Here is a 72089-nt window from a genome sequence, read left to right on the forward strand (position 1 = left end):
AGGTAAGAAAAGCTTGATTAGGTAGGCCCGTTTTCATTTAAATGTTATGATTCGCCACCTTTTGAACGTTGTAAGTATTGCGATACTTTTGTGTTGGATGACTTTGTAGTTCGCTTTATAACTTGTTCGAGATTTACGTTCTTGTTAAAGTGTTTAAGTTAGACATGCTGCTTAGGATTTTGCTTAGGGACAAGCAAAAGGTTAAGTGTGGGGATGTTTGATATGTTCATAATTACACATATTTTTCGTATCGAATTCCTTACATTTTGATTGGTTTGTATGTGGTTTTCTCGCGATTCGGATACTTATTTGTTTAGATTATGGATTTGCATGGGTTGATGATGAACCTGCTAATTTCGCGGTGAAAACGGAAGAAAAATGATGCAGCGAAAGGAACACGGAAAGACGTGTCGTAAAACGAGAAATAAAAGAAAAATATTGCTGAACAGTACACTTTACGGATCGTAAGGACCAGGCCATACGGTCCACAAAGGGGAAGCGCGCGCCCAGAAACCCTAGATCCTAACGGACCGTCAAGCCAGGTTCATACGGTCCGTAAGGCTATCGAATTTCGCAAAAAAAATTATAAATCAATTGCAGCCGATTAGGGTTGGGACATTAACGTAAGGCAGGCGATTTTGGAGCACTTGTGGACGAATTTGAGGCATCTCGAAGCTGTGCAAGAGGCTTGGAAGCTTTCAGTTCGAGTTTTGGACGTATTCGGTTCGTAAAACATTAGTTCTTCGGTTTCTTTTCGTCTTGAACTATGAATTCAGTTTGTTTCAGACCTTGTTTCGTTGATTTCTTGAATATTATGAGTAGCTAAACTTCATAACTACCTAGGTTTTGATGAACTAGAGGATTGTAATGCGTTTGTGACATGTTTTCGGTTGTTTGATGTGATTTACATAACTTTTCTTTGATTTTGATCTTGATATTGCATGTTGGTATGTTTTGGTTATTTTATTAGTCAATAAATTCAGCGGTTTAGGCACGAAGAAATTTCCCATAGACTTAGAATTTAATTTAATTCGGTTATCTTAGGATTTTCGGGTTAGATATTGTGTTGAGAAATTGACCAAGTTGACTAATAATTAAAATCACTATATTAAAACTTGCATCCTCATCTTGTGACTCGAAAGACGATTAGGGTGAGCTAGGTTATTAGCTAATTATTGGTGGGTAGATTGGGTGACCGATAGCTCGGGCTCGTTTATTGCATCGTAATTAAGGTTTCCTAGGATTTCAAATATCAAAGTTGGGTTTGTTTTGCGATTTGAGGGTTTTGGGGGTAAGTTGCTTTCATTGCTTGATCTTCGTAGGATTTGGTATCGATAGCTCGAGCCGGTTCGTTCTAGCACTTCACATTTAGTCTTGTTTCCTCATTTGGGACATCTCTAGCGGGGGGTCAATTGAGGGAAATAGATATTTAACCGTTATCATTGTTATATTAGCATTGCATGATTCTAGGGATTCGACACCTAGGTAGCCTTTATCTCATATATATTTGATCACAATTTGCTCGCGTATTTGCTTCGTTTACTTGCTTTGTTTCTTACGTCTTCTTATTTAATTTAGTTATTATTTAATTATTAAAAATCACTTCCAAATCAAACTTAAAAATTGACTTTTTATTCGACAAAGGTTCATTATCTAGAGTTTGCATATAGTGTCCACGGATTGATATCCGGTCTTGCCATCTACACTACACTGTGACCGGTGCACTTGCCGATTGTGTGTGGTTTAGGTTGTGATTCCATTTTTAAAACTTGTTCGAATTTAATATACACATTTTCACACATCAGCAGCCCCGATAGCTCGTGCTCCTTACCGTTTAGCACCTGGAGAATTGCAGGAGTTGTCTAATCAACTGCAAGAGTTACTGGATAGGGGATTTATTCTACCCAGCTCTTCGCCTTGGGGGGCACCAGTTTTGTTCATAAAGAAGAAAGACGGGTCCTTTCGCATGTGTATTGATTATCGGGAACACAACAAGGTGACTGTCAAGAACCGTTATCCATTGCCACGCATCGACGACTTGTTTGACCAGTTTCAAGGGTCAAGTTTTTATTCGAAGATCGACTTAAGATCGGGCTATCACCAGATGAGAGTCCGAGAGGAGGATGTTCCTAAAATGGCTTTTCGAACACGTTATGGGCACTATGAGTTTTTAGTTATGCCGCTTGGATTGACGAACGCGCCAGCGGTCTTCATGGATCTCATGAACCGTGTATGCAAACCGTATCTCGACAATTTCATTATAGTATTCATCGACGACATTTTGATCTACTCGAAGAGCAAGGAAGATCACGAACGGCACCTGCGTCTTATTTTGGAACTCCTGAGGAAGGAGCAACTCTATGCGAAGTTTTCTAAGTGTGATTTCTGGATTCGAGAGGTACACTTCCTTGGCCATATTGTGAATGAAACGGGAATACACGTGGATCCTACTAAGTTTGATGCTATAAAAAATTGGGCGGCACCAAAGACTCCTTCGGAGGTGCGACAATTTCTTGGACTCGCTGGGTTCTATCACAGGTTTATTAAGGACTTTTCGAAGATCGCCCAACCTCTTACTTCATTGACACCAAAAGGCGTTGTATACTCATGGGGAACGAAACAAGAAGAGACTTTCCAGTTGTTAAAATAGAAACTCTGCAGTGCACCGATCTTGTCTCTACCTGAAGGTACAGAAGACTTTGTAGTATACTATGATGCTTATATACAGGGTCTTGGTTGCGTGCTGATGCAACGCAACAATGTGATAGCTTATGCCTCTCGACAGTTGAAGGTTCACGAGAGGAATTATACGACACACGACTTGGAGTTGGGAGCCGTAGTATTTGCGCTCAAAATCTGGAGGCATTACCTGTACGGTACTAAATGCACTATTTATACCGACCACATGAGCCTTCAGCATATTTTCGACCAGAATGATTTGAATATGCGACAGCGTCGCTGGGTAGAACTTTTAAATGACTACGACTGTGCAATCAAGTATCATCCGGGTAAGGCCAACGTGGTAGCTGACGCTCTCAGTGGAAAGGAATCGAAACCCAAACGTGTTCGCGCTTTGCAGCTCACCATTCATTCTAACCTACCTGACCAGATCCGTTCTGCACAAGTTGAAGCGTTGAAGGAGGAAAACATCGAAGCAGAGTACTGAGAAGAGATCTGACGGCAATTATTATTTTATGGAAAGGGTATGGATCCCTTTGTTTGGTAACCTTGGAGATCTTATGATGGACGATGCACAAGTCTCGATACTCTGTTCATCCGAGTTCGGATAAGATGTATCAGAATCTCAGAATCATGTATTGGTGGCCGAAGATGAAAGCTCACATCGCAACCTATGTGAGCAAGTGTTTGACCTGCTCAAAAGTTAAAGTGGAATATCAGAAACCATCTGGATTGCTTCAACAACTAGAAATACCCATGTGGAAATGGGAACAGATCGCAATGGATTTTTTCACTGGGCTACCTAGAACTCAAAGCGGGAACGGTACAATTTGGGTGATCGCTGATCGTCTCACGAAGTCATCGCACTTTCTAGCAATCAAGGAAACAGATAAGTTCTCACAGCTAGCTGCAGTCTATCTTAAGGAAGTGGTTTCTAGGCACGGGGTGCGGACCTCTATTATTTCTGACCGTGACTGGCGTTTCATCTCAGATTTGTGGCAGTCGATGCACAAATATTTCGGCTCGCGTCTCGATATGAGCACGGCTTATCACCCGCAGACGGATGGTCAAAGTAAGCGAACCATCCAGACACTTGAAGATATGTTACGAGCATGCATGATTGATTTTGGCAAGGGTTGGGAGAAACACTTGCCGCTGATAGAGTTCTCTTACAACAACAGTTACCATACCAGCATTCAGGCAGCTCCATTCGATGTATTGTATGGGCGGAAATGTCGTTCACCTCTCTGTTGGGCTGAGGTGGGTGATAGCCAGGTTACAGGCCCGGAACTTGTACTCGAAACCTCCGAGAAAATTGTTCAGATCGGGAGTCGTATGGCGGCAGCGCGTGATCGCAAGAAAAGCTACGCCGATAAGCGTAGAAAACCGTTGGAGTTCGCAGTTAATGATAGTGTTATGTTGAAGGTCTCACCCTGGAAGGGTGAGGTGCGTTTTGGGAAACTTGGCAAGGTTAATTCACGTTATGTTGGACCGTTTAAAATTCTAGAAAAGATTGGCAAGGTGGCTTACAAGCTTGAGTTACCTGCTGAGTTGGGTAACGTACACGACGTTTTCCACGTGTCGCAGTTAAAGAAGTGTTTGTCGGATGAGACACTTGTGGTACTGATATGCGCAAAATGCAACATATAAATTACATCAATTATGGCATAAAACTAACCCTTTTTTAGTCCTATTGTTGGAAAAAGTGTGTTTTTGTCTTCCTTTTGTATTTTCAGGATTAAATGAGCTCAATTGAACAAAGGAAGCAAAAAGGCGGCTAAATCTAACATAAATACAAGAAAAGGAAAAAATGTGGCATGCCCGACACCCCGACGGCATCTTCCCAAGCAAAAACAAGAGAACAGTAGGCTGAACACGCCCCGTGCTCAAAGAGCACAGGGGCGTGCCCAAGTGTCTGCAGAAAAGACAAAGTTGTAGAAGCATCTATCACCCACCACGGGGGCGTGCCCAGCGGACACGGGGCTGTGGTCAACTCTAAGATTCGCAGAATCTAGGAAAATCTTGATAGTACAGATACGCTTCTACACACGGGGTCATGCCCAGCGGACACGGGGGCATGGTCAACTAATGCAGACAAACTGCAATTAATGAAGAAAGAGAAGATGGGCGGACACGTGGCCGTGTCGGGGCTTCTATGCAGGCTATAAATAGGGGTGCTTGGCTCATTTTCAAACCATCTCTTGGCAAACCACCTCTCTCACGCTTCACCCACCCACCACCACCATCACAACCCACATCCACCACCATCATCCATCATCCATCATAGAGTGTGTGAGTAGTCTCGGGATCCAAGATTGATCGTAAGAGTTCTTGGCAATCAAAGGCCATGTTTGCCTAAGTCTCTTACATAACTTGGTGAAGACAAGTGTCTAGTGTAATACTTTCTATTTTTAATCTTTTCGCACTTTTTATTTGGTTATGTATTAATGACTTTAATAACTAGTTTCTTATGTTGAAGGTGAATCTTCCTTATCATTTATCCATGGTGTCTTGGCGTTATTTTACTGTCTATATAAAATAAAAGATTTTCACCATTCATATCTCCACGGTCTATATGGAGATATGTTGGCTACCTGGTCAGGGGTTAAGGGAATGGTTTGGTAAGAGTCTTGCCTTGTTCAGTGTATAGATCCTGCAAGGACCCGGGTCAACTTTAGTAGGACCTCCTTCAATACCCACTGGTATTGGATGGCGAGGGTCCTAACTCCTTGATCCCCTCATATGTAAGCTACTATTAAAACTTTAACCCGGCTACTTAAGACTGTATCCCTGCTGACTCAGACTACTTAGCCGAGGGTAACGTGACCTTCAAAAGAGGGGCCTACCACATTACGCATTAATAACTTAATTAATTATCTTTCAATAATCCAACCCTTTAGGATTGTATCCTTGCTGACTCAAACTACTGGGTTGAGGGTAACGTCACCTTCAAAAGAGGGGCCTACTACAATAACTAAGATAATCTCTTAAAATGAGCAAAAGTGCGGAAATAATCAAAGGTTACACTAAACACGAGTCGGATCCAAGTGATTCATCTTGTCTATCTGTTTTTGTTTTTGTTTTTATTTTTATTTTTATATTCAACATTTTTAGTATTTATTTTCTTGTTTAAAACATTTTTCTAAACTTTTGATTTGAGTAGACGTTGAGGATAAACCGATATTAAAAGCTCTTGTGTCCTTGGACGACCTTGGTATCTTACCAACACTATACTATGCTCACGATGGGTGCACTTACCCATATGTGTGTTTGGTGTTAGTAAAATATCGTGTTTTATAAATTTAGAACTTGACTAACGTGTAAAAAGGGCTAAAAATATACATAAAAACCTATAACACCACACGCGCATCAAGTTTTTGGCACCGTTGTCGGGGACACAAGGATTTTAAGAAAGTTAGGAATCAACAGCCTAATCGTTTTTCTTATTTCTATTTTTTTAGGATTTTTCTCAGATTTTCAGCTTCTGCAGAACTCAGCACGGGTTGTGCCCGCTAAACACCCCCGTGCCCAATCTTTGGTACTGGCAATCCTGTTTTAAGTCAGAAAGTAGCTGAACATGGGGCCGTTCCCACTCAACACACCCCGTGCCCAAGCTTCGGTTACTGAAAACAGAACCGTAAGATCCCGACGGTTGGTAATTTCCCACACAAACATGAGTGATACTAATATTTTTTACTTTCGGCACTCTTATGGTACGTGGTGTCAATTATGTGGTGGCCCTCATAAAGATTTAGAATGTTATTTTCTAAATTATAAGCCCCATTATATAGACCCATTGTTTTCCTGTAGCCTTAAGAGGGGCGAAATAAAAATAATCCTTATCTCTCCCTCGAATGCTCTCAACCGAATCTTATAGGAGAAATGCTTCTTGATGAATTATTTCAACTAGATGATTTAATTCTTAATTGGTTAAAAGAACTTGAGTTGAACTTTCCATCCCAAGACGATACCCAAAAAGAATTGTTGGGATCACATTCGAATAAAAACAACTTCGTTGTTCCCGATATTACCTCTAACTCTAGCGAAGACTTGAGCGATAGTCATCCCTGTGTCGATTTTGGCGTGAAGGACTCCGCATCGACTTCGTTCGGTGTATACATAGACTTGAGCGATTCGGCATACACCTTCTTTAACGAGAGCCAGGGAAAGGATTGGACTTGTCCACCTACATTTAGCATAGGAATCACCCTCACCGACAACCTCTTGCGTTCTCGTCTTAATCTAGAACAATTAAGGTATCTCAGGCACTTTGGGGTTGTTCCATCCAGTAAGGAGCCGCCCGATCCGGATAAATTCCTTAGAAATAGACAAAACTTCATAAACAACCTCTAGACACGGGGCCGTGTACAGGTCAGCACGCCCCCGTGTCCACCAAAAGATTCCCGTCTGACATTTTGTCAGAATACGGACAAAATGTGTCAGGGTCTTGTTTGCACACGGGGCCGTGTCCAGCCGACACGGGGCCGTGTGCAGCGTGCTGTCGTTTTCTATAAATGCTGTCAAGAATCCGGATCCTCATAGGGACAGAGATTTGGTGGGATCCTCACACATACCATCCTAGGTATTTTCTAAAAGAAGGTTCTCAACAACCATCTTGTCCTTTCCTCTCTTGTCCATTCCCCTCTTCTACATTTTTTTACCTCAACACCTCCATTAGAGCTTGGGAATCACCATGATTCCAAGCTTTATTGTGATGTTTGTTAGGTTTTATGCAAGGAATCTTGTTAAAAATAAGTTTTATAACATTGTTTTAAGTTATTTCTGCTAAAAAACGCTTCTTAAGTTAGAAAAATAATTTGAAACTCCAAGATTCCTTGTTCCAAAAACCTGCATAAAGGTGAACATGGGGCCGTGCTCATTGAGCACGGGGCCGTGTCCGAGGTTACTGTTTCATTAAAATGAACTCTTTTCAGTTTGTTTTCATAGAATGTCGAGCCAAAACAGTGGAACTTTGTCAGCACATTCCAGAAACAGTCGAAGAGAACGGAGGTCCTCAATCGAAGCAACTCTCGTACGCTACATGATGGCATTACGTGAAGCTCTTGATGAGATGACATCGGTAGAGGAGGTCCTCATAGACCGTATAAATTATCTTACAGTGGGGTTGGAAAACAGTTTTCAAGAAATCAACCTCGTGCACCAGAGGTTGAACATTCTTGTGACACCTCCCATGGAGCCAATCCTCCCTCAAGAGGATTGGAACCTAGCACTTGGAGTCAACAATCCCACCGGATGGGATGACATTCTAGCTGAGCCTCCTCTTGATGAATTGCAAGAAGTCCCGGTGGAGGTTGCACCCCCTCAAACTGATGCCAACGAGCCAGCCTTTCTTCTCTCAAAGGGAGATAGAAGAATGGCTCGCCGACATGTGAGGGACCCATGTCCGGAGAAAGAAGTTCTTCGAGCCGCATCCAACCGAGAGAATTATCTTTTCGGAAATTTTGCTAATAGAATAATCTTTAGGCTAGAACTGCTTAGTTTAGACTTCTTGTGTTTCTTTTGACCTATTTATCTAAAAGTTTAACTTATTAGGATTATTATGTAACTTTCTCTATTTAAATGAATGATGGTTTTAATTAATTTGGTGTTTGGATGATGTTGTAATGGTTAAAACACACTCGGGATGGTGAAGGATACCAAGGGAAACTTGAAACAGCACCCCATGCACAAAAACAGGGCCACCCGACAATTTTTCTTCATTACACTAAGATCAGCACGGGGCCGTGCTCATCCAACGCGCCCCGTGCTCAACCATCTGCAGAAAATGCCCAGTTCAGGTAACTGGACACGGGGCATGCTCACTGAACACGCACCCGTGCCCAGGCTTCTATTTCTTTTTGTTACTTTCCGTTACTGGTGATCTGAACACGGGGCCGTGCCCGGATACCACGGGGCCGTGTCCAGACGCCCAGTAACATTAAAATTTGTTTTCAACACACTATTACACAATCAATCAACCTAAAAACTTATTTTTGGGACACATTGAGGACAATGTGTAATTTAAGTGTGGGGGGATGCTAAAACCTTGAATCTTGCAAGTCCTAATTACAAGCCTTACACAAAACACTATTGGAACCGCAAATCACCCCAAATTTTTTCAAAAATTTTTATTTTTTTACTTGTCTAGGTTTAAGTTGGGAATTTCAAGTTCTAAAAAGGTTATATTTTTACAAATTTACAACAGATAGCGTCGTGATAAAAAGAACAAACATAAGAAAATTATGAAACTACATGACAAATCTAGTTAAAATTTGATTATATATACTTGATCACATAAAAACCCATTCCCACAAAAAGTGAGTTTTGATCCTGTATTGAGCATACAAATACACATCTTTAAGCTAAATGCTCATTTTTCGTTTCTTGTGTGAATAGCCGCTTGGTTCTTACAACTCTAGAACTTGCCACAACGATGCATTCCCGGTCTTTACCAACTTAAACCTGAGTAAGTAAATGATGGAGGCATTAGGACTAACCCTTTTTATTTCTACACCATTATTTTTCTTTTTTTTTTTTACCACCTACCCAAAATCCCCCTAGTTAACCCCTTTGAGTCTAAACCTTTTCATTTCTTAACCCAAATCAAACACCCTTTTACCCACCTAAAACCCTTTTCCATTTTAAACCCTTTATTTTAGTAACAAAGCTCGGTTTTTCTTATAACCTCTTGAAAAAAAAATGATGAAGCCAAAAGAAATAAACAATCAAGTTAATAAAAAAGAACTTTGTTTGAAGAAATGCTTCACTAAATAAAAAGTTATAATAAAAAGTCTTACGAAAACCGACGCTTTTTACGCCTTTCGCGCTTTTCTACTAACCACTAACCCAACCACCTACCTTTAACCCAAGCCTAACCCTTCCCCCAAAAGTCCTCTTGTTATTTACAAAGGTCTATAGTTAAAAAGGAGGAAGATTGATTGCTTGGCAAGCTAATGGTAGGAGTAAGTTCCATGTCGCTCTCGAGTGTTTCACTAAAATACATCTTCGACCGACTGTTGAGTGATCCCGCGTGAGGTATGTGAACTTGTATATAAATGGATTTTTAATAAGGCATGTTATGCCCTAATAAGTAATTTATCTTATGTAATGTTATAAATAAATCATGACGAATAGGATTGTAAATAAATAAAAATAAAACATAATAAAGAATCTTGGAAACCCGACACTCCATGACAAGCCCAAAAACCTTCTCTTCTACCCGTTCCATTTGGGAGTGTAAAGCCACATTATAAAGAGTTTTGCTTGAGGACAATCAAAGATTCAAGTGTGGGGGTATTTGATGTGCGCAAAATGCAACATATAAATTACGTCAATTATGGCATAAAACTAACCCCTTTTTATACTAATGTTGGAAAAAGTGTGTTTTTGTCTTCCTTTTGTATTTTCAGGATTAAATGATCTCAATTGAACAAAAGAAGCAAAAAGGCAGCTAAATCTAAAATAAATACAAGAAAATGAACAAGCATGGCATGCCCGACCTCCCGATGGCATCTTCCCAAGCAAAAACAAGAGAATAGAAGGCTGAACACGCCCCTTGCTCAATGAGCACGGGGGCATGCCCAAGTGTCTGCAGAAAAGACAAAGTTGTAGAAGCTTCTATCACCCACCACAGGGGCGTGCCCAGCAGACATGGGGCCGTGGTCAATTCTAAGATTCGCAGAATCTAGGAAAATCTTGATAGTACAGATACGCTTCTGCACACGGGGTCGTGCCCAGCGGACATGGGGGCGTGGTCAACTAATGCAGACAAACAGCAATTGATGAAGAAAGAGAAGATGGGTGGACACGGGGCCGTGTCCAGGCTTCTGTGCAGGCTATAAATAGGGGTACTTGGCTCATTTGCAAACCATCCCTTGGCAAACCACCTCTCTCACACTTCACCCACCCACCACCAACCTACATCCACCACCATCATCCATCATAGAGTGTGTGAGTAGTCTCGGGATCCAAGATTGATCGTAAGAGTTCTTGACAATCGAAGGCCATGTTTGCCTAAGTCTCTTACATGACTTGGTGAAGACAAGTGTCTAATGTAATACTTTTGATTTTTAATCTTTTCGCACTTTTTATTTGGTTATATATTAATGACTTTAATAACTAGTTTCTTATGTTGAAGTTGAATCTTCCTTATCATTTGTCCGTGGTGTCTTGGCGTTATTTTACTGTCTATATAAAATAAAAGATTTTCACCATTCATATCTCCACGGTCTATATGGAGACATGTTGGCTACCTGGTCGGGGGTTAAGGGAATGGTTTGCTAAGAGTCTTGTCTTGTTCAGTGTATAGATCCTGCAAGGAAATGGGTCAACTTTAGTAGGACCTCCTTCAATACCCACTGGTATTGGATGGAGGGGGTCCGAACTCCTTGATCCCCTCATATGTAATCTACTATTAAAACTTTAACCGGCTACTTAGGACTGTATCCCTGCTGACTCAGACTAATTAGCCGAGGGTAACGTCACCTTCACAAGAGGGGCCTACCACATGACGCATTAATAACTTAATTAATTAAATTATCTTTCAATAATCCAACCCTTTAGGATTGTATCCTTGCTGACTCAAACTACTGGGTTGAGGGTAGCGTCACCTTCAAAAGAGGGGTCTACTACAATAACTAAGATAATCTCTTAAAAAGTGCAAAAGTGCAGAAATAATCAAAGGTTACACTAAACACGAGTCGGATCCAAGTGATTCATCTTGCCTATTTGTTTTTGTTTTTGTTTTTATTTTTATTTTCCGCATTTTTAGTTTTTATTTTCTAGTTTAAAACATTTTTCTTAACTTTTGATTTGATTAGACGTTGAGGATAAACCGGTATTAAAAGCTCTTGTGTCCTTGGACGACCTCGGTATCTTACCAACACTATACTACGCTGACGATGGGTGCACTTGCCCATATGTGTGTTTGGTGTTAGTAAAATATCGTGTTTTATAAATTTAAAACTTGACTAACGTGTAAAAAGGGCTAAAAATATACATAAAAACCTATAACACCACACGCGCATCAGGTACCGTTTCAAGAGTTAAAAATCGATGACAAGTTGCAGTTTTTCGAAGAACCTATCGAGATTATGGATCGGGAAGTCAAAGTTCGTAAGCCTAGTCAAATCCTTATCGTGAGAGTTCGTTGGAACTCAAGACGTGGACCGGAGTTCACGTGGGAACGTGAAGATCAAATGAAGTCTGGTAAATCCAAGTCCAAGTCTGGTAAGTCTAAACCTGGTACAACTAATGAATTTTGGGATGAAATTCCCCTTCAAGTTGGGGATGATGTGGTACCCGGGGAAAATCCACATTCATCCTGATCCGACACTTCACCGCTTTTGTTCGACTTATCAAATTTCGGGACGAAATTTCTTTCAAGTTGGGGATGATGTGACAACCCGAGATTTCGAGACTTTTCCTTTACGCGTCACCTGTTTTGTAGTTCGACTTGTATTTTATCAGTTTATTATTTTGAATGATTAAGAATCCATAGTTGGTGATTTATTATTTAAAGTTTAAGTTAAGTGTTTAAAGTTAACATAAGTGTTTAATGAAAACATAAGTTGATTATGTCATTCGCCATGGGTGTTTCGCCACCAAAGCGTTCGACGAAAGGTGTTAAGTTTCGTCACCCACGGTCTAAACGCAGCCCAGCAAGGGCCCAACCCACTCCCTTTTAGAACGTGTATATGATAGTCGCACCATTGATCAGTTGAAACCCTAGACTTTCCCTAAACTTAGCGACGACAATTCCCTCATCTCCCATTCGAGACTCTCATCCCCTAGGCACCACCGATTTATACCACATCAAGGTTAATGTATAATCATTGTTACTGGATTAATTGTTGATGATTATGGTTCTGTTGCTATGATGTTGAATGGATTAGGGATTGTTAACAATAGTGTGAATCTGATGATTGCATGATAAGGTTTGATAGTTGATTCATGATTTCATGTACAAGCTAAATAGGTCATGAATGTGTACGTGCATATGGATTGATATGTTTGTGATGATCTAGTGTTACCAGTATGTTACATAAGAAGCTAGGGTTTGCATATTAAGGTTGTTGTCATAATGTAAACGATTCAGTCAGAATGATAAATTGATTGGTCATGTGCATATTTGAATTGTTAAATGCCATTGTTACGTGTTGTATGATTAATTAGGAACTGTAAGTTATTAGGGTGATTATTGTTCACGACGCACTGTGAGGAAGAAGGCCCTTGACGAAAGGTGTTGTGTTTCGTCAAGAAGGCCCTCGACGAAAGATGTTATGTTTCGTCAACTTGGACTCGACGAAAGGTGTCAAGTTTCGTCAACATGGACTCGACGAAAGATGTTAAGTTTCGTCAACATGGACTCGACGAAAGATGTTATGTCTCGTGAATACGGACTCGACGAAAGATGTTGTGTTTCGTCGACAGGAAAACCAGACAGAACGGATGTTTATGCTGAGTTTGAGTATGAATAACTATGTAATGAAAGTCTATTATTATCTGTTAAGAATATACATATTGACTGACTGAGGAAAACATGGTTTAGTTGTCATGAATAGTACACTTAAACTGTTAAACAATGTTGTGAAACGTATATGTGAATTGTGGAAACTTTATGAGTAAATAACTACTATGTTGCTTGTGTGCACACTATGATCATAATTTATACGTGAACCATGTGAATGTAAACTAATCATGTATACATGAATACTATAGGGTGTGACTGTTTAAGTGTGAACAAGTAACTAATCTTACCGGGCAAACCGAGGTGAGTTCACTACTCTTTTTCCAAGCATGCATCCCGGGGATGGATATCGGGTAACATTCCAGGGAGGAATGTCAGGTTATTGGGATGTTGGTTATTACACTCATTTCTATCGATAAGACCCCTTACATCTACCGATTAGTTGCCGGGGAGGCAACGAAGTTATTAGTTGATAGCGCTATTAGGTTTGGCACCCTCATACCGTACCGTGGAGGACGGGCGTAAACTAATTACCTTAACCACTTGACCAATGTTTTGATTGAGACATTGGGGTTGGACAAATAAATCTTGTAGCCATCTGCGGTAATCGAGTTAATAACAACATCAAATCAAATCATTGAACTGTTTTATACTCATATCTGGTAACTAAACGCGTTAACAAAACTTTGAACTCACCAGCGTCGTCTGACAGACTTGTCTGCATGCTTGCAGGTCGTTAGATTCTTGATATGGACTTGCTATCTGGGAGTGCCGGAGTGGTCATGGGTCGAGACTCTTGGATACTTGCTTCGTTGATTATGAACACATGTTTTGAAACATTTGATTTACAGCTTACATTATGCTTCCGCTAAACATCTACTTGATTTAACTTATGATTTCGATTTATATTTTGAAATGAATGGAATGTTTTATTTAAATATTATGCGTAGTTCAATGTGATTGGTGGCTTGGATCCTGGTAAGTCACACGCCTAGCGGGGGTTACCGCATGTGGTATTTTGGGGGTGTGACATGTATGGTTACTATTTGTTAGTTCGAGATTGAATGATGGTTACTGTTTGTTAGTTCTAGATTGAACGAAGATGTTAGTAATTAGTTAATCACAATTTTCTATAATAACCGGACATATTATGACTTTATTTTTTGAGTTTGCTCTTTTTGTCACCTCGGGTTCGAATTTAGTCACGATGGGCATCACACGTTAATGTCATCATCATAACACGTGTAATGAAGCCGTAAATGCGACGTTGCCGCTGCAACGCGCGACACATGTCAAAAATCTAGTTATCTTAAAGATAAATGTCGGTGGCTTTTGCCACCGACCAATTTCTCTATTTTTGTCTATGCATATAGAACTTTATCTAAAACTTTCACGAGTATTGACGTATGGCGTGGTGGTCAGCCCTCTATCTAGTCTACGTGTTGCTCGAGTTCGATTCCCACTACACCCGATTCATTCACTTATTTTTCCCTTTTCATCAGCTTCTTATATTCTGGGCCAGGCCCAAATTTCTACCTTTGTTCTTTTTCGTTCAATGTCACATAGTTATACTTTGGTTCTTTTTTGTTTAATGTTACGTAGTAATATTTTGCCGACACTTTCCTTTTAGTTATTATAATTTATATACAAAGCTTATCACATATAACCGGGGCAATGAGCTAGGGGTAAACTTCAACCCTTGATTATGTTTTTTTACGTTTCCAATGTATGATTTGGGTTACATATAAAGACAATATGATTGTACGTTATAAATTCGTTTACTTTAAATTTTGATCCAACCGCAATGCTATTGAGTTAAACTGGATACGTCAAAACACACGTTTTCGTATGGTTAACGCATGACATAACGTTTGGACTATTTCGCTCAATGTTTGCAATGTTCCCGCGCAGCAACGCACGCGGGTCTAAGTACTAGTATATATAATAGAATGAATAAATAAATAAAAGAAAAAAAAACATTACTAACACATGTTGGGGAATTTAGAATGCAACGGTTGATCTGAGAGGCGTGTAAACTTTCAAATTGGATTATTTCGGCGGTTCTCCCAAAATATCCAATGGGATACAACTTAGATTACGTATTAGAACTTATTATGTGTGTTTATGAAATTCATATGAACTAGAATCTTTGTAATAAGCAAAGGGATTTCGAATTAGAGATGCAAAAACGAGTAACTGCCTAAAGGAAGTTATAATTTAAAAGTAAAAATTACCTTCGAAATGCCTAATTTTTTTATTTTGAAAATAAGTCCAATTTCAAGAAAAATTGCCTCCAAAATGCTTTAATCGACCCAAGCCAGATTCTGCTGCCTCTTGGACTTTGCTCTCAGTGAGAAAACAAAGGCAGTACATATTATGGATAAGTGAATTAGGGATGAGATTGGTACAGTAGCCATACCAGTACCGAAAATACCAGTATCTAATTTGAACAAAACTGGGTACCAAATACCGTACCGAATATATTGGTATGGTACGGGTACGAGTACGGATATTGGTACAGGCATTCGGTACGATACCCGCTTTGGTACCACTTTGTTTTTATTTTAGTTTTTGAGCAGTCGTACTGTAACACCCCAAAGCTCGTATTTCAATTTTTATGTTCATTTTCATGAGTTTCTAGTATGAGGACTAAAAGTAGTAACCATTAGCTTAGTCATGTTAGAATGATAATAGTTATTTAATGAATACTTAAGGGGCTAAACTAATATATAACTAAACATAAGGAGGCTAAATGTGACATATGGGAAAGTAACTATAACCCTTGTGGAAAATTATGAACATTCAAAAACTTTTTCTTTTGGAAGTAATTCGTTAACCGATACTTAAACATAATCAGTTTAATGTAACGTACACACCGGGAAAAGGAAATAAGCTACACATACCCTAAATACCCTTTACATACCTTAGATATAAGTTTTGAGGGGTTAGGAAAGACAAAAAAACACATTTATACAAGTCCAGGGGCCATTTTTGACAAACTTCAAAAGTCTGTCCCAAGCCACAGCATATGGACCGTATGTACAAATCCGAACATTTTCTTATTCAATAAAATCTTGTATTTTAATTGCGCAAATGCATAATTTCAATCATTGTGCAATTTCGATCATTTTCGTGTTCGATAAAGTCTTATACTTTATTTATGAAACGCGTAACCATACGATCGAACGAAACCATATCCACGACATTTCCAGACAAAATCCAAGTTACACATGCCTTAACACCTTTATATAACCTAAATATTAGGTTAAAAGGGGTTAAAAGTGACAAAACGCTACAATACAAGTCCAGGGGCTAAATCTGCCAAAAGCTGAAACTTCTGCCCCTGACAGGGCCTTACGAACCGTAAAGGAAAACCCCATATGATCCGTATGGGATGCCCAACACATCAATATTGTTGGCAGCCTCTTGTTTCATGCCTTGGCCTCTAAGGTCGCGATTTTCCACTCTTTTACCTCCATTGGACATGTGTTATCACATTCATCAGATCGTGACACCTCAAGGACACTTGGCATGATCTTAGGAGCTCAAGAGCACTATAAATAGCCAAGAATTCTTCACTTTAACTTGCTCATTTTCTCACTTTCAATCTCCCACTCTATTGGAGCTTGTTTCCAGTCATTGGAAGCCTCCTACTGGAGCTCTTAAGTGTTCCTCAACACAAGTAAGTGCTCACTCCTAGTCTATTTCATTTATTTTAGTTATTTTGAGCTCAAAGTCAAACAATTTGACTTTCTATTTGACTTTCGGTTCTGGCCATTTTTGGTCAAGTCAAAGTTCAATTGAACCTTGCAACGTGATCGTAAACACGAAGGTTATAATTCCTTGCGATTGCACCTTCTGATTACCACGTTTACTAGACGAAGTGACGAGTCAAAGTTTTATTTATTAGAAGTCAAAGATGCGCATAAGTGCATTTTACGGCGAAATGGTTTTCGGGTATTAAAATTTAAAGTTTTGACACCAAATCAGTTTTATAAACATATGTTTTTAGAAAATATAAATAGAATCTTTTAATATGAGAATTATTTATTTGGTGGGTCCATTTGAAGGTTGAACGAATGAAAGTCAAGAAAGAGCATTGTGGATTTGCGGTGGATTTTTTTGAAGGACGAAACTTCTATTAAAATAAAAGAAAATCGGATCAACAATAATAAACTGGAACCGAAACTTATAAAATTACATCACGAAAATTAAAATCACACTACCTCTCCCAATCTAGATTAACATACTTTGATCTATTTGTTATCCAAAAAAAATGTATTTTCTTTTATGAGATCCGTCGGTCGGTTGAAGTTGACGAAGTTATCATTGAAAGTCTTCTCATTACTCGCCTTCCAAATCTCCCAAGCCGTGACTAAAAGGATCCCGCCAGCAATCTTCTTCCAATCTTTAGGCCCACTCATCTCCATAGCCAAGCCGAGAAGTTCTTGAATGGATAGATCCCTGTTAGGAAACAGTATGGATTTGCGGTGGATGTAATAATTCTTTTAGAGGTCAAGTTTTTTTAATTTTAAATATTATTTTTCTTTATATTAAAAAATGACAAAAAAAATACAAAACGATGATGAAATGGTAAACAATCAAGGTTTTCTCTTTTACATTGTATCGTAATTTTTTTTATAGGCTACCAAAACACGTAAAAGCTTTTCCATTGAATGATGTGGCAAAGCGTAGATCTAGGTTGCCAGATGGTCCTAAGGTTAACATTTTGTTGAAACACAATCTTGATATGTGTAAACATTGATAAAGGCATCGTGATGGGTGTAAATGTGTACATAGAAGGGTTTGCTTGTGCAAATTATTGTTTTAAATTTGTCATAAAATTGTTAACACTTTGACACAACTACACACGGTAACAAGGGCGGATGTATTATACAAGCAGCGGTAGCATGGGTTACCTCTCAACTTTGTCGGCGGAGTGTAAAATTGGTGAAAAATTTTTTTTTCTCTCAATTTTATGCATTGAGGATATCACTGAGCAAATATTAGGATACCCCTAGGTCCAATTTTTTTTTTTGGATACCCCTGATCTTGTCTTTTAGATCCGCCACTGCACGGTAAGATAAATTTGTCTATTGTGATGTAGTATAGTGTGGCAAAAAACCAAGTATCGTTCTAAGGACTCGATGGCTCTCATCACTCAACATTTGTTGTTGTTTAGTCAATAAATAGTATTAAGCTCCACCGCGTTGCGGCGGGATGTAAAACTGTTTCAATTAGTACCAATGTCACACCACCGCCAACAACCAGCACGTATTAATGTGAAGAAATTAGATCGTAACGTAAAACATATAAAATAATAACTAAGTCGACTTAGTACCCGCTCGTTGCGACGAATTTGTTATGATAAACGGGAAAAATGACGTAAAAACGTTGAACCATATACGTAAATTGCGTCGTGTTAAATCGCAAATTTAGAACGGAGTGTTACGAAACATAATAACGTTGAACCACGTACGCACATTGCACCGTGTTAACTCGCAAAATTTAGAATGAAACATAAAACAAAAAGAAAAATTGAAATATGATAAGTATAGGGGACCAAAGTTAAAAATAAAAAAATTGCGAGATTAAATTGTAAAAGATGAAACTTTTGGGTTAAAAGTGAAAAATTAAATAGTTTTGGATTAAAAATATAAAATCAAGGTTTTTTTTTTTTTTTTTTTTTTTTTTTTTTTTTTTAAACACCCATAAGCATAGTGTACAACACTTGATGCATAAATATGTTAGAAATTTATAGTATGCAAATATAGTTGAGTGGTTATGCAAGTGAAAGTAAATAACAAAGTTGTTGGCCCCAAAATGGATCTTGATCTCTAGAACGTGATAAACAAACTTGTATAACTTGAATAATAATCGAATGTATGTATGTATCGAATATGAGAGTGTATGTAGTGTATTACAAATGAAATCAAATGACCCCCATTTATAGTTTTCAACGGGTGCGACTAATAGACGTGTCTCTTCGTGAATAGACGTGTCCCTTGAATATGTGGATGAGATTGATCGTGAAGGGGTACGTTGATTTGTAGCAACAAACTTGAACCGGTGCCACCCTTTCTTTTCCTTCTTTGTGGCCGAGATCAAAAGGTGCCTCTCCAAGGGGTTTCGCAACCCTTGGGGTGGTGGTTATCAACTTCTGGTTTGCCACTTTCAGTCCCTGAACTTTATAACCGCCATACTTTACTCTAATTACCGTACAACCCTTGTACTTAAGGATGTGTAGAGATTAAGGGTTTCATTCACCCCCCTAATCTTGAACATCCTTGAGTTGTAGATCTTGAACTCCGAGTAGCTTTATCATCTCGAGTCTCCTCGGTATCTAACATTTCACATGGATCTTTTATTCTCGAACTTTGCTTCTCACGAACTTGCTTCACACTCGCCTTGACCGCACTTGATTTGTATCACATGAACCTCTTTTCTTGTGTAGTTGTCTCAACACGAACTTCACCCGGTCTTGATTAACTTGCCCACTATCATATCACATGACTTGCATCCATCTCGCATAGATTTTGGATAATCTAACTCACTTAGATTTCTCTTGCGGTTGAATCACACAACAATTTTGTTTCCTGACCCAGTCACAGGATACGCGCGTCTTCTCCTTGATTTATCTTATTCACGGTTGTCTCTCACAACGAGTTCTTCATTATTGATTGCTTGCCTCACGGATTCTTCACTTTTTCCTGATCCATTCACTAGATTGTTTTGTTGTACCTTTCACAGGTTATCTTCCTCCGCATCACACAGTTTTTTCCCTTTGATCGTATCACACGACCAAGTTTCACGTTTCTATTTCTCTTCAGCGTCTAGGCACATCAGAAGTGCCGGTTCATCATCATCTTCTTCTATTTCGACCAATAGTGTCTCACTTTCTTCGGTTTTCTTGGTTGGGCATTCATAGGCATAGTGCCCAAGTTTCTCACATCTATAGCAAGTGATTTTCGACTTATCTCTCATAGTCGGTGTCTCTTGCTTGCTATCATCACTTTGTGGTTTGTCGGTTCCTTCCGACTCATAAGAGGTGTGTCCTTCACCCCTATGTTGATAATTGCTTCTCCCTCGACCTCGTGATGAACTGCATCTCCCTCGTCCACGATTTCCAACATGTTGTCCATGACCCGCATACAAGAGTTCTTCTAGATTGTTCACGGGGCTTTCCTTTTTCTTCAACTTTAACCTTTCTTCATACGTTTTTAATCTTCCGACCGCTTCTTCTAGTGTCATAGTTTCTAGATCGGAGTATTGTTCCATGGAGGCGACAATCTGAGTAAACTTATCTGGCACTGCATTTAGGAGTTTGCGTACTAGAGTCGGTTGACTCAATGTCGTTCCTGCTTCAGTTGCCCGGGTAACGATACTATTAATCTTTGCGGTAAATGAATCAATAGTGTCGTCATCCTTCATTTGCAACAATTCAAATTCTGATAATAGCGTGTGCATACGCGCCTTTTGTACCCGCTCAACACCAACGTGTCTGACCTTTAGATTATCCCAAATTTCTTTTGCAGTTTTACAACTTGCAACTTGCAATACAACGTCTTCTGGTATTGCTTGAAACCGATATGCAATTGCAGACTTATCTTTCTTGGTGTCTACCGTTGCATTTTCTGCTGGTTCAATCGTTTCCCAGAAACCATTCGCTTCAAGAATCGTCTTGATACGAATAGCCCAAACCATATAGTTTGTTGGTTTCAAAATCGGACACTGAAACTGGGAAAGAGAATTTCCTTCTTTCTGTATTATTATCGGATTTTGTCCGGATGTTCCTGACATATCTTCCTGCCGAACAATCTTCACTCCTAATAATCTTTTTCTTGGTTTCAATAGATCTCAACAAACTCACGATTACCCGAATCGTGTAATAATCAAATAATCAACAATCTAATTCGCACTAAACCCCGGAATCAATAATCCTAGATTCCTAACCAATAACCCGGTTCAACCGTATCACCCTAGAACCGAACTCTTAACCAAAATTCTGAATTGAAACTTGCGAATTGAAACGAAATTGAAACCTGATCGTGAATTCCCTGCGATGCCTTGTGATTCCCACGCCTAGAGCCTGATGCTCTGATACCAATTGTTGGCCCCAAAATGGATCTTGATCTCTAGAACGTGATAAACAAACTTGTATAACTTGAATAATAATCGAATGGATGTATGTATCGAATATGAGAGTGTATGTAGTGTATTACAAATGAAATCAAATGACCCCTATTTATAGTTTTCAATGGGTGCGACTAATAGACGTGTCTCTTCGTGAATAGACGTGTCCCTTGAATATGTGGATGAGATTGATCGTGAAGGGGTACGTTGATTTGTAGCCACAAACTTGAACCGGTGCCACCCTTTCTTTTCCTTCTTTGTGGCCGAGATCAAAAGGTGCCTCTCCAAGGGGTTTCGCAACCCTTGGGGTGGTGGTTATCAACTTCTGGTTTGCCACTTTCAGTCCCTGAACTTTATAACCGCCATACTTTACTCTAATTACCGTACAACCCTTGTACTTAAGGATGTGTAGAGATTAAGGGTTTCAAAAGTTAGAATAATAAACATAAATATAAAGGAGGAGAAGGAATTAATCTAAGACAGATATCACTTTGGTTTCGAATTCTTTTGATATAAAATATATTATTTGAAATGTTTGAATGGAGTGGTAAACTAGGGTTTTCATCGTGAAATGAACAGACCACATTAGGTGAACACTCTTAAAACTCTTTATACATCGGTATACAATGGGGAGACGACACTCAGTTGCATCTCCCACAAACTTGTAATAGTAGAATGCAAAGCCCCACCATAACTGAAGACATATTATCAAATAACTTTTTTTCAAGTGTAAAATCAATAACTTTATTTCAAGTGTAAAATTTCATTCCATGGCTTGGGATAACCTGGGACTTATATAGTTACTATAAGCTTAGAAGCATCACCATGGAAAGGAGAAATTATCAATCCAAAACATAAAATCCAATTGCCTGATTATTGTCACTTTAATGGCCTTGAAATAGCAAACTAATCAAAACAACTTTATGAATTAAAACACTATCTACCATCTCTTGTGTGATAACCGTGTCTTGAATGGAGACCATATAAACCCGGAATGAATGCAATTGCCACATTAGGCAAACATGTACATACACAAGTTCAAAACTCAAATTAATTAAATTTAAGTGCTCATATTCAATAAAGATCAGTAATGGCTAAAAATTCAAATGTATAAAAACTTCATTGAACCAAACTTCAAATATTATAAAATAACATCAAGTTTCATTTACATCAAAGTAAGTGATACAAGAAGACTGGCCACAAGTAGCAATATTACAATAACCAACACTTGGTGGTTTAACCATGGTATGATCACCAGTGAACAACCATAGCCAAAGTGTGTTACAAAGCGCTTCTTGATTTTAGTTGACTACCTTTGATCGGTGATAGAATGGAGTAGAGGCGGGACTAGAACCAGTAGGGTTCCTCCCTTGGATGTTTTTAGTGTCCGTTGTGTTGGTGGAGGTGTGGAATGAGGGATCCAATGGAGGAGAGAACCCATCTATTTATAGTGCCCAAAATGATTGTGTACAACTGTGCTTTTTAATGCACAACCGTGCCATGGAATGCTATCCCCCCATCCATACTTGTACTTTTCTTTGAAATGGTGGGTCGGGTGTGCATGTGTGCATGCGCGAGTGTGTGTCAATGGATCATATTGACACGTCCATGCAAGGTGTCAACATGGTCATGCTTCGCCTCGTGTCGTGGTTCCGAGGCTCAGGGGCGAAGGTTAGAAGGGCCCGGGTGGGGGAGGGGGGGGGCGCTCGACCCCCACGAACTTTTCGCTCAATAGCGTTATGTATGTAGCTTTCATATAGAAATTTTTGGGTATATACGTTTTCGACCCCCAAGGAAGAATGCTTAACCGGTTTTGGTGATTAGGTTGTTTATCACCAAAACACCAAACAATACTGCCATTCCACAAATAATGGTATTAAGTGTCCAATCGTTTGAAAATGCATCCAAAAATGTCAAAATATTTGGATGAATATGCATAAAAAATATATAAATGAAGGCACTAAACATAGTATGTGGAAGGAAAAGGTTAAAGGTTAGAGTCTTTCTAAGTCACTAAATTGTCGAACTCTACTACATTCTTTCGGGGACGAATGTTACAGGGTGGTACTTACGAGGCTGCCAAGTCTTATTACGTAGTTCTAGGTCGTGAGGAACCTTGTTATGTTATTAACATGTCATAACGCAGCACTTATGAGGCTACCAATCACTGTATAATTACGTTATACAACTGATGATGATCACTCACGAGGTGAATGTCACCTAATTTTCCCCCTTAAATACTTACATCTCCCAATTATTGAACCTTGACCTTGCCATAAGAGATAATTCATGTTGACCACTAGGCTATAACCTAAGTGGCCTCTAGCATTACATGGATTCCAATAAAATGACCGCAGTTCTTGAATTTAGGTTTCGCTTGATTAAAAACTTCTGGAAATATTATAATTTGTTCAGATATTGGTTAGAAACTTACGAGAAATCAATTACAAATGCTAACCACAAACTAAAAAGTTGATTTAAAAACCAAATACACAAAAAAATTATAATTATTAATGATTTAAAGAATATATTTATAGAGGAAACTTGGAGTTTGAGAGTTGAGACCAAAACCAAAGATCATAAAACATGTGTTTAATTAGATTGAAATCGAAGTTTATAGAACTACTTAACAAATCATATGAAGTAAATAAATGATTATGTAGCCCAAATACTTAATTAAATTCGTCCCTTATATAAAATTTATTGATGTGTGTTTTTAATACTAGGTAATTATTGACGCATACAAACAAATTTAGTTAAGTTGCCAATAGTATTTTATCTAATTGATATGTACCAGGTGAGTCATCCAACTACGACACACTATTTAAATAAAAAAATAAAAATAAAAAAAGCACATGACAAAACTATCTATCCTTCAGTATATTTATTATTTTCGTCAAAAATCAGCTTACACACTCGGATTTCCGAAGAAGTATTATTTACCGATTATCAACGATATCGATCTTTACTGGCAGATTTTTGAAGCGTCAGTCCGTCGGTAAAGGTCGATTGTTTGTTTCATTGTTTGTTTTGTTTTGTTGCAATTAAAAAAATGTGTAAATAAATTCCGAACGTCACATATAAAGTATATTGTTCGGGATAATATTAAGACACCATTTGTTTTGGAAAAAAAGTAAGGACACAAATTATGAAGAAACACCTCTGTCGAATACCCAACCTCCGAATGACGTCCGTTGGGTCTTTGCTGACGTAGAGAGCTCCTGTCCTTGTTGGCTACAAAATAATAAACCGTTAGCCTTGCCACGGAGGACCCCGGGAGGGGGATCCGTGACCAAGCTCCGGCGTAAGAGTAAGTAAGCTTGCCGGATAAGGAAGAGGAACGTTTTCCGATGAAGATATTCACCGGAGAGTTCCTATCTTGGTGTGAATCTAATTAATGTGTTGTGTGTAGTAAATACAAGGAATTTTGGTCGGAGTTAATGAGGGAAATAAATGAGAGTAGTTAATGAGAATAGTGGCCGGAGATGATAATACCTGCCTTTGCCTCATCCTTGTGTCCTCTTATATAATAGCATTCCCTTATCTTCAAGAGAGATCTTCCCATACTATCTAACGGTAACTATATTACCTTGGGAAGGTCAGACACGTGTCTGACCTCCAACGGTGTGATGCCCGTCTTCATTAATGCATCGCCGGGCAAGTACCGTGATAGTGACCGAATGCCTCTCCTATCAGACATTAAATGATCCTGCAACCTCTTAGCTGTTTTCCCGCTTAAATTTAGAAGGGACCTTGGTGAGCAAGGATAGTTCGTTTAGTGGGCCTTTTAGTATTTTTGGGCTTCCAAAGAGAAAGGCCCAAAGCGGGCAATGTGGGCTCCCACACAGGCCCGTCGTCAAGTCATCTTTAGTCCCTGGTTCTGAGACCTGAGGCTCATGATCCGGGGCTGAATTACAACCGCTTAAGAGAGGCGGTTTCTCTTTGGGTGGGCCCACTCCTGATCAGTTGCTATTTGCAGTTTTGATTCATCATTGGATCGCCGAATCAACTGTAGCGGGAGTTAACCCCCTAGTTGCACGTGCCCATTTTTGAATTTTGAGAGGACTGCTGATGTGACAGTTACTTGTACATCAGCAGTTATCTTCTTTAAATACATCCTTTAATTTCCTCCGATTTCTCATTCAAACCTTTCCATCTTCTTTCTTTCTCTGCAACTATTCTCCCTCATTCACCATTCTTCTCAACCATGAGCCGCGGTGGCCGGTCATCAATAAGGTCTGTCCTAACGATGAAGGATCTGAAAACCTTTGTCGAAGCTTACAACATTCCAGATCAATTTTCCCCTTCTTTACCCGGCCCCAACGAATCGGCAGAATGTACGCCGGATAGAATACCCATCTATACCCTTGCCTTTTCTTCCTGTGGGGTCCGATACCCCCTTTCTGCCTTCAAGATCTCCCTACTCCGTCACTTTGGCGTGCATTTCTCGCAGATTCACCCTTTGGGGTTCATGAGGGTAGTCCACTTTGAACTGTCCTGTGCCGCGATCTCGGGGGAACCCTCTGTTCCGTTGTTCTGCATGTTTTATCAGCTGATTTCCGATGGTGATTGGTTCACATTCGCTAAGCGTCAAAACAATGTTTCGAGGCCCTGTTATAGCTTTATGCCAACTTCGACCTACCCAAAAGACTGGAAGTGCAGGTTCATATTTGTTTCTGCGGCTATGTTACCGGAGTCCCCTGTTCCCAAAGATCTTGACGCTGCCATTGAGGATGTGGTCCCTACCCTTTCTGCGAGTGAGACTGTCCAGTGGAAAAGAATGTGTGATAATCCGACAAGGGCTTTTACCTTTTCGGAAGGGATGCTTGCTATGGGTGGTTTGAGTCCTTCCTACCCAGTTCGTCCAAGAGCCTTCTTTGGCAAGAAAGGTACTTTTTGTTCTATGTTTGTTTCTTATGGTCATTTTCTTTTTTCCTTCATGCTTTTGGGGACCCGTAGTCATCTTTGGTGTCTTGTGTAGAGATAACTTTGTGGCGGCTTCTTCAAGGTGATTCCAAGGACGTGAAATATGTGGTTGATAATGAGATCAATCCCCAGCTAAATGAAGAGGCACAGGCTGCGGGGGGATCCGTTCAGGTAGGGGGCTCTGCTGCTATGGGTGGATCCGAGGAGGATCCTTCTGGTGGGGAGGAAAGCTCTCCCGACCTTCCTCCTGTTCATCCCTCCGGCCCAAGCGACGACGAAGAAGTGGAGATACAGCTGGTTCGTAAAAGGAAATCTGTCGGCCCTCATCCGGCTCCTGCACCTCGCAACATTCGCCAGAGACTTCGGAGTGCTAGTGGTCAAAAGCTCCCTCCTTCTTCCAAGGCTGCCTCTGACCTTCCTCCTGCTGGAGTCAAGGGTTCCCTGTCCAAGCATTTGAAGTCTTCAAGCTTAGTGAGTGCTCCGTTATTGGTGAGTAGTCCTTTTTCTTCTTCTCTTTATTCCTGTTATTTCTGACTTGCTCTTTTCTCTTAGGGGAGCTACCGGGAACCTATAGAAATTCCCACTGGCCCTTCTCCTTCCCGAATCCGGGACAAAGCCTCAGAGGTGGGGGTAGCCCGTTTTTCCCCGGCCTATGAGCTTTCTCCTTTGCATGCTACTGGGACTAGTAAACCTTCTTTTCAGGAAGGCCTTGCCTACCGATCCCCCCTTGCCCCTTTGTTTGCTGATGCTCTCCCCTGCACTTATGTTCCTAAATGGAAGGTGACCAGCTCTTCCGTGATTGGGACTCCTGAAGCTGCCCGGGACTTTCTGAGTCATGCTGTCCCCCCTTCACATAAATTTGTTAATTCTGCCCTGAGGGATGATCTTTTTGAAGATCGGTATAGCATGTCCTTGTGTGAGAGTTTCTTTAGGGGTGCTGGGATGCTGCAAAGGATTGATGACCTGAGGAAAGCAAATGAGGGACTCAAGGCTGAGCTTAAAGCTTCCCAATCGGTTGCTGCCGGACTTAGGGGCCAGGTGGTTGATGCTGAGAGGAGGCTACAGGAGGAGAAGGTGCGTAGCATTCTCCCCTTCCCCTCTTTTTTTTATTTTATATATACATGCTGCCATATTCACTGGTTCTTTGTCTAGGGAGCTGGGGCTATACTTGAGAGGAAGGAGCGGGCTTGGGAGCATGAGATGTCATCGTTGATTCCGGAGAAGGAAGAGCTTGCTGCCGAGCTGAAGCATGCGAAGGAGGTTGGCTCCGTTTCCTAGGAGCAACTTAACACTATGTATGCAGATTATGGGATAACCTCAGATGACAACCAACGGTTGGCTGGGGAGAAGCACTGGTTGATCACTGAAGGTTTTGGAGCCTTCCTGACCGCTGTTGCTCAATTGGAAGACTTTAAGAATGGTTTGGAGGAGATTTACAGGGCCTATAGGGATGTTGGATATCAAGCGGGGTTGAAGGATAGCTATGCTTATTCTGCCCAGGGCCTGGGCAGGAAAGAGACTCCTCTTTACAACTCCAAGGCAAAGAAGAAGTTGTCCAAACTAAACGAGGAGTTCGGTCATAAGACCCCAACTGTCCTTGCCAAGATTCTTGAACATCCCATGATCTCAATTGCTGAATTGAAGGCCTTGTTCTCCTCCGTTGGTCCCTCGTCTCCGCCGTCTCTTTCTGGGGGTGATCCCCAGTAAATTCTGAACATTTGACAAGTTTCGATATGGTTGTAATAACTCTAACTTACCGTAGGATGCTCGTATGTTTGACTTTATTTTGGATGGTCCTTCGTGTTGGGGACCATGTTGATCGCTAATCGTATGATCTATGGTTATGTATAGCTCCTCTTCGGCTTGCTTGCCTTCTTCTTGTCTTGTTTGTTTTATTTTGCAGGGGCTTATATCGGAAGCTAGCTTGGTGGTTCCTTGGAGATTTTCAAGCTGCTTTGGCGAGGAGCTATGTCTTTACTTTGTCTTGCCGTGTCTGTAATAATCTTTTTGGCTTTTTGCCCCAGTTACTGGGGCTTCTTTTTGTACGTATGACTTGTATTAAATAAAGCAGGTTTCCCTTCGTAGTTTTCTATATACGAGTGTGTTTGCATTATTTGTTTGTTGTTGTTTGCTTTGTTAAACTGTGATTGTCTGTTCGAGGCCAATCGGTGGATAAGCCTATAATGTGATATTATGTTTTTGACTTGCTTTTGTCCGTTTTTTTAGGTTAGCTAGACCTTTATTAGCCCCACGGCCGGGCTTTGGGCATGTCTTGAATGCCTCATACACGTGTGTTTGCTTGTTCTAGTTATAGATTTAAAGGGTGTTCATAGGCACGTCTGCCCAGGTATGATTACCCGCAGTTTTCAAAATGGGACACTTTTGTCCGTCTTTTCATTAAATCTTTGGGGGATTTATACTTCCCTTCACAGATTGTTTACAAAAGGTTTACTTTGAGAGGGGAAAGTCCCCATACATATAATTTTCCTACAACAAAAGTGGCCCTTGGCCGTTTTTTCCTGGGGGCTTGCCCCTTACATGTAATACTTCCTGAGCTGCATCAGGTTCCAGGTCCTGGGGACCTCTTTTCCTTCCAAAGTCTCCAACTTGCACGTTCCCTTCCCGTTTGCCCATGTGACTCTATATGGGCCTTCCCAGTTAGGTCCCAACTTCCCGGTGTTTTCCTGTAAACTGGCCTCGTTGGCTCTAAGGACTAGGTCCCCTGGGATGAGGTTGAGCTTCTTCATCCGTGCGTTGTAGTAACTTGCCAGGAGTTTTTTGTAGTGAGCTTCTTTCACTGCTGCTACTTCCCTTCTTTCTTCCAATAAGTTCAGGTTCATTCTTAGATCCTGCTCGTTCTCCTCATCCCTCAGCTTCATCCGGGCGGTATGGGACCCGATCTCTGCAGGGATCATGGCTTCCGTCCCGTAGGTAAGGCTGAATGGGGTCTCCCCATTGCAACTTTTGAGAGTGGTTCGGTATGCCCATAACACAAATGGAAGTTCTTCTAGCCAGCCCTTCTGTTTCCTCCCAAGCCTGCCCTTCATTCCTTTGATAACGCTCTGGTTGGCTCTTTCTACCAATCCGTTACTTTGGGCATGGGTTACAGAGGTGAATACCTGTTGGATTCTCATTTGTTCGCACCATGGCTTGAAGGGTCTCTCGGCGAATTGCACCCCATTGTCACTCACCAGTTCCTTCGGGACCCCATACCTGCACACGATGTTATCCAGTACGAACCGCCTCATTTGATCTCCGGTGATCTTTGCCAGGGGTTTCGCTTCGATCCACTTAGTGAAATAATCAATGGCCACTACCACGTATTTGACCCCCCCGGGGCCCTCTAGAAAAGGCCCAATTATGTCTATGGCCCATTTTTGAAATGGCCAAGACGTCGAGACCGGGACCATAGGGTGTTTATGTTGGTGGGTCATTGTTGCATGTACTTGGCAGTTATCACACTTCTTGATCTCTTCAGATGCCGTCTCGTACATTCGCGGCCAGTAGAATCCTGCGTTCATTGCCCTTCTTACAATCGTTCTCGGTCCTGAGTGCATTCCACAGATTCCCTCGTGCATTTCCCTGATCATATATTCGGCCTCTTCCATGTCTATGCACTTTAGGGACGGGCCCAGATACGACCTTCGGTATAGTTCTTCTCCAATTAGTTCATACTGTAAGGCCTTGACTCTTACCTTTCTGGCCGCCCATTCCCCCTCGGGCAAAGTCCCGTCCCGGAGGAATTTAACGATTGGAGTCATCCATGTTTCTTGGGAACCTTCGATTGTGGCTACTTCCGTTACGTCCAGGGAGGGGGATGTCAAGACCTCTACTTTGACCTCCTTCGCGAGGTGGTCGAATGCTACTGAAGTTAACTTGCTGAGTGCATCAGACTTTCTGTTCCTCCCTCGGGGGATGTATTCCAGTTTGAAGGTTCTGAATGCCTTAGCTGTCTCTTTAACTTTCGCCACATACCGAGCCATGATGCTATCCTTCGCTTCATATTCCCCCTGATACTGCTTCACCACCAACTGTGAATCGGTACTAGCCTCCACGTGTTTTGCTTTCATCTTCTGTGCCAATCTCATCCCTGCTAGGAGGACTTCGTATTCGGCGGTATTGTTGGTGTTTTCGAAATCTAGCCTTATAGCATATGTCAGCTCAACCCCCTCGGGGCTTATCAACGTGATGCCTGCACCATTCCCTTCTTCACTGGATGCTCCATCAGTGAACAACTTCCAGACGGCTTCGTCCCCCCTCCTTCTTTCTTCCTCCTCCAAAGTTTCCCACTTTTGTAATTCCCTCTCTTCGTCCTCGGGTACTTCTACTAGGAAGTCGACCAGTATCTGTCCCTTCGTGGCTATCCTTGGCTTGAACTCTAGAGAGTGTTCTCCCAGTTCTACGGCCCATTTAGCCAGTCGTCCTGACTGTTCCGGCTTTCTAAGCACTTTCTGGAGGGGTTGATCAGTGACTAAGGTGACCTTATCCCCTTGGAAGTATCTTCTGAGCCTCCAAGATGCAAAGACCAGGGCTAATGCAAGTTTTTCTAGAGGCATGTACCGTTCCCCGGGCCCCTTGACTGTTCTGCTGATGAAATATATGTGGATCTGTTTCCCCTCCCGTTCCACCATCATGACCGCGCTTATGGTTGTTTTAGAGGCAGATAGGTAAAGGAGCAGCGGGTCCCAGGGCACCGGGGTGGCTAACGCTGGGAGCTTGCAGATGTAGGCCTTCATTTCCTGAAAGGCAGTTCCAGCCTCGGTGGTCCAGTTGAATTTGTTGGTCTGGATGCAGTCCTTTAACACCTTCATAAAAGGGAGGGTTTTATCAGCCACTTTTGATAAGAAACGATTTAGCGCAATCAGCCTTCCGTTTAATTGCTGGATGTCCCTCAAGGACCTGGGGGAGCGCATTTCGGCCACGGCCTGGGTTTTTTCTGGGTTTGCCCTTATCCCTCCTTTAGTTACCACCACCCCCAGGAAATTTCCTTCCTCTACCCCGAAACAGCATTTCCCGGGGTTCAGCTTCATGTTTACATCCTGCATTGTGTTGAGAGTCTCAGCTATGTCGTCTATCATGGCTGCTTCTGTCAGACTCTTGATGACAATGTCGTCAACATACACCTCTAGATTCCTTCCCCTTTGCTCCCTAAACAAGGTGTTCATAAACCTTTGGTATGTCGCCCCCGCGTTTTTGAGACCGAAGGGCATCTTAGTATAGCATAATGTTCCCTCATCGGTGATGAAAGCGGTCTTTTCTTCATCTTCTATTGACATCTGTATTTGGTGGTATCCCTTGTAGGCGTCTAGGAAGCACTTCAGTGGGTACTGGGACAGGGAGTCGACCTGGGTGTCTATCTCCGGGAGGGGATAACAGTCCTTGGGGCATGCTTTGTTTAAGTCTTGGAAATCGATGCACATCCTCCATCCCCCATCTTTTTTCTGAACCATAACTGGGTTGGCAACCCAGGATGGGTATTTGACTTCCCTGACTATCCCCGCTTTGAGCAGTTTGCGGGTCTCTTCACAAGCAGCCCTTCTCTTGTTTGGCCCCATGCTTCGCTTCTTTTGCCTCACTGGTTTCGCCCATGTGAAGGTGTTGAGCCGGTGTTCCGTCAGGCTTCTGGGAATTCCCGTCATGTCCCCGTGTTGGAATGCAAACACGTCTAGGTTATGGAGGAGTAATTCCTTCAGGGCACTCTTGCATTTGTCACTTAGGTGGCTTCCTACCTTGACTGTTTGTTCTGGGAACTTATCACAGAGGACCCACTCTTCCACCTTCTTCCCTGGGGTCTTCCCTGGTTCCTCCCCTTTGGATACTGAAGTGACAACTTCATAAGCTGACTTCACCCATGCAAGACCCTTCGGTGTTTGGAATACCAACGCTCCGTGAGGAGTAGATGCTTGTGCTTGTAGATCTCCAATCCCAGGTCTTCCCAAAATCGCGTTGTACTTGGAGGGTGCCCTGACCACAGTGAAGGTTAAATTGATTGTCCGGACCCTATCCCCTACGCCAACCGTAAATGGGAGCTTGATCTTTCCTAGAGGATGTGACACACTGTTGTTGAATCCCACCAACGGGATAGAGTCCTCCTCCAGTCTATCTCTTATATCTCTATCGAACCTGAGGAAGCAATGTTCATATATTACTTCGACGCCGGATCCTCCGTCCACGTGTATTCTGGACACTTTGTGTCCAGCTATCACTGCTGAGATATTTAGCGGAAGCCGTTGTACTTCGTTTTCTTCTAAGTACGGCATGAGGATGGGAGCTTTCATGCAGTTTGGAGAGCCTAGGATTCTAGCCTTAACACTCCGGGTAACATCGAATTCATTTCTCCTTCTTATCATATCAACATCTGCCCTCCGCGGCTCTCTTGCATCTCTTCCCTTACGATCCCCTCCCCCTTCTTTGATCTCCTTGACCAGGTGCGCCAGTCTTCCTGTCTTCACCGCCGCCTCTATTTCCCTCTTGAGGTACATGCAGTCATCAGTTTTGTGCCCGAAGCCCTTATGAAATTCACAATATTCATTCGGCTGTGCTTTGGGTCCTGGCTTTATGGGGGGTGGCCTCGGGAAAGAATTCTTCACCCTTTCCGTGACCAGTATTTCACTTGGGGTTTTGACAAGGGGGGTGAAGCTGTCGGAGTAAGGGGGGGGGGGGGGCGCCTCCCTCGGGGTTTGTATGGGGAGTATGAGGGTCTTGCCCTGTCATGCAACATTCTATCAAAGGGAGGCTTTCGTGTGTAGGGGGTACCTTTTCTCAAGTGGTCTTGTTGTTGGAGTGGCCCTTCGGGACGTGGTGTCTGTCTCCTTAGCTTTGCTGACCGTATCCTTTCCCCGGACAAAAGCCCTCACCCTGTCCATGAGATTGTCGAAAGAAGGTGGGAACTCCTCTCCCAGCTTTTCACACAGTTGTGCATGCTTCAGCCCGTTTATGAAGCTGCTAATTTTCATGACCTCCGGGACATCCTTGATGTTCATGCTTTCTTTGACAAACCTTTCCATCTACTGATCTATCCGTTCGTTGTCCCTTTGTCTGATATGGAGGATTTCATTGGGATTCTTGACTACCTTCCTTTGTTGGCCGAAGTTCCTGAGGAATTTTTCGCTTAACTCTTCGTAACTGTCTATGCTTCCCGGGGGAAGGCTGTCAAACCACAACCGGGCTCCTTCCGTTAAAGTTTGCACAAACATGTGGCACCACGCTGGCATGGACCACCTTCCCAGTTGCCCTGCCCCCCGGAAAGCATGCAGATGATCCTCTGGATCTCTCGTTCCGTCATAGCGGTCAAAGCCTGGAGGCAGCTTTGTCTTGGGGGGCATGGGTGCCTCTGATATTCTCCTTGTGAACTTTGAGACCTCGACCAAGTCTCGTGGTAGGTATGGTTGGTCCAAACCAGTGTTACCTGAGTTATCTTTCTCCTTTTCCTTATGTTTCTGACCGGTGATCAAGTCCTCTCTTTCTTCGGAAGACATCTGCCTCAGGGCCGTCATGAATGTCTCCAGTTGGTCCCCATTGTCGTTTTTACTCTGAGGGTCCGTTCCTTCTTGATTAGGGGATGTGTCAAAAGAGAGTCTGGCTCTGAGGCTGTCCAACTTTTCTTGTCTCTTCAAATCGTCAAGATACTTGGTTATCTTTTCCCTGTGCATGGCCACGAAGCCAGGGGTGACATGCTCCGTTTCTTCCAGGTTTTCTACCAGATTCTCGTTACCTTCTTCATGAGTGACATCCTCCACAGTGACTTTCTCCAGATCATTTTGGGCCGTTTGGGTGACGCGTGAACTGTGTGGAGTTGCCATGCTGTTTTATGGAAAGGTGAGTTGCGCTCTGGACGTCGAATGTTAATGTGGGAACACCGGTCAGGCCTGGGTCCCACGGATGGCGCCAATGTCGAATACCCAACCTCCGAATGACGTCCGTTGGGTCTTCGCTGACGTAGAGAGCTCCTGTCCTTGTTGGCTACAAAATAATAAACCGTTAGCCTCGCCACGGAGGACCCCGGGAGGGGGATCCGTGACCAAGCTCCGGTGTGAGAGTAAGTAAGCTTGCCGGATAAGGAAGAGGAACGTTTTCCGATGAAGATATTCACCGAAGAGTTCCTATCTTGGTGTGAATCTAATTAATGTGTTGTGTGTAGTAAATACAAGGAATCTTGGTCAGAGTTAATGAGGGAAATAAATGAGAGTAGTTAATGAGAATAGTGGCCGGAGATGATAATACCTGCCTTTGCCACATCCTTGTGTCCTCTTATATAATAGCATTCCCTTATCTTCAAGAGAGATCTTTCCATACTATCTAACGGTAACTATATTACCTTGGGAAGGTCAGACACGTGTCTGACCCCCAACGGTGTGATGCCCGTCTTCATTAATGCATCGCCGGGCAAGTACCGTGATAGTGATCGAATGCCTCTCCTATCAGACATTAAATGATCCTGCAACCTCTTAGCTGTTTTCCCGCTTAAATTTAGAAGGGACCTTGGTGAGCAAGGATAGTTCGTTTAGTGGGCCTTTTAGTATTTTTGGGCTTCCAAAGAGAAAGGTCCAAAGCGGGCAATGTGGGCTCCCACACAGGCCCGTTGTCAACCTCTTATTCTTTCTCATTGTTCTCTGCATATTCTCCTACTTATCACATTCAAAAAATTCTTCTTTATGCCCCATAGATTTCAATTATGTGAATACCTTTCCATGGGACATCTCAGACTGCTCCACCACCGCAACCGCCACCGCTACGGAAAACTGCTGCTCATCTCTCGGTGGCCTCTTCCGCATCGGCCTCGCTCACCACCTCAAGAAAACTAAAACTTTCTATCTCCCAAACCCACAATCATCCGCTTCTTGCATCTCCGATTTCCAATCCCGCCTCTCTTCAATCTCCGTAGCACACCCCTTCTCTACTTGCCACAGCTCCACCAACGAGTTTGTTGCAAGCCCATCAAACTGTGATGGGATTGTCACGTTATTAGATTGGGTTGATAGGATTGGTCCCAACACTGTGCTACAGTTCTCTTGTGACGGAGATCTTGCTGAGTTTTTGAGGTGTAGGTCTTATCTTGAAGCACGTATGGATGTTAATTCTAACTTGGTATCATTGAGTCAAAACTCGAGTAAATGTTTGGCTTTTACTGCTCTATATGCTGCTGGAATAGTTAACAGTTATGGGCCTGATGATATCCGGACAGCCAAGTGTATACTTGGCATCTCTTTGTCCAAATCAAGATCAAATTCGAGATCGAAGGAAAATACCATTTATGCAGTTTTGGGGGCGTTGATAGGAACTCTTGTTTTTGTTGGAGCAAGTGGGATTTATAGGAGATATAATAACAAGAGGAAAGAAACCCAATCACATAGAGATTATGTAAGAGATGTAAAAGCTCGTGTTTTGCCCAACACAGGTGAAAAAAACTTTTGTTATTTGTAGCATATTTCAGTTTTTTATACTTTTATACGTCAAAATATGGTTTCTTGGTGATGTCGACCACTAGTATTTGTTGGATTTTTATTTTAAGTTTCGAGATTTTTTGTTTTAGAGAAAAAATTATTTGGACCCTTTAGTTGTAACTGGTAGAGTATAGAGCACAAACTTATGAAATCCCGGGTAAAGAAGTTATGGTTTCGTCATAGTTTCTTTACCTGGGTATAGTTTCTTTGTTTCCTAGGATACCCTCCTCGGACTTTGCTATCAGTGGGATCTTATTGGTTTTAGGTGTTTGTTTGTTTTGTTAGGCGCAAAATGGTTTTGTATAGCCGAGCTTGATGTAGCTACGAACAGGTTTTCACAACAAAACTTGATAGGTCAAGGTGGGTTCGGGGTTGTTTACAAAGGAACACTTTCTGATGGAACACTTGTTGCAGTCAAGAAGATGATGAGCTTCGACACACAAGCAGACAATGATTTTGTTAATGAGGCTGAGATCATAAGCAAGATCCGGCATCGAAATCTTCTGCCCTTAAGAGGGTTTTGTGTAACGAGTGATCCGATACAAGGAAACGAAAGGTATCTTGTTTATGATTATATGCCAAATGGTAGTTTACATGATCATATTTTCGACAAAAGTACATCTAACCATAAGAGACTAAGTTGGCCTCAACGAAAATCGATCATACTTGATGTGGCTAAAGGGTTATCTTATTTGCACAATGAGATCAAGCCCGCAATCTTTCATCGTGATATTAAGGCAACCAACATTCTTTTGGATTCGAATATGAGAGCTCTAGTTGCGGATTTTGGGTTAGCCAAGCAAAGTAGAGATGGGCAGTCTTGGATAACTACGAGAGTTGCGGGAACATATGGATATGTAGCACCTGAGTACGCGCTCTATGGACAACTAACATCAAAGATTGATGTTTATAGTTTTGGGATTATAGTGCTTGAGATCATGAGTGGGAGAAAGGTGCTTGAAGAGGTGAAAGGGGAGATGGTGAAATCAGATCGAATTGAGGAGGTTTTTGATGATTCTCTAAAAGGAGAGGGAACCTTGCCTAAGGGTGTGATGGCAAGATTTGTAAAAGTTGGATTAGTTTGCGCACATGCGCTGGTGGCTCTACGACCAACGATTTTGGAAGCTCTAAAGATGTTGGAAGGTGACATTGATATCCCTCGATTGCTCGACCGACCACCGCCTTTTTGTCACGACCCTTTTAGGTCGAGTTTCCGGCATAGCAACAGTTTGTGGTTGAGTAGTGAAGGATCCATGGCCAGTTCAAGCGTAGGTGCGCTGGCATTTCTGCTAAGAAAGAGGCACCCGTTAATTTCTTAACAGACCCGTTGGAAGGGAGATCTACCCTTCGACCAGCTGACATTCTGGTCTTTGGATGGGTAGGAGGAAAACACGCATGTGTGGATCTAACAGGGGTTTCTCCGCTTGTGGGCTTAGGGAGTAGTGCTTTCACAGTGGGTCAGGCTGCTTTAAAGGCTGCTTCGGGTAAGGTGATCAAGCATGAGAAAGCATGCTTTGACAACCAGCACGTGTTTATCCCATTTGCTTTTGATACTTTTGGTTTTCTGGCGCCAGAGGCTGTGGACCTACTTAGTCGAGTTCAAAAGGTCATGCATAATAATGTTATGACCCCGAGATCTATGGACGTAGTTTTTAAAAGGCTTAGTTTTGCTATCCAAAAAGGGGTAGCGGCACAACTTGTAGCCCGTTTACCAACTATCTCGATGTAAATTATTATTCTTTAAAAGTTATGATGAAATTCGGACAACCAAATTTGAGGGAAGAGCCAACAACTTGAAAGACATACTTTTTATGTAACATTTCTTTTGTCTAGGCTTTCTGTATGATTAATGTACATTAGGCTAATACCTTGTTTTTAATAGCTATGAAATTTTGTGAGAGATAAAATACAACTTTTTGTATCTCTAAATGCAACCGATCTATGTATCTATAAATTGCTAAGGAAGATATCATCCAAACTAAACAAATTTATCTATTATAACAAGTATCTTTATTAATCTTTATCCACCAAAGTTGGAAGATTCTACAAGATCACATAGAAAACCTAATTTTTATTTCAGTATCAGAAATCTAAGATAATCGTATAAAACACAAAGATTTCAAGTTGCATAAGTAAAAGAGGTAAGGTTAATATTATGACTTTTAACTTAAATAAAATCAGTATCAGAAATCTAAGATAACTTATAAAACACAAAGATTCCAAGCTGCATAATTAAAAGAGGTAGGGTTGATATTATGACTTTAGAACAAAATGTTAAAAAGTGTAGTGTTGATATCATGACTTTTAAGGCATATATTGGGCTTATATTAAACCACGTTATTTTGTTTTTGTTGGGAATAACTATTTTGTGTGGTATCTAGTTTGTTGATAATTATATTACGTACAAAAAAAAAATAGAGTGAATTGCAAGTTTTGTCCTTTATTATTATACCTAATTTCAGCCGTGTCTTTTGTCTTTAAAATTATAAATTTTGTACTTAACGAGTTGACGCCAACCCGCATGTTGCGGGGGTGTTGAAAATAAGTTTTTTTAGTATGACTATTCCATTCACAAATTGCATCCAAAGGGGGGTTAATTTTCAATTCTTTTGATAAAATAACAAAATCCGACAACAAAATACAACAAAACTTCAATATTTTATGTGCGATTTTCGAAACAGAACTTGGTAGCAATTTTTATGCGATTTTCACCTAAAACAAATTTGTCATTTTTAAAACTTAAAAGGCATCATATCAAAAGACAGGGCATAACATGTGTTTAGTTGCTGCTAAGAAAACCCATTTGACGATAATAGACATAGAGGTGTTTCTTGAAAAAAAAAACAATCGCAAACAAAGGTAGTTCTTGAATAAGGTTCATAATAGGCAAAATTTCGCATAGCCTACGTCATCATCCATCTAAAAATATGTAGGAAAAAAACATAGTTTAAAGATTACATATGTTGTACAACATATCGTCATAACAAAATTCAATATCCCCCAATTATCTACCAAAAGATATAGGTTTCAAATTCAGATTATTTCAAAAATCTTACTTTTAATTTGTCACTATTTTACATTTTTCTTATATGGTTTTAGTAATAAAGTTTAATCTTTATTTTGAAATAAAATGCAAACTAGACAATAATGTGAAACTAGTTTTTTTTTTACATTGTGTGTCGAGTACAACTTTGTTTTAACAAAACTTATAACGGAATGTGGAGGGAAAAAATCAAGTATATTTACATATTTAAGTTTTTTAAAAAAAGTTATAAACGTAAATTATTAAAGAAGTATTAAATTATTTGATAAATTATTATATGTTCTAGAAAAAGAAAAAAATTATTAAAAAAAGGTAAAGGAAATATATGGTTTAAAAAAGAAGAAAAAAATTAAAAATATGTTATTAAACGTAAATATAGTAATAAATTATTAAAATATATTAAATAAAAAATAATAAAAAGCTATACATATTATTTTAAAAATAAAGTTACTATTAATCATACTTCGTTATATATAATATACTAGGTTAGAACCCGCGTGTACACGCGGTTTAACAAAAGAAAATAGTCAACGAATAGAATGGAAATGGAATGAGTTTTTTTTTTTTAATATTAACAAATTATTGTTTAAAATAGATAGTATGTAATTTAAAGAAAATGAAATTACCTGTAAATATTTGTCAACCAACTGTTTGGCATATAAACCCAAAAGTTTGACTGTGTCATGGTCAAATAGAGTAAGATTTACAATTCCAGGGCAATCTTCTACTTGTATTGAAACTTTGTACCTAAAATTGAAAAGTATTTTTTGTACCAATTTAATAGTATAGCAAGTTAGCGGATATGATATTGTAGTTGAATAATAAGATATATATAATAATTGTATATGTTGATTGAATACATGTGAACTGCAAGGACAACATTTCTTTTGCAATTTTTATTAGTACATACTAAAACTTCTTTTGGATCAACATCATCACTTCTCTTGTCATCTTCCGGCCTTCCGGGAATAGCAAACTTGGGGAAGCTTTGGAATTACAACTTTCACAACCAAGATAATACCATTCGCTATTTTGTCTACAGCCTTCACAGTACCAACAACAATAACATGCATAACCTACAAAACGTATGTGCATATGTAACCACTAAACCTTATTTAGAATTTCCATATTGGCAAAGTAAATGTTTGATATGGGCGTAATTTAAATACTGAACATGCCTGAGCTATTTCCCTAGTCTGACGAATGGTGCTGAAAAAAGTCTTATGTAAGAACTCGTCTTCATTAGATGTGACCCCAGATTGGCCGATAGAACGATGAGTCGATGTTGTAACAGAAGTTTTCCCAATGTAACTGTTAAAGGTTAGGTATATGATGTAAGAAATGTATAATCAACAATACTCAGGTTATGGAAATCGGTCTTTTATCACAAAACATATGGATTTACCTTCTTTTGAAACTAACAATCTCTTCATTGTGTTCATCGATGAACAACTTAGTAATGTAGTACGCATTTGCGACATTGATGGTGCCTAATATAAAATATATAGTAAGTTAGTATCATAACTAAACATAAAAAGTTAAATCTACAGAAAATGACAAACCTTTGTAGTCATAGACGCTACCAAACTGAACAATAAGTACAATATGTACTTCTTCCTTATTTTTGGAGATGTACTCTTGCATTTGATCGCAATATTCCTCCCACAATGTCAACCTTAAAGCAATACCCCTGAAATTGTTATTAATTTAGCGAAAAATAATCTATGAAGAAAATTATTAGAAAAAGGATATTAAAGGAGAACAAACTCCAAATCTCTCAAAATTAAGTCCATCTTGTAGGATTGCTTGCCATATCGTGTTGTTGTATCCTCCCGTGGAAACCATTCCTCGACGTACCCAATAAAGTCTACAATGAAAGAAAAGATAAGTTCTAACATTAAAACTAAAACATAATTTAACTGGTATATTATGCGTTTGTTTAGTTTAGGAAACGTATCAGTTCGAAAATCTTAAGAAACTCCACCATTTTTAATAGACTTAAATGTTGAAAACTCAAAGCCATGTGTTGGTCCTATAAAGTTGTTACACTTTCGAATGGTTATTTCAAAATTAAAGGTTAACACATATTTGTTATCAAAATATTTAAACTTATGGTTATTTTTATCAAAGCGGGGTTTAAAAACGGTATAGCATTCATTTTGTTGCAAAAAATTTTCATGTTTTTTAAAGTCATTACTCCACACAGTGACCTGGATTTTGGTTCCCTGACATTATAAGTCAAAATAATGTATGTTAAAAAAACCTAAAACATGATTAAGTAAAGATATATTAACTAATTAAAGTTGTAAAAGTTATACCTTTTCATCCATGAGCACCATGTCAATAGCCCATGTCTCACCAACCTTTTTGGGATCTGATCTCTTCCATAGCCTAACCACTTTTACCTTTATTGTAAAAGCTCTTGTTTTGCCGTCAATATCGTTCAAATAGATGATATTTTTTCCTTCCATGGTTCTGTGAAAGAATATATAATAGTGAAAACAATATAAAAGAAGTGCGTAAAACAAATTAATGTGATGGAAAAATATACGCTTAATTATAAACAACACCTTGGTTATCTCTCTAATTGTTCTGAATGATGATTAATGGGGAGCAGTATTTATAACATAAAAAGGTATAAATAGATAATGATTTTTATGTTTTTGAATTATCATGATTGTTTAAATTTTGGATTATCTAGAATTTTAAAGTTTAATAATTCAAACTTATAATATATCTAGTATTTTGAATTGTTGTTTAGTAATGAAACTATCATTTAGAAATAGATAACTATTCTAGAATTTAAAACTTATTTGTTTACGTAACTTAAATACTTATCTAGTATTTTTTTTGAATTGTTGTTTAGTAAGGAAACTTTAATTCACAAATAGATAATTATTTTAGAATTTTTAAATTATCATTTAGTGAAGAATATGATCATTAATATTTAAGATAAGATTATGATTATTATTAATAACTTAAAATATTTTACTCTATAGATAAAAGACACCGAAGTAAAGAGAAATATTAAAATTGCTAAATGGATAAACTATTCCTCATTAATAAATGGATATTGCTCCAAATGTGAAACTTCATACTCTAAAACCGCAATGTCAAAAATGCATATAAATTATAAAAATTAAGTTGCATTAACATTAACATTAACATTATAATTATTGTTATTGTTTTTGTTAAAGAAAGTTAAAAAGAATATGTCTAGATTACCTTTGGTATAGAGGCTTGATTCGTAATCTCACAGGAGGACGATTTATAACCCAATGCTTGTTCTAGCGCGCCACGAACAGCAACTTGGTCTAGTAATCTTTTCTCAAGCTGCAGAATCTGATGAAAAAATATAAGTTCATTAAAACAAATCTCATATTGAAGTTTTTTAATAATATGATGTTAAATTATACCTCAGTTCTCAATGAATTTTGGATTTCGGCATTAGGCAAGTGATCCTTCTCCATATTTACACAACTCTTCATATTCTGATATTAAACATGAAAGAACTAAACTTTACGTTCAAACTACTAACCAAATTTAGTTGAATTTAAGAACAACAAAAAGTGTACCACTACCCATCAAGTCAATGGAGTTAGAGTGTTGAAAGTTATCTTCTTCAAATCCACTCTTTCCTGGAAAGCTGCCATTGGTAAAAAGGTGTTAGAAAGATAACCAAAATATGCCCCTTTTAAGCATAATCAATAGAGTAAATAGCAACAATAACTGAACAATATATAAAAACCTAACCTAAATAATATAATCATAAGACTGTTTAATTAATAAGCTGAAAAGAAGAACAAAAGAAAAAGTGTACCTTTGATTTTGGAAGATGTTGAAGGGGGTGGCGATGCGTATAGGCGGCGCAGAACGACGTTAAACGGCAGCGGAATACGGCGGCAATGAAGTGAAAATCGCCACACGATTAGAGTGCATAACATTCGTTTGGTTACTGGTAGCATTAGGATTTGAGTGATTTGTTTGGTTACTGGTAGAGTTTTGCCAAAGGTTTAATTAGGGTACATAGAAGATGAGAAGGGAAAGAGGATCTGATGGGAAAAAGGGTGTTGGTATGGGTTATAATAGGATCCTAAAGTTGTTCATGGTTCAGGAGTTATACCCGCATCAATTACCCATTTAACCAAAGGCCCTCTTTGAGTGACATGTGTCCCAAACTTGGTTTATTTTATTATAGTATACTAGCGGTAAGACCCGTGTGCAAACACGGGTCGTTTCTTAGAAAACCATGCATAGCTCATATTGATAGAGAGTAAAAAAAATAATTAGTACAGACTTATAAAATTGATATACACTAATGGTCAATAGATTTATTTAACAGCAATTCCATTATGTTGATAGCAAACTACTGTTATCTGCTAACTTTTAAAAACTTCTGTTGCTTTCCAACAGACTTTAATAAGAACTGCCATCCATTATCTCCAACAGAGCTTGCCAGATGGATAGATAATAACTATCAGATGTTAGTCAACCCATGTTAAAAAGGTCAGTCAACAGAAACTACAAAAGTTAGTAAACAGATATTGATAGAACATATACATATGTGTAGATATTGTACCAAAACGTGTTATCTATTATAGCTAAAAGACAACTATAGACATGCATTATCAGTTAATATATAAGATACATATGAGTATTTCCATTGTACTATCCACAAAAAAGTAGCACCCACCCATTGACAATGAAATTTGTTTATAGACATAACAACATATAGAACATGTCTAAGAAGCAAAATTAGGACCAGCAACGAACCAAATGTACAACCACAAACAATCATGACATGAAACTAAGATGACTTTATCTTTGTCACGATATGCACAACCTTTTTTAACTTCAGCAATTGAGTAGACTTGTGAAACTCTAACGAAAGTTCATCACCCAAAGCAATATTGCAGGATCTCAGATAAGAAGACCATCCAACAATAGCATAGTTGAATCCAGTATTGGTTTTTTGAGATGTTGTAAACAGTTCCTAGACTTCACATTTAAGATTCTGGATCTTGATAGGCTTAGGATTATCAGTATGCAGATCCAACGCAGAAGATACATCTGATGGCAGTTGCTAAAAAACAGAAAATTAAACCGTGAATTTTATAAAATATTGATATATAACTGAAGTTATTGAAATAACGAAACAAAGCAACGACTGCAAAAGCTTACAAGTCTGTCTTCAGCATGTGTGGTGAAGTGTAAGACTGATTCTGAAGTGGATGATACTAAACGAATCTTTCGAACTTTACATGGTCTATCAACAACTTTATTATCCTCTACAATTGTCTTGCCACGAAGTTTGCGCATCTTTTCCACCTAATTAGATTAATTTAGAATATAACAACTCTAAATTCTTGAAATTTTATAACTTTCTTTATCAACACAAACTATCTTCTCAACTCAGCTTTGAAGTTTAAGACTCAATCATACAGAAGAATATCAATATATTGAGACAATAATAAAATAGACAGTATAAAACTAATAAACACTTACATTAGATGTAACACTTGAAGAAGCAGAAATGTTACGAACAGGAAAATCTTTACACTGTAGTTGACGATCATTAACATCATCAGCTATTTTTACAGAATGATCTTCAGGCTACAACAAAATTTAAAAAAAAAACTTCTTATACTTATAATACAATAAAATATATGCGTAGAAAATTATAACTTTACAGCATTTTTAACATCTGACTCGTCAACCAGACACGCAATCTTTGAATCAAATAGCCCATCATCAGCAAACTATATTTATAAGAAGAATCATATATAAGAAACCATATTTTAAATCATAATAATATAAAGGAAAATTGGTATTTAACAAACCAACCTTTAACCAGTTGGAAAATAATAATCCAGCCTATAGAATTGGTATATAATAATCCTACCTATCAGCATGTTGGTACTCAATGAACTTCCGTTAATTTTTTTTAACTGAAGTTAGTTTTTAAGTTTTATTTATTACACAAACAGTCCCTGTAGTTGTAATTTACTAGTTTTAACTATTTTATAAACCTCAAATTGAGGAAAAGGAGGATTTTCGAGTGGTTTTTTTTGTTTCATAAAATAGTTAAAACTAGTAAATTACAACTACAGGGATTGTTTGTGTAATAAATAAAACTTAAAAACTAACTTCAGTTAAAAAAATTAACGGAAGTTCATTGAGTACCAACATATTGATAGGTAGGATTATTATATACCAATTCTGTAGGTTGGATTATTATTTACCAACTAGTTAAAGGTTGGTTTATTAAATACCAATTTTCCTAATATAAAAATATTACATGTGTATATATACATTAAAAATATCCTCAAAACTCGTAAGCTGCTTAGGATTACCAACTAAAGCTCCAGCATCCTCATCATCCAAAGCAACTTCCCCGGAATCCAGAAGCTGTTTTTGTTTAGCCTACAAAATGAGATTTCAAAAGTTATTAGCATAATATAATAAAAGTCACTTATCACCGTCATGTTATCTCACAATGTATTATATCATCAAAATTTTATACCGCAACCAATAAATCAAATCCATCATCTCCATAAACTGAATCATCTAAAACAACTACATCAGCCTTCTTGAAAGAAACCTCAGTTCCAGTCTCGGGATGAGAAAGGGAAAGCTCAAATGTTTTAGATGCAATCATGGTGAAAACCAACCAAGATTCAACTGGTATGGGAACTTCTTCAATCAACTTTGACCATCCATCACTAAATCCGCACCCATCAGTCCATCCTTTCATCATCACATTCCAAAACCTTTCGCCAACATAGATAGTTGCCATCCCATACTCGTAATTTTTACCATAGAATTGTTTCCAAAATTTGTCAGCAATTAGCTATAGAATAAGCAAAGGAATATTTAGCGCAGACTTGCAAATTTGATATGAACTAATAAGCAACAGAAGTTACAACGGATTAGTCAACAAAAGTTAAAATGAGAATTACTCAACAGGGTTAGTCAACAGTAGTTACAGTATTTACACACAACCTAACCACTGTTTGGCTATCAACTATTACATACCTCTGTTGCTATCCAACAGAGGTTTCGTAACAACTGTCATCCATTATGTCCAGCAGAGGTTGCAACGTGGACAGATCTTAAATATCAGATGTTAGTCAACCGAGGTTAAAAGACTTAGTCAACAGAAGTTAAAAAGGTTAGTCAACAGATGTTAAGATTATAAGGAAACAGACGTTAAAAGGGCAAATAGATGTTAGCAAGCTGTTGAGATAGCATAAAATATTTAGAGAGTAACGAAATAATATATCGTTAATTACAGTCATGCCAACTTCAGGGCTAATATTTGCTGAAATGTAAGAGTTCTCGTACACTTTTTCTTTAAAACATGAGACAACGAACGACAAATGTCCAATAGCTTTCACCAATACAACATCTTTCGTTTTCAAACAACAATCTCTAACAAACTTTGTCCATCCATCTGTAAATATACAATGATCATCTCTCTTCTTTACTCGTACTAACAATGATTTGTCACCATCAAGTAACTCTACGATTTGCCCATATGGGACCTCCTTACCCCACAACAGAGTCTGAAAATCAAGTGGTATATTCTGCAATAGTATTTAACAAACATCTTACATCAAAAATTAACGTAGAATCCTAATAGTAGCAAGAAAGTTAAAAAACATACCAAAACTATAATATCATCTTCATTAAGGAATTGTAAAAAGGATGGTGTTTGATTGGATAGATTCATATCTGCAAATAAACAATTTAAACTTACAAGTTATTATAAAAATCAAGTGGTATATTCACACACTTAAGGTATTATAAAAACAAAGCACAAAACGAAAATCATCATCTCTCACAACAATTAAGCAAATGAGCATTAACTAAAAATTATATAGTTGATTTATCAATCGTAATGTAGAAGACAACATCACGAAGATGCATGCACAAATTGTGACAGAGAATGCTATCAGTAACTTCATTTAAGTTAATGCAGTACTTAATCAATAAAAATACACCGGATTAAAGCCACTATTCTTTGCTTCAAGAGAAAATACGAAACGCCATCAGTGACAAACACATACTCATAACATCAAATAATGATTAATCTAACATATATAATACAAACAATAAATTCAAAAAATCAATACTTGATTTTATAGCGTGTAATCTATAATATGCAATAGAACCTTACCGATTTTGATAAGAAAATTATTTGAGAAAACTTACGAATATCTTTTCTGGAGCTTATATTCAATAATGGAGTTGAAAGGTATATTAAATGGAGTTAATACAGATGTTACATTTACACTGGTTGGTTGAAATTAAATTTTGTAAAATTTATACTTTACCCCCTTTTACATTAAAACATCACAATTTTTAGATAACAATAACCACTGTGTGAATATAAATTTAAATTGCTAAATATGAAAAACTTATCTATTAATTTAATATATTTATATTTATATAATTAAAAATAGTTTTTAAACCCTGATATTAAAGATTATTATAAGTTAAATAAATAAACAATGTACAAGTTAATAGATAAATATCTTATTTTCAACAATCCCAATACAATCTCACCTCTTCTTCTCCGGCAAAAAAACTCTACAGTTTCTTCTTACTCAGACTTGTCGATTAGAAGTTTGAAGTTTTAGATCAGGTATTTTTTTTGTTCTCTTGTGTATTTTATAGGGATGCTTTAACATGTTACTTTCAGTTTCCTCATTTCAAATTATATAAACATCAAAATCATAATCTACTGATGTTAAAATAGATAAACTTATATGAACTTATTTTCTTTATTTTATAATAAGATTTATATCAACCTATTTAGTTACATTGTGATTCATTCCATTTAAGTACACAGTGTTAGATTCATATTGTTGGTTGTAGGGACCATATTGAAATACACAACATATAAGTTTGGTGCTACAGAGTGTTGGATATTTTTTTATACCTTAAATAGAATGCTTTTCAGATACAATTGATTTTATATTTTAGTATTTAACTGTTATTGTATTTTTTTTACTTTCAGATGGAGTTTATGATAATTGTCAACGTCTCTCAATTGGCAGACCTAAATGAGGGATTGGTAAGCTATATTCTTAGAACAAATTAGCTCAAATCACAATTGTATGCTAAAAACTGTATTTATAAAATTAAAGATATATTAAATGTTGTGTATTTTATATACATAGGTACTTCCGAAGATAATGGCTAACCAATTACCAAGAAAGTGTGAAGTGATAAAGTTGGTTGATTATACGGGTTTTAAGTATAAGATTGCAGTACAGAGCATCGGTCATAAAAGTAAGAGGATAAACGGGCCAGAATGGACCCGATTTGTTGAAACTTGTAGAAATAACAAAATAGACAAGCCGTGTTTAAAAGTTTTGAAGGAAGGCAAAATTTGAGTTAAATGTTTTGAACAATGAGGGATTGGATATTTGAAAAGATGGCTCGAACAGAGATTATGTTCATGGATGCTTGATACAGGCTGAAGATGAAACATACTGCAAGCAGGTTAAAAACTGCTACTTATTTTTATATAGGCAAATTGGATTTAAATAATCCCAACTTGCTCAATTTGGCCAATAATAATCCCAACTCAGTTATTGGCCGATAATAATCCGAACTGGTCCACTTTTGGCCGATAATAGTCCGCCGTTAGAAATAGCTTAACGGAGTTAAGCTTTTTCCGAATTATAAATCGATGTTTTATAGATTTTGATCAGAACGAGGATACGAGTTGATTGATATAAAATTTACCTCGAAATACTGCCCCAAACGACGAAAACGGTGCTTCAATTCGGGTGTTTAAACTTCCAATTAACAAAAATCAAGTCGTTTGAAGCACCGTTTCGAGGTAAGTTTTACATAAATCGTCTCGTATCCTCGTTCTGATCAAAATCCATAAAACATCGGTTTGTAATTCGAAAAAAGCTTAACTCCGTTAAGCTATTTTTAACGGCGGACTATTATCGGCCAAAAGTGGACCAGTTCGGATTATTATCGGCCAATAACTGAGTTGGGATTATTATCGGCCAAATTGAGCAAGTTGGGATTATTTAAATCCAATTTGCCTTTTATATATTACCAGTGTATCTTTTAGACTGTTAGAAAAACTTCTAATTTATATTTTGTATCCTATATAAAATCTAATATGATATTTCTAAAATACATGAAATTATAGCATTTACCACACGATTTGCTGAAGCTGTTGTCACAAAGGAGATTAAAAATTGATAACTTGGTTGCCAAAGTACATGGACCAAAGCAAAGTAGTAAAGTTGATGTGCATTATGTTTTCTCTCCTGAAAACAAAAAGAGATTAGCTGCTTGTTTTATGGGACCAGGATGGACAACTTTTTGCTTCGAAAATGACATTGAGGAAAGCTGCCAACTGTTGTTTCAATGGATGGGAAGTACTCCTGAAGACGACTTTAACTTCACTGTGTAGGTTTTTAACTAAGATGGGATTGCACTTCACAGTGAGACAAAACATCACTGCAGCCGTACCAATCACCAACACCACAAAAGGCGTCCACATTATAAAAAACAGTTTGAATACCATGTTTTAGAGACACACAGCTTGGTATTTACATATCTACTTTTAATATGGTTGATTTTACTTATAATCTTGGATCTATCTGTTATTACTTAGAGTATATGCTGTTTTGAATTAATAACTAAAGAAAGAATTTTCCTTTACAGGCAATACCGAGGAACTTTGTTCGAGAACACCAGCTAAATGATTACCGTAGAGTTGTGCTGTCATTTGGTCATGTGAAGTTTTTGGTATAGCTGGTTGTTAGGAGAGATCCTAGAAGACCTGACGACAACAACCATCTAGTAATGCATACAGACTGGCAGCGTATCATGGATCAAATGGGAATATCCGTGGGAAAAAAGCTGAGGTTTGAGATAGTCGAAGAAAAAAAATACACTTTGAAGTTTGTTGACATGATCTTTGAACACCTTTTTAGCCTTGTATAATTTATGTTTTAGTTGACATGTTTGATGGACAAATTTCTTGTTTGGAAACTAACTTAAGAATGAAGTTATGTAGTCTTAGTATATACTTTCAAAACTTCGTGGTTTTACCTCTGCTGATGAAGCAAAATGTATGATGAACCTAAGTTCTGCTGTACATGACCAGATATTAAACAATTCAACAGAAGATCTATAATATAAGATCTTTAACAAATGATGATCAACAGCTCATAAGGTCTGTTGAAGCACGCTATAACAGTGCTTAGCCTTTAACAGATCTTTAACAGCGCTTAGGGGTTAACAGATGTTAGCAAGCTATAACAGTGCTTAGCCTATAACAGATGTTAATGTATTTCAAACCCCAACAGTTTTCCAACTAACCAATTGATTAAATTTTCATTCATCAATCTAACAATAATATACAACCATACTACTTATCCAGTACATCAATAGCCAAACAAACTCTGCTGATAAGCCAAAAGGTCTGTTAAGACAAAGATTGCTGAAGCAAAGGTCTGCTAAAGAGAACCTCTGCTGATGAAGTAAAATGTATCATGAACCTAAGTCCTGCTGTTCACCAACAGATATTACACAATTCAAAAGAAGATATATAATATAAGATCTTTAACATATGATGATCAACAGCTCATAAGGTCTGTTGAAGCACGCTATAACAATGCTAAGCCTTTAAGAGATCTTTAACAATGCTTAGGGGTTAACAGATGTTAGCACGCTATAACAGTGCTTAATCTCTAACAGATGTTAATGTATCTCAGACCCCAAAAGTTTTCCGACTAACCAATTGATTAAATTTTCATTCATCAATCTAACAATAATATACAACCTTACTACTTATCCAGTACATCAACAGCCAAACAAACTTTGCTGATGAACCAAAAGGTCTGTTAAGACAAAGACTGCTAAAGCAAAGATCTGCTAAAGAGAAGCTCTGCTGATGAGGTAAAATGTATGATGAACCTAAGTCCTGCTGTTCACCAACAGATATTACACAATTCAACAGAAGATCTATAATATAAGATCTTTAACATATGATGATCAACAGCTCATAAGGTCTGTTGAAGCACGCTATAACAGTGCTTAGCCTTTAACAGATCTTTAACAGTACTTAGGGGTTAACAGATGTTTACACGCTATAACAGTGCTTAGCCTCTAACAGATGTTAATGTATCTCAGACCCCAACAGTTTTTCGACTAACCTATTCATTAAATTTTCATTCTTCAATTCATCAATCTAACAATAATATACCACCTTACTACTTATTCAGTCCATGAATAGCCAAACAAACTCTGCTGATGTACCAAAAGGTCTGTTAAGACAAAGACTGCTGAAGCAAAGGTCTCCTAAAGAAGACCTCTGTTGATGAAGTAAATTGTATGATGAACCTAAGTCCTGCTGTTCACCAACAGATATTACACAATTCAACAGAAGATCTATAAAATAAGATCTTTAACAGATGATGATCAACAGCTCATAAGGTCCGTTGAAGCACGATATAACAGTGATTAGCCTTTAACAGATCTTTTAATAGTGCTTAGGGGTTAACAGATGTTAATGTATCTCAGACGCCAACAGTTTTCCGACTAACCAACTGATTAAATTTTCATTCATCAATCTAACAATAATATACAACCCTACTACTTATTCAGTCCATCAATATCACCAAAAATGTATATAATGTATAATAACAATATTATATTATATAACGAATAAAAAGTTAACCTTACTTAATATTCAAACCATAGACATTACATATCATTTTCATCATGGTAGCCCTTACAAACCAAACTTTTAACCACAGTTTGTTAAAACAACAGTTAACAGACATAAATAAAAACCACAAGGATTCTTCAAAAATAAGTGGTTTCTATTTATCTCTCATAAGAATTGTTTTTTCATAAGCATCTAATTGTTAACCTTAGTCAGCTTCTTCTGGGTTCTTCTCACATTAGTGGATAGCTTATCAACGTTGGCAACATCAGCATCTTAAGCCATCTGCTTTCCATTGGGACTTGATCCAGAATCCTTTTCAACTTCAACGACTGAAGAGTCGGCCTTAACAGAGACAACATCCTTCCAACAGATCACAAAACAACTATTGATCTCATTTAATAAAATAATGAACTCTTTTTACACGTACTAAACATACTTTAAAAATAAATAACCACCCTTAAAGTTCGTTCAGCAGACACCTGAGAAGAGTCTGAAAGGTTAACGTCTTTAACCTCAGCTACCTCTTGAGTAACCTAAAGGATCATAATATATGATATCATATAAAAAAGTACACAATCCAATGTTTAAAACTCAAAAGAAAAATAAATAGATTGAAAGAGTAATTTTATATGCTACCTCCTTAGTATTTTCATCACCATTACCATCTCCACCAACCAACTGAGCAATTATTATTGGATCATCAGTTGTTTTTTGCACAGTATAAACACGATAGTCATTTTTAAGATTGAACTCTGAAACATCAATCTTAAAAGCAGCCTTCTTATCAACCAATCGAAATATCTCATGAGGGAATCCAGTATCATTGGCCTTAACCTGCCTCTCTCTTATGTCACTCGCCGCTAATCCAAGAAGCTTCTGAACATCTCTATCAAACATAACAAAAGAAACACTACCACTCTCATCCTGCACCCGCACCCGCACTTGCACCTTGAACCTGAAATATACACACCTAACTAAGTAAACTGCAAAACTATATTCAAATATGAGTCTTAGAATGTTACTTATATAAATATAACGCTAAATAATCATCATTTCTTACTTTGTGGTGATCGATGTACATTCAGTATGACATCTGATACAAACCAAAGAAGTCGCGGGCAATCGAAGAATATCATTTGAAACATTCTCAACATTATGCAAGTATTCACTTTTACCCATCACCTTCTTGAAACACTTACGACAGGCAGCATAAAACCAACCATACTCTTCTTGCACAATCTTAATTGTCGCAACCACAACACAAGACATTTCCTGTAAAAACACAACACACTTCCTGCAAAAATAGGCAGGTGACAAACGAAACAAATAACCAAACTATATACAAAGAAGTGAAACCTCTTCTATCTCGCTAATCTCATCAACATGTTTCTTCACACCTTCAGTTACAAATTCTTTATGTAATGGAAAAATACTCTGAGACGATAGTATCGTTTGAGAAGTAGAACTGCTCCCTTGTCCAAACTTCAATATATGCCTTTTGAATACCACAAATGATTAGAATTAGTATACAAATGACATGAAACCAAATATTTGACTTGAACATCTATATACAACAGAAATTACATTAAGAATTACCTCCTCCTTAGCTCATCAACTTCATCAATTTCTTGATTCAGAAAAATTCGTGTTGCAAACTTATCACTTTGAACAGTATATTCACCTACGTGGAAAAGTATATAGATATTTAATGTATACCTGTCTTTATATTGCCAGAAATAAACAGTATAGTTATGATTTGCAGAAAGTAACAAAAATACCTTTCCATTCCTTACACTTTCCATGCTGTATAACAGCCATCACATGCTCATGAGGTGGGACTTTAGAAATGAAGTCCTTAATCTACAGAGCATAATCATTCCACACAGTACACCGCAAAACCTTACCACTACATGAAAAGAATATTCATATCAAAACAACATTGAATGAATAAAAACAGAAAATCAACCAGGAAAGCTATAACATTTATTAAAGTAGCAAAGGAGCCATAAATTAACTACCATATTCACTAAGAATAAACTGTAGACCTCATTTATTACCATTATTCAACATTACATACAAACACTATAAATCTCATTTATTACCATTACCATGATCCCACATTAAATACAAACATTCTTCATCTTATTTATTAACATCATTAAATACATTTAATGATCAGTACATGACTGAACATATAAACAACAACTTACTCCAAATCTTCAATCTCGAAATTCATCTTCTTAGTCTCCTTTGGAGGTCGATCAAAGATTTCAAGATCTCCACAAGAAATCATAGATCCAGCAACATCTATATGATCACATTATACAAGAATATAAGTAAAACTCTCTAATATTATAAAAGCAAGACATGATTACAAAAATATACACTACCAACACTCAAAGCGTTTAACGCCTCTCCTTGAAGAATATCTTCATAAGCTCTGAAATTGAAACCATACTCAACACCTTGCCAACCTCTCACATGAGTAACAGTTGTGCATCTATAAAAGTTGATTTTATAAGGTTGCACTACTACTTTATATAAATCTTTATTCTCACCAACACCAAATTTCGACAGAATCACAACAGCATCTTCTTGCAGCTGTCCATCAAAAACAGGTATCAGATGACTCTTAATACCTGCTTGAATCTTAGCACCCTGAAGAACATTTAAAGAAATTATCTTCTTAGCATACAACACTACATTTTCTAAAATAAAACGGAAAAGCAGAGATACAAATTACCTTCTCATCAATGAAGATGATCTCCATCTTGTAACCCTGATTCCATTTTCGAATAATTCTCACCTTCATGTTCCACATATCCTTCTCAGGATTCAAATCCTTAACAAAACTAAGATTATTACTGTCAACTGATATTGACATGCTTCTAATTCGGAATTCTGATTGTGATTAAATTTCAAATTTCAAAAATAGAGAAAATGAAAGCGTGATGAAATATGAAGAGGGAAATGAGAAGAAAAGCCTTATATAAGAAGGATGATTGACAGGAGTTTGAATCTGAGTGACATGCATTAATTGCTAATTACTTATTCCCATGCATATTTGAATTTGAATTTCCCGGTAATTAGCGTTAAACATTTGCCGATCTAAAAGTATTACGGAAGATAACAACAACTGCTGCTGCTAAGTATACATTCACCAAAGGAACCAACTGCTACTTTCTCGTAGATGGGCAGTGTTTACCCTTTAGAATTTAGGCCAGACCTTTAAAATTTGAAAATACACAAGGCAGTGGTTTGATAAAGCATTAAATGTATTTTAAACTGATTTATATATTAGGCATTATGATGTAATAATGACATAAGAAAAGCCTTGTTGGACATGCTCTCAAGCTGACACATCTGTTAGGACCGGTTTTCACTCCGAAACGATTGCGAACCGAACGTGTGACGTGCGGAATCCGTACACGAACGTGACTGAACACACAGGATGTAATATAATTCGTGATATTGATGATATGAAACCGTACAAAGAACCGTGAATCACCTTGCCACTTTCTCTCTCTAGATTCTCTCTCTAGATTCTCTCTCTAACCTTGAAAGCTCAGTCTCAAATGTGGCAAAAGTCTTTAATGAAAACCCTAAAGCTCCTATATATAGGCCAAGGTTTATAAGGTAGTTCACCTTATTTACAATAATGCCACCTTGCCTTTCTAACTAGATATTATAATAAAAGCCTAGAATTCTTCTGTTTCTGCTACGGTTTTGATTAACGGAGGCGATAGACATAAATGTACTAACAGACTCCCCCTTGGATATTGTCGTAGTCAATCTCGTAGCGTCTTGTCTTTCAATTCTATTAATCATCAACAACAGCAGCTTTTATCTTGAACGCAATTTCAAGTCCAGAAACTGATCATTTAACAATTAAACTCCCCCTTTCAAACAATTTTCCCCTTGAGTGTTGATTCAGAACCTATTTCTGACTTTTACGTCTTCAGACTCCCCCTTTCAACAAGTTGGGATCGCAGTCTTGAATAGAATTCTGGCTCAAACTTTATTCTTGCTAAGGTATGAGAATCTTGCTCTGCTGCTTTCACAAAATTTGAAACATCTCCTGGCTTTCTGTAGCTACAGGATCAGAAATCTGTCTTTAACCTGCACAACTCTCTACCACTTGTAAGATAAACAATTTTGACATTGATATGCTACTTGAATTTGTAGATTTTCAAAAAATTTCAATTCAAATTAATGAACCAATTAACATTCCAAAATTATTTCTTATCTCAAACACATTCTCCCAAACATCAAGTTCATCAAATTTAGCACTTGGAATTTTGAAAATCAGCTCTCCAACATCAGTTGTCAAAAACAAGATGAAATAAAATCTTTTTGAATTTTCAAAAATTTTATGCTAAAACACTCCGAAAATCTTTTTGGATTTTTGTTTTTGAATGAAATACGGTAAAGAAATATATACAGACAATATTTTTGTGAGTTTAGTGTAAGAGGATCATATCAGTTTATGAGAAAAATCACTAGCACCGTTAGGCTTTAATCATTTTTAGTTCTAAACGATTCACACAGATTGACGATATAGTTGTCCTTTTAAACTCAAACTAAAAACTTTCGAAATGCTTACCGATACGTTATGGTATATTAATTTTTGCACTAAATTCTTATGGACCTCACGATCTCAGCATATCCCCTCATCATGCAATACACTAACTCAAGTAATGCTTTTAAACTTTCATCAACTATGATATGTGCGAAAACAATGCAGAATGTTTCAATATTAACAATCAGGTCGATACTTCCGTATACACAGAGAAAGTCCAATGTTTAAACAAAATAAGAAATAAAAACAAGTTGAAATTGTTTAGGCTTTAACCACCAGGTCGATACTCTGTATACGCAGAGGTGATCCAAAGCTTAAACGAAACACCAAAGAAAATAAAGCAGAACGTTTAGGCAATAACATCCAGGTCGATACTCACGTATACGCAGAGGATGTCCAATGCTTAAACAAAATAAAGAAATAAAACAAGTTTAAATCTTTGCAAAATAAAATGCACAATCACAGTGACTTTTTCAGCAAGTTGTGAAAGTTCATAAACTGACCGGTTTTTATGCTCTTTAGCATTCAGTGATTACTAAGTAGGCACACAGTCAAGAAGGACAAAACTAAGTACTATGCTTTCAACCATGTTTCTCACTAGAACTAGGCTTTTTCATTTATGTTTGTATCGTTGTTCCAAATCTACTAGTCTAGCCGAGCCTATCGTCACATCCTTAGTGAAACTGTTTATCACATTTGACATTTCATTTCTTTAGCATGCTGTGATAGTCCACTGATTTACTATCATTTCATCTTATTCACAACAAAACTCATTTTAGCTTTTTCAATGTTTTTGTCATTTTCAAATTTTCTATTTTTTTTAATTTTTCTCCCCCTAAAATCAAAATATATTTCTGGAAAAATCTGAAAACAAACTATACAAGGAAAGTGACAAACTGATATCAAATCGCTTCAATTAGCCATTCTCTTGGCATAAACAATCAGAACTCCCCCTGACAACAAACTATTTTCCCATTATGATTTCAAAACACTTAAGTTTGTTTTAATCAAAAATGGTTTTTCCGGAAAATTAGTTTTGTTTGTCTTTTCACAAACTTGGGGTTCTTTCCATCACATTGTTCTTTTATCACTTCCTGGAAAATTTAACATTTTTAGGTTCTACCAACAAACACACTTTGTATGAAAGATAAATCAAGTACAACTTAATGTCCTTGATTAATCTTTTGAATTTCAAAATATCACAATCGTGAATTTCTAAAGAAAAATGCTGATTCATGCTCCACAATTACCAACATGGGAACTCCGGCAAGTCAGGTTTTATTTAAAGAGATCCACCCAAGCCTGACGGTCCTTTGGTGCTTTTCAGTTTCCATTTAACAATGGTGAACAATTTGCATCATCCATTATTAGAACAGAGCTCTAACTTTTTACCTCAACAGATGGCTCATCTGACTTTAATGAATCAGATTCATTGCCAAAACCTGGCTCTTTTGCTTCCGAAGAAACAAATTCATCGCAAGAAGATGACTCTTTTGTTTTCACAGAAACAAATTCATCGTCATCTTTTATTGGAACCCAAAATTTACAAAATTTAGGTTTACCAAATTTATCAACCTCTGACATGCACAATTTTTCATTGTCATTTTTATACTTAAAAACTTTGATAAAGACTTTTTCTGAACAATTAACGTTCTTTGATTGTTCATCAGTTTGATTAGTTAATTTTTCTTTCTTTATCTTCCCTTTTGTCCTCAAATTTGTATCTAATGAATTCGTTTTACTTGACTGATCATTCTTTGGAAAGCAAAACGATTTATCAGATCTGTTATCTGATTTTCTGGTTGTATCCGAGGACAAAATCTTTTCGAGATACTCTCTTACTTTCTTCCTTTTCTTTCTCAATTTGTCTTTCTGCCCTTGTGAAAGTTTTATTTTCTATTTTTTCTTTTTCTTTTCATTGGGCTTTTCTTCGATTTTGACTGATTTCTTTATTTGTCCATTTCAACCCTCGATCTTCTCTTTGATCTCATTGGGCAATCTTTGGCAATATGTCCTTTGATTTGACAGTCATAGTATCCTCTTGTCTCAAAACTCTGACTCTGGCAGTTAACAGCAATGTGTCCTTGATAACCACATGTGTAACACACTCTGTTATCATACCTTTCCCCATTTTCATACCACAGACTTAGATCATAACATTGATTTGCTTTGTGGTAGTCCGGTCTCCTCTTGTATCCTTGATTTGACTTTTGAGCACTGTGGTCAAACCTGCACCACTTATTACCAACTTTTTGTGAGTTTTGATTTTCACATTTTTGTGATTTTTCATAATGATTGGATGACTGAACTGATGATCTTTTATTTTCATTTTGAAAATTTTTTGAATTTTTAACTTTTTGTTTTTGTTCTACATTCTTCTTAACAGGTTTTTGCTTTGAGCATTCACCTATTTCAGTAGAGTGTAAAACAGTGTCTTTAAATTTTTCTTTTAATTCCAAAAATATTTTTCTTTTCTCATTTCCTCATTTTCATCATCAGTTTTATCATCACAATCTTCAATTATGACTTTGTCATAATTTGTGACATTGTCACTTATTGGAGCTGAATTGATTGGTTTTGGACAGACAAGATCTGGTATTGATGACGAGGTCACAAAACCTTTCAATTTCTTTTCTAACTCATCAATTTTATTTCGAGCACATTCGGCTTCTTTTTCAAGTCGAATGATCTTCTCAAGGTGAGAATTTATTGAAATTTGTTTTTCAATATTATTTTTGCCAAAAATAGATTTTTCATTTTCTAAAATTTTTATTTGATTTTGAGATTCTGTTTCTTTTTCTTTCAAAACTTTGTTTTCCAACTTTATCCAAGAAACATCTTTGTTTTCAATTTTAATTTTTTTTAAATCTTTTTCAATTTTCAACTTTTCATTTTCTAAAATTTCTATTTTATTTAGAAATTCATTTTCATTTTCTTTTAATTTTTTGTTTTCCAATGTCAAACTCACCACATCCTTCAAGAGTTTAACATTGTCTGCTTCAGATTTTTCACACTTTGAGCACACAACTTCACATTTTGAACTTTCATCTTTCTCTTTTTCTTTCTCTTCTCCACCTCCCCACCACATTCTCTGTCTGGCTTCTTCTTCTTCTTCAGTAAATTGCTAGATGAAAGCATCAATAATAATGGAATTTGGATTAACTGCGATGTTTCCATTGGGATCAAGGTAACATTTTCTATCAGCATCACATCTCATCGCCTCCTTAGCTTCTTTGAATGTACGAGAGATTCTGAGCAAGCTGGTTTGAGCTTTCATTTTTCTGTTGATGAATTTTTCTTCTTCTATTCTGGTGTCTTTGAAAGGAGTCATCTTTTCCATGATTTTATATCCTTGAATTACCTCGAACAACCTGCAAACAAACAAACAAACGATCAGTTTAAAAATATCAAACAACTTGATCGAACGGGTATCCGAAAAAGTCAACAGTGAAAATAATCAGTGTTGTCCGATCGGTTGGAGTTGCTGTCCGATCGGTTAGAATGATGTGCTGTCCGATCGGTTGAGAAAGCTGTCCGATCGGTTAGAATGATGTGTTGTCTGATCGGTTGAGAAAGCTGTCCGATCGGGTAGGATTTTATCTTGAATCGGTTGGTTGTCCGTTCGACCTTCTGTTCGATCGGGTGACACAAAACGACAAAAATTAATGCTGGTTGATCGGTTAGCTTTAAGGCTCGATCAAGTGGCTTGGAATCGGTTGATAACCCGTACGTCCCTGTGTTTGATCGATCAACACTACACGACAAAACTCTTGGTCGATCGGCTGGCACGTTGACTTCTTTGACCATTTACAATTGAACTATGATAGAAACTGAATCAAATGAATGTCACATGCAAACAATGAACGATATACTAACAATTAGCACATGCAATGTAATCAATGAATGACCGACTATAATAATGTTCACATGTAAACTGTCAACATGAAATCAAATTTAAGATTGATGGCTGACAACTATTTCACATTATTATTCAATTGGACCGTTAATATGTACTTACAATCAATGAATATAATTGGGCCTCAACAAATGGTGGGTCTGACACCTATTAAATGAACCGACAAATTAATTCTTCACACACAATGACTATGTAGGATCGTTTGTAGACCCGAAAGAGTCGTTCAGAGGAGTTTTAATCAGTTACAGGTGCGGAAAACAAGTAACTGATGAAGAAACAGCTAGCAATTCACTTAAATCACTGATTTGATTGATATTACAGCTTGTACCTTCAAGAATCAAATCGGTAGCACCTCGGTATGATTTTCTGATTCCCCACCAAATGCAATGTCACAAGCCTATTTATAGTATTTCTGATTCCTCACGAAATGACTAACTTCTAATTCCCCACGAAATGACTAACTTCTAATTCCCCACGAAATGACTAAATTCTGATTCCCCACGAAATGACTAATTTCTAATTCCCCACGAAATGATATGTCTATTTCGTGGGAAATCACATTTCGTGGGAAATCACCATTTCGTGGGAAATCACATTTCGTGGGAAATCAACTTTACAACTCTATTTTCCCGTACAATGTGCCCTGATCTAACATATCTAGTACTAGACTCGATACAAGACGAAGTCGACAGATGTATGCACCAACAGACTCCCCCTCAGATGTTGACGAGTCTTCAGTGTCGAGTCTTTTCATCTTCAGTCTTTATCATTCTTTGGGCTTTTCTTTCCAATCAACATCAACAGACTCCCCCTAACAATGTGCTGGCATTCCTTAAGTTCATCAGCATTATCTGCTTCAAGATCATAGTCTGGCAAATTACAGATTCAATTAACACAACCTTGATCACCTGCAAATTCTCTACCCAAATCATAAGTTTTACAATTTAGAATAAAAATGTATGCACTAAAACAAACTCTCCCTCAAACCAAACAGAAACTTTATCAATGATAATATCGATGAACCACTTGAAGATTAGATTTAAAAACATATTTGTTTAAGAACAAACTTTCCTTCATAGAATTTATCATCATGTCTAGCACTTAGAATTTTGAAAATCAGCTGTCCAACACCAGTTGTCGAAAATCTTTTTGAGTTTTCAAAAGTTTATGCTAAAACACACTAAAAATCTTTTTGGATTTTGTAATAAAGGAAATGTAATGCAGTAAAGAAATATTTACAGACACTATTTTTGTGAGTTTGTGTAAGAGGATCATATCAGTTTTTGAGACAAGACACCAACACCGTTAAGCTTCATTTCATTTTAAGTTCTAAACAATTCACCTAGATTGTCAGTATACAGGTCCACTTTAAATTTTCACACAAATTTCAACTGGTCCGAGATACGATATTAATGTATTAAGGACTTAAACTTATTCGCGTGTCCCACTACTTGAATATACTCCCGTATCCAGATCCCAATATTCAGTCTTACAGATGAGTATACCTAGATGATATCTGTAAGGGGTGAGATGCGAAACCGTGAGAGCTCAGGTCAGAACTTCCGTTCAGCAGAGAGATGACGGCTCGACTTTAGGTGAGTCCCCTTTAGAGGATCTTTTTTACAACAGCAATGACTATCAATTTTATTGTTTCATCAAGTTGCTGAGGGTGACGCTGTATTTCAAGCATTTGCGGAAAGTATTATACGGGGACTAGGTCAGTATTTCCATACAACAGAAGTCCTGAGATAATACCCCAGATATCACTGAGCATAAAGACCTAGTATCTCAGAAAGAGGGACCTTTCAAACAAGATTTCGGGGGTTACCCATATATCCAAGAAGTTGTTACCCACGAATTAAGCAAGTTTAAATTTTTTAGGTTTATATCTCGTCACAATCTACTAAATGTGCAAAAACCTACTGGCATATCCGCAGTGAGATTGTTTATCACATTTTAACTTTCCAATTCTTTAGCATGTTGTGACAGTCCACTGATGTACTATCATTTCCTCTTTTTATACAACAAAACTCATTTTTGAATTTTATCATGTTTTTGGCTTTTTTTTCAAATTTTCTAATGTTTTTTGATTTTCTGAAATTTCTTACTCCCCCTAAAATGCAAACACATTAAAGAAAAATTGAAAACAAACTGTACAGAAAATTGACAACTGATATAAAATCGCCTCAATTTGCCATCCTCTTGGCATAGACAATAGAACTCCCCCTTTCAACAAACTATTTTCTCATTATGATTTCAAAACACTTAAGTTTGTTTTAATCAAAATGATTTTTCCGGAAAATAAGTTTGTTTTTACCACTTGTAGGTTTGATAGAAAACCACTTGAAGGGATTGGTTCATCATCTTGTCCATTCAATCACTTGTATAAGGATTACATCAAGTTCAAACTAATGACCTTGAGTTAATCACTTTATCAAAATCAACTTCTTACCACTTGTAAGTAATTCCAAAAACATTTAACCACATGTAGGAATAAAACATCTACACAAATACATGTTACCAATCAAGATGTCGATTCCTGCTTCACGCTTACCTACCTGGAAGCTCCGGCAAGTCCACAATCTGTAAAATTTTGACAAACTTTAAGATTCATTTACATAATCAGTTTTTAAGAAAGATGCCGATTCCTGATCCACGATTACAAACTTGGGATCTCCGGCAAGTCAGGTGTTTACTCGAAGAAAATGTCCACCCAAGCCTGACCAGCCTTGGGTGAAATCAATTCATCAGCAGTTGGGGCGTAAGTTGCTTTCTTTTTAGCATAAAAGTCTTTTACCCCTTTAACCTTTCTATCGATCATCTTTCCAAAAATTTTCTTAACATTTCCATTAAATGTCTTCTCGACATCAAATTCATCCTTTCCAGAATAAAACTGATTCGAGATCTCAACTTTCCCAATTTTCCGTTTAAAATTCTCAAGCCTCAATGATGGAAAGTTCACCTCATCCATTGGAGGAACTGAGTTTTCACTCTTTTTAACAACAACTTGTGGCTCCTCTGATTTTGTGGAAGAATCAGATTCATTGCCAGATTTTACTTCAGATTTCTTAACAACCCATTTTTGGTTGTCAAGTTTCACACTTCGCCTGTAAAATCTTTTCGAACATTCACCAACTTCATATGTTGAGTTTTTAAACACTTTAAATTTCTCAGTTGGTAGTTCAGTTTTATCAACAACTACTTCTTTGAGTTTTTCTGAAACTTCCTGTTTCGTGTTGGTTGCTTTAGGACAGTTCCATGCAATGTGACCAACTACATTGCATCTAAAACAGGTTCTGGTTTCTTTTCTTTGAACTTCATTCTTCTTCTTCTTCTCGGCAAGAAATTCTTGATTTGATTGTCTCCAGAATGAGCTCTTCTTTTCTTCCTCAGCAGACGGACCTGAAACAAATTTTGTATTTGTTTTAGAAAATTTTTCATTTTTATAATTTTCAGGTGGAATAAAACCAAGACCTTTCTTTTTGAACTTACTATTATGGTTTGGTTTCTTTCGAAATTCCGAACCATAATTGTAACCCATTTTCTTGTTTAACCGTAGTTGAATTCTTGAAGTGTATTTTTTAGGTTTTTCAGTAAGATTTAAATCTTTTATTTCAGAAATATTAATTTCTGTCATTTTGAAAACCTTTTTGATCATTTCAAATCGAACACTTCTTATTGGAAACTCTTTATCAAAATATAATTTGTCAGAATCATTCAAAGTATACACAACTTCAAATGTTTCATCATTCAAATTAGATTTTGACAACAAAAACTCTGTACTATAAACCCGTTTTCCCGATGTTTTTGAACTCCTGACAGACGAACTCGAACTCCCGATAGACTGACACGAACTTTCGGACTCGGATTTTAACTCTGACTCCTCATCCTTATCCAACACCTGATCGACCATTTTTTTATTAATTCGGACTCATGATCTGTGTCGGACGCTGTGAACGTGACATCAATGTTATCTGGCAATACATCGGTTAACTCGGACTCTAACTTTAGATTAACTGCCTTTTTGACTTGTTCCTCATTTGGTTTTCTAGGCGAATACCCTTCTCAAATTGGAGGCGGACACTTGTTATAACAGACACTCTGTTTCTTACCAGTATCCGTTTTCTTCTTAGACTTCTTGTCTTCATCTTTAAACGCCTCAAAACCTGCAACAGTAGGATAAATTCTGTCAATTAAATAATCAGAACTTGTATAGCTTCTTAGTAAACGTCTGATTCTTTCGTTTTCAACTTTTTCACCATCCAACTCTTTCTTCCATTTCGCACATTCTTCGATGTAGAAATTTATTTCTTTCTGCTTCGACATCATCGTTGCATTCAACATTTTCAAAGCTTTTTCTCTTTCTGTGTTTGTCTCCTGCAAACTATTCACTGTTCTATTCAACACATCGTATGATTCTTTCAAATTCTTCACATCAAACAGCAACTTTTCTTTCAACTTTTCTGATTCACTAAACCTCTTATCTTTTTCTTCACATTGTTTGCAAGATTCTGAACATGTAAGACATGGTTTTGTAACTTCAACAATCTTCTCGACCTCCACAATCTTCTCTACTTCCACTATCTTTTCAACTTCAACTATCTTCTCAGCAATCTTGGTTTCTTTTATCTCTTTTGTAGCTTTTCTGTCTTTGAGTTACTTCAGTTTATCTGCAAAGTAAAATTCAAAACTGTCAGAAGATAAATGAGTTTTTCCAATATTTATTTGTTCAATATCCTCATCATCATCACTTGTCTCTGATGAACAGTTTTCTGATGAAACAGATCCTTCATCTTCACTTTTCCCTTCATCAGATAACACTGCTATCCATTCCTTCAACAATTCTGGCTTTTGAACAATTTTAGCGATAAAAGCTTTAAACTCTCTATTCTCATCCAAATAATTATCCCAGCTAAATCCTGGAGCCAAATTTTCATCATCTTGATCAATGATACCAAAATAAGCTTTCTTGTTGCCATATTTAATCATTTTCCCATGTGCCGTTTGTGACTCCTTTTGTTGATGTGGTTGATGAGTGATTTGCTGATATATAGCCTTCCGATAGTAATCATCTTTTCCAAAAGGATTCTTGGCTCCACTAGGCTCTTGATTTTTGCGTTCTCTTTTAAAGTGACCTTTCTCCCTGCAACGAAAACAGACAACTTTAGATTTATCAAATCCTAAATTAGAAAGATTTGCATCCAAGAAATCACTTCTTCCTGTAATCATTTTAAATTTTTCTGCTCTCCTCAAAACACTAGCTAGACACCATTTGATGTCCATGGGCTCCAATTCTTCTGCATCAATCTGGTCATAATCTTCCTTTGTTAGCATCGGATTTCCGATCTTTCCAGCAATCAATCCTTCATAAGATTCCAATGCAGTAACTAGTAAACCCATATGATTTTTCACCACTTCTTCAGAAAAGTTTTGACCATTTTGAAGATGTAAAGCTACATTGCACTGAATCATATGCCCATTTCCAACACTTGCACTTTGAACACTTGCAGGATTAACGTTTGAAAACCCACTAGTGTTGACTGAACTTTGACTGCCTGATCCAGATGAATTTCCTGCACTAAACGCGGTTTGGATCTTTGGACTTGCTTCAGTCTTCTCAACATTTTCTTTGTAATATAGCTTGATGTCTTGTTGAGCATTTGAACTATTCATTCTTGCAATTTTTTGCTGTTCTAGATCTTGACCTTCAAGCTTCTCAATAAATTGTGCAATTGATAATCTACTAAACACTCCTGTATTCTTTAGAATCATGAGATATGTACCCCATTCTTTCTAAGGTAAAGCATCAGCTAACTTCTCGACCCACTCTGCTGGAGTTTTAGTGATTTTCAACAAAGACGTGGTACGCACAAGATGGCAATATCTTTCTATGATACTCTTTGTAGTCTCCCCTGGCATACTCGTGAACAATTCAAATTCTTTTTTCAACAAAGAAGCTTTGCCCTGTAGCATCTCGGTACTTCCTTCAAACTTTTTCTTAAATGCTTCCCAAATTGAAAACGCAGTTCCATTATGCTGAAGCAAAACAAATATATCTTCTTTGACAGCTTGTTGCAACAGACTTATCATCATTTTCTCTCCTTTATAGCTTTCTCTCTCTTGGTCTGTAAATTCTGAAATGATTTTATCAACTCTCATAGCGTTTTGTGGTCTAACATATTCAGTTTCAATGCTTTCCCAAGCTTTCAGATGGTTCGCTTGAACCCAGTTTTCAAATCTTTCTTTCCAGCTATGGTATTCTTCAATATTCATAAGTTTTAGGGGTTTTTGCAACGTTCCGGTTTCATATTCCATGTTCATCTTTTGAACCACAGCAACTGGAGTTGTCGGAGTAGCAAACGCATTGTAGAATTCAGAATCCATGTTTCGGTATCGAAGAATTTTTTAAATAAGCTTTCAAACTAACTGGTTCACCTCGTAAAACACCTGTATCACCTTGTAAAAAAATACCTGCAAACAATCAAACAAAATGATCAGTTTAAATGGACTGAATATGTGAAATGTGTGTGACGATTGAATCGATCTAGGACTCGTGTCGAAGACTCGCGGACAGAATAAACTCCAAAACGTGCAAACTGAGTGAATGGGCCGATACAGATTGATTCAATTGGGCCGAACTCAACTTTATGTATCTGACATAAATCCAAGTCACATGGGCCGACGAAATGGACCTGACATACTCAATTCAAACACAAATTCCAAGTGATAAACAATTACAGAACGGACAAATTCTTGTGGGCTTTTAATGACCGACAAACTGTTTTAAACTTCAATCTTATTGAGCCGAAGCCTTGATGCCCTCAAACTGTGATTGAGCCTTAAATATAAGTAGCCGACAAAGTCAATGAGTAATAAATCTGATTGGGCCACACACTTTTATCCAAGACATGTGATTGGGCCGTATGGTTAAGTGAGTCTGATTGGGCCTCTTCACATGCAAACGGCAGACAAGAAATGTTTAATTAAATTCTTAACACCCAAACAATCTCATTGGGCCGCTTATAAGAGTTATGTGGGCTGACACATTTATGTCCGACAAATTATTTCATTGGGCCGTTAACAAACAACTTTCAAAAATATTATGTTCAGTTTCAAATCTCAACACATTTTGATTGGGCCGTGTAATATGATTCCATGCAGCCGAGACCAGATCACATGGTATATTCTCTTGACCAACAATTTAAATTCAAAGACTATGATTCGGCCTCTAAAATCACTTATCCGACAAGTAGTAATTGAGTATGAAACTGATTGAAAGTGATCACATGCAGCCGATAAGTGAAAGTGGTGAACTTGATTGGATTTGAATGGGCCGCACAATCTTGACAATGTGATTGGGCCAACACTTATGATTGCTTTTATATAATTGGACCGATATTACTAGTTCACGCAAAATCAACTATCACAACTGATTCAAGCGGAATCAGTCTACTGTTTTACAAGCGAAATGAAGATAATAATTGTTGGAGCGAAATCAGATTAAATCTTGGAGCGGAATCTCGTGTGATTTACAAGCGGAATCACAAGTAGTCCTGTTGGAGCGGAATCAAAATGTAATTTGGAGCGGGATCATGATACGAGCGGAATCAACACATTATTTTCGAGCGGAACCTCAATTTCAGGCGGAATTAACCGAGATTTCGAGCGGAATCAAGCATAACCCCATGATTTCAAGCGAAATCAGATCTAATCTGTTGCTGATGTCATCAAACTTCGAACAATTTCAAGCGAAATCACGAAAAATGCAAGTTTTTAGGTCGATTTTAAACTTGAAACTTTCAAGGATTGATTAAAACATGTTTACGCACAACATATCCAAAAATCAGCCGATTTGGACCGTAAAAACCCGTTCGATTTTGTAAAAAATAGAAAAAACGTGAAAGAATGAGTAGAAATCAGAATTTTTCAGCTGAATTCGACAGAACTCCTCCTCCTGAGCTCTGATACCACTTGTAGGATCGTTTGTCGACCCGAACGAGTCGTTCAGAGGAGTTTTAATCAGTTACAGGTGCGGAAAACAAGTAACTGATGAAGAAACAGCTAGCAATTCACTTAAATCACTGATTTGATTGATATTACAGCTTGTACCTTCAAGAATCAAACCGGCAGCACCTCGGTATGATTTTCTGATTCCCCACCAAATGACAATGTCACAAGCCTATTTATAGTATTTCTGATTTCCCACGAAATGACTAACTTCTAATTCCCAACGAAATGACTAACTTCTAATTCCCCACGAAATGACTAAATTCTGATTCCCCACGAAATGACTAATTTCTAATTCCCCACGAAATGACATGTCCATTTCGTGGGAAATCACATTTCGTGGAAATCAACTTTACAACTCTATTTTCCCGTACAATGTGCCCTGATCTAACATATCTAGTACTAGACTCGATACAAGACGAAGTCGACAGATGTATGCACCAACAGACTACTTTATCATGTGATGTCTGCTGTTACTCAAAGAACTCTATTGGACCTCACAAATAGTAGGTTGACACTATTGAATTTAATCAAAATATCATTTGGCCGTTGATTTTGATCATATGCAAACAATTAATGAAGTTGACTGACATACACAATAAAATGTTGACTAAGTGACACGCACAAGTGATAACAAGACTCGGATTTGCCGACCGATCGGTTGGGATGCTAGCCGATCGGTTGGCTGTCCGATCGGTTAGGTCAACAAGTCAACTTTATTAAATGCTATGTAAAGTGTTGCAGTGGAACGGACAGACGTCCGATCGGTTAGGTCAACAATAGTCAACCACTTTAATGAATTGCAAAGAAAGCTTTGATCGAACAGCTAACCGTTTGGTCAATTGTCCGATCGGTTGGCACCTTTTAGAACAGTAACATCAACACTTGGCTGTCCGATCGGTTAGGTCAACAATAGTCAACCACTTTAATGAATTGCAAAGAAAGCTTTGATCGAACAGCTAACCGTTTGGTCAATTGTCCGATCGGTTGGCACCTTTTAGAACAGTAACATCAACACTCAACATATTCACAACTTTTTCGAACCAAAAATCTTAGATTTCTCCCAAACGGCTTGGAATTTTGACCTGAAAATTTGTAGGGTTATAGATTAGCTAATTTCGCACAACATATCAAAAAATCAGCAATTTTGAACCGTAAAATCTTGTGTAATTTGGTGATTTTCATTGTAAAACATGAAGAATAAGAAAAATATGAAGAATTTGACAAATCTGGATGATTTTGGCTCTGAATCTGATCAAAACTTGTATGAATCTATGTGTTTGATCTTCGCAACCGAGAACCTGCTCTGATATCACTTGTTAGGACCGGTTTTCACTCCGAAACGATTGCGAACCGAACGTGTGACGTGCGGAATCCGTACACGAACGTGACCGAACACACAGGACGTAATATAATCGGTAATTCTATTGATGATATGAAACCGTACAAAGAACCGTGAATCACCTTGCCACTTTCTCTCTCTAGATTCTCTCTCTAACCTTGAAAGCTCCAAGTCTCAAATGTGGCAAAAGTCTTTAATGAAAACCCTAAAGCTCCTATATATAGGCCAAGGTTTATAAGGTAGTTCACCTTATTTACAATAATGCCACCTTGCCTTTCTAACTAGATATTACAATAAAAGCGTAGAATTCTTCTATTTCTGCTACGGCTTTGATTGATGGAGGCGATAGACATAAATGTACTAACAACATCAGCTTTTCTTATGTCATTGAGATTTCTCCTTTTATAGAAAGTATAGATAGATAATAATTGTTTAATGTTGTATATTATATTATATTCTTTAAAAACATTTTCATGGAAAACACAAATAATGATTTCAAAAGTTGTACACGTATGTTGAAAATAAAATGAGATGAGATTTCTTAAATTATATTTAAAATCCGGACACTTCATAACGCCACGTTTTTCTCATATAACCCCAATTCAGGCTTTTATTTTAGTATTTTACCCTCTCTCATACTCTCGCTCAACTACTGTTGCCCATCTTAGGGTTTTCGGCCAAAGGTTTCAGGTCACTCACGATAGTCGTTCATCACCGTCAACATCGCCTTCATTGTAGGCCTGGAAATTAAGAAGAACCCAGCGATGGAGAATCGTACCGATCAGGGGCCGCTAAATGGATGGGGAGAAAATAGTTACAAATACTTAGCTGGATTCCACATAGATTTCAGATGAACATGGCGATTTACAGAAAAAAAAAATTGAAGAATTTAATTAAATTGTTGGGACATGCCATGAACGGTGCTTTTTGTAATGGCGGTGATGCTAAAATAGTGTGGTGAAAACATGGCAAACGACCGTTTGATGGTGGGAGGAGGCGCGACTGATAGAAGCAGTTGTGGGAGGAGGGCTGTCAGTTTGGTCAGTTTTGGCGGGAATGTTTTGGGCAGTTCACGTGATTATTTTGAGGCCTGATATGTTTGATTTTCATGCTAACCTACATGTCTTTTTATATTTTATGATTCTTAGTAATTAAAACAACATGAAAAGAACATGCCGCGTGAAACCAAGACCCTTCGAGCTTCACCAAAAGACCAACACGCTCAAGCACAAATCCAAGAGTTAAAGGTGAAACACGAAGCATCTAACGAAGCTGAGGAGGAGGAAGACTCGGAGGAAAAACTAGAGGAAGATCCGGAGGAAGAGCCGGAGGAAGAGCCGGATGTTAACAACGGTGAAGGATCTGTTATATCTTCTTCCGACGATGAGGATTGACGATACCATTTACTCCCTTTTCGTTTACGCATTTCTTTCTCTTTAAACTTAGATGGGGAGGTTTGTTTCCCATCTGACCGACGATTTTGGGTTTTAGTATTTAACTGGGAATATTAGTGTGTGGACGCAATATATTCGTGTTGATTATTAAAATATCGAACGTTATGGTTGTTAGGCCCTAAAGTGTGAGACTGACGCATCAAATTAATCCAACGGGCTATGGTTACGAACTGGGCTTTACCGGGTTAGTTTGTATTAGGTTTTGGACCTTTATAGGTCACTTGGGCCAAGCTTTAGGCCATGTGGGCCAAGCAGGCCCAAGGGGAGCCCATGTAGGGAAGTGGGCTTGCCTAGGTATATAAACAAGTTTACAACTTGTTTGAGGGTTTGAACCTCCTAGTTACAGAATTTCTAGAGAAACAGAGTGGGAGGCGATTGGTTGTGGTGTACTCATACCAGACGTTTTTGCTCGTTGAAGTAATCGAAACGTGTGTGAGTTAAAAGTTATTTCGGTGTTCTTGTTCGTTTTCGTTTTGATTCTTGAATCACCTATTGATTGGATTCCGCACAATCAATAGGTTGTTTGATATCATTGAAAGATCCGTTTTACGGGACTTACAAGTGGTATCAGAGCCTTTAGAACCTATTTCTAGGCTCGGTTTGATATCAAATATTCAAGATTTGGAATTTACGTTCTTCGTGTTCTTGAATTGTTCATCGAGATTTTACTGAAAAATTGCCATATTTTGGTGTTTTGATTTTTCTTTTAAGTGTTAAAGGTTTAAATTTTTATTAAACTGATTTGGAAACTTTTTCTAATTTTGATAAGATTTTAAATCTTTAAAAATTTTCAAACTGTTTCACAAATATCTCTTTTATTTCATTGACCGATATTCTGTTCAACCCATCACGTGAAGGAATTTCCTATAAAAGGTTTCAACTCCAATATTTAAGGAAATTGGTTCTGAGTCATAGGATTCCTGTCGCAACCTTCTTCATCGGTCTCGAGTCTACACGAGTCGCAACAACAGCTCTTTGGTCTCGAGTTCGGTTTTCCGAAGAATCAACATCAAGGTCTCGAGTCCGTCCATCATCTTCATCAGTTCATCATCCAGCAGGTCTCGAGTTGTCAAGGTGTTCAGTCGAAATCTCCGTTTCCGAGTTCACCGTTCCGAGTCGCAACCTTTCAGTCGCAACATTTCAGTCGCAATCTTTGTTTCGGCTCTTCACGGTATTGTTCCGAGTCGCAATCTCAGTTCCGAGTCGCAACCGAGTTTTCCAGTCGCAACCTCCAGTTAAATCACCTTCAGCCGCAACCTCCAGTCGCAACCTCAATCACCGACAACGAGTCGCAACCGTCATCTCGGTCTCGACTCAAATCAAGGTCTCGATTCATCACGGTTTCGGTCTCGACTCGCAAACACCGTTACGAGTCGCAACCATTTGA

The 72089-nt window shown here is 37.8% G+C and overlaps 4 protein-coding genes across 4 annotated transcripts; 1 reads left to right on the top strand and 3 right to left on the bottom strand.

Moving 5' to 3' along the window:
• Positions 1–19963: 19963 nt before the first annotated feature.
• LOC110943586 lies at positions 19964–20947 on the bottom strand. Its single transcript, XM_022185327.1, has one exon. The coding sequence runs from the start codon at positions 20945–20947 to the stop codon at positions 19964–19966; it is 984 nt and encodes a 327-aa protein (XP_022041019.1).
• Positions 20948–28740: 7793 nt separating this feature from the next.
• Positions 28741–32688, bottom strand: LOC110943585. The gene has a single exon (XM_022185326.1). The coding sequence runs from the start codon at positions 32686–32688 to the stop codon at positions 28741–28743; it is 3948 nt and encodes a 1315-aa protein (XP_022041018.1).
• Positions 32689–34006: 1318 nt separating this feature from the next.
• On the top strand, positions 34007–37594 carry LOC110943584 (probable receptor-like protein kinase At1g11050). The gene is made up of 3 exons (XM_022185325.2): positions 34007–34024; positions 34658–35603; positions 35935–37594. The coding sequence occupies exons 1-3, from the start codon at positions 34007–34009 to the stop codon at positions 36966–36968; spliced, it is 1998 nt and encodes a 665-aa protein (XP_022041017.1). The 3' UTR covers positions 36969–37594.
• A 14083-nt stretch (positions 37595–51677) lies between these two features.
• Positions 51678–52583, bottom strand: LOC110943583. Its single transcript, XM_022185324.1, has 4 exons — positions 52465–52583; positions 52041–52359; positions 51884–51937; positions 51678–51764 (listed from the first exon to the last, which is right to left on the bottom strand). Exons 1-4 carry the CDS (start codon positions 52581–52583, stop codon positions 51678–51680), a joined length of 579 nt encoding a protein of 192 aa, XP_022041016.1.
• Positions 52584–72089: the final 19506 nt, after the last annotated feature.

The sequence above is a fragment of the Helianthus annuus genome, chromosome 5 (genome assembly GCF_002127325.2).
Source record: "Helianthus annuus cultivar XRQ/B chromosome 5, HanXRQr2.0-SUNRISE, whole genome shotgun sequence".
In the NCBI taxonomy this organism is placed as follows: Eukaryota; Viridiplantae; Streptophyta; class Magnoliopsida; order Asterales; family Asteraceae; genus Helianthus; species Helianthus annuus.

Excerpts from the sequence above, each read along its gene's own strand:
- LOC110943586 (XM_022185327.1), bottom strand. The coding sequence starts at position 20,947 with ATGTCAGGAACATCCGGACAAAATCCGATAATAATACAGAAAGAAGGA.
- LOC110943585 (XM_022185326.1), bottom strand. The coding sequence starts at position 32,688 with ATGTACCTCAAGAGGGAAATAGAGGCGGCGGTGAAGACAGGAAGACTG.
- LOC110943584 (XM_022185325.2), top strand. Across the intron at positions 35,604-35,934 it reads TCGTGTTTTGCCCAACACAG|GCGCAAAATGGTTTTGTATA; the intron begins GTGAAAAAAACT and ends TTGTTTTGTTAG.
- LOC110943583 (XM_022185324.1), bottom strand. The coding sequence starts at position 52,583 with ATGGGTAAAAGTGAATACTTGCATAATGTTGAGAATGTTTCAAATGAT. Across the intron at positions 51,938-52,040 it reads GTGATGAAAATACTAAGGAG|GTTACTCAAGAGGTAGCTGA; the intron begins GTAGCATATAAA and ends ATGATCCTTTAG. Across the intron at positions 51,765-51,883 it reads ACCTTTCAGACTCTTCTCAG|GATGTTGTCTCTGTTAAGGC; the intron begins GTGTCTGCTGAA and ends ATCTGTTGGAAG.